At 45.5% G+C, this 61,555-nt stretch overlaps 4 protein-coding genes across 4 annotated transcripts in view; 3 read left to right on the top strand and 1 right to left on the bottom strand.

Annotated features, from left to right (window-relative positions):
- Positions 1-6,949, top strand: part of LOC135814568 (nucleoredoxin-like) — a 12,352-nt gene extending 5,403 nt beyond the window's left edge. Inside the window, exons 3-7 of the mRNA XM_065327703.1 lie at positions 1-194; positions 2,197-2,285; positions 4,042-4,132; positions 4,865-5,022; positions 6,170-6,949. The exon at positions 1-194 is cut by the window's left edge and continues 11 nt beyond it. Coding sequence (XP_065183775.1) covers positions 1-194; positions 2,197-2,285; positions 4,042-4,132; positions 4,865-5,022; positions 6,170-6,337 — 700 coding nt within the window. The 3' untranslated portion in view covers positions 6,338-6,949. The remainder of the gene's footprint in view (positions 195-2,196; positions 2,286-4,041; positions 4,133-4,864; positions 5,023-6,169) is intronic.
- Positions 6,950-14,541: 7,592 nt separating this feature from the next.
- On the bottom strand, positions 14,542-26,037 carry LOC135814582 (splicing factor C9orf78 homolog). Its single transcript, XM_065327720.1, has 12 exons — positions 25,761-26,037; positions 23,953-24,096; positions 23,653-23,712; positions 23,092-23,143; positions 20,534-20,583; positions 19,460-19,546; positions 19,198-19,266; positions 18,594-18,645; positions 18,271-18,353; positions 17,818-17,886; positions 17,419-17,477; positions 14,542-15,123 (listed from the first exon to the last, which is right to left on the bottom strand). Exons 2-12 carry the CDS (start codon positions 24,033-24,035, stop codon positions 14,861-14,863), a joined length of 927 nt encoding a protein of 308 aa, XP_065183792.1. The 5' UTR covers positions 24,036-24,096; positions 25,761-26,037; the 3' UTR covers positions 14,542-14,860.
- Positions 26,038-26,199: 162 nt separating this feature from the next.
- LOC135814577 (large ribosomal subunit protein uL4-like) lies at positions 26,200-28,558 on the top strand. Its single transcript, XM_065327712.1, has 5 exons — positions 26,200-26,276; positions 26,351-26,626; positions 26,917-27,464; positions 27,629-27,712; positions 28,378-28,558. Exons 1-5 carry the CDS (start codon positions 26,202-26,204, stop codon positions 28,529-28,531), a joined length of 1,137 nt encoding a protein of 378 aa, XP_065183784.1. The 5' UTR covers positions 26,200-26,201; the 3' UTR covers positions 28,532-28,558.
- Positions 28,559-29,466: 908 nt separating this feature from the next.
- On the top strand, positions 29,467-60,020 carry LOC135814580 (meiotic recombination protein DMC1/LIM15 homolog). The gene is made up of 19 exons (XM_065327716.1): positions 29,467-29,708; positions 29,816-29,857; positions 30,072-30,122; positions 32,119-32,193; positions 33,213-33,233; positions 35,705-35,787; positions 36,016-36,029; positions 40,229-40,267; positions 42,821-42,862; positions 47,275-47,339; positions 48,219-48,226; positions 49,298-49,389; positions 50,353-50,426; positions 50,695-50,809; positions 51,595-51,626; positions 51,931-51,949; positions 53,164-53,173; positions 57,711-57,827; positions 59,373-60,020. Exons 1-19 carry the CDS (start codon positions 29,655-29,657, stop codon positions 59,440-59,442), a joined length of 1,023 nt encoding a protein of 340 aa, XP_065183788.1. The 5' UTR covers positions 29,467-29,654; the 3' UTR covers positions 59,443-60,020.
- The last annotated feature ends 1,535 nt before the right edge of the window (positions 60,021-61,555 follow it).

Below are 61,555 nucleotides of genomic sequence, written 5' to 3'. Positions count from 1 at the left end.
TGTGGAATTGACGTCAATACTCAAAGGAGTTTACGAAGCAGCTAACAAATCATGCAAAAGACTTGAAATCATCTATATAAGTGACGATCAGAGTGAAGAGAGCTTTGAAGAATCCCTCAAAGAGACACCCTTTCTGGGTGTTGGGCCCTCGGATGCACGCAAGTCAAGGCTGTACCAATACTTCAATATCACTGGTAAGGTTATTGTAAACTCTATTTACAATTAAATTCTAGCATGTCCTTTCTCACTTACTACTTGTTTGAAAAGTATCGAGCATAGTGATTGTCACTACTCAATGCTACCTGTGTGCCATGTGACGGGCACCAGAGCCGTGCTGCACAGTACATCACCCGGACCACACAGTGCCGGATACAGCGGCCGTATGCATGCCGCTGATACATCACTGCAAGCACTTACCATGAGCAGACTGAGTACATGGCTGTGCTGATATGTGAAGAAGCATTTCACTGTAGAGATCAATATTGTTGAATGGCAGGAAATGCGCAGTCATTACTACTAGGAAACACTGTACAGTCACAAAGGAACACAGAGGTGGGTACCAGTATTAATATATACTTTTCCATTGTCTAAGGAATTAAGCATTATGCGCGATGCTTCAACAAACAAACCGTCTCCGAAGCGCTCTGTTCAAGCATTCGATCTGATCACTGGTATATCTCTGTTTGAAGTACATGAAAAGTCGACGAGGAGACAGAAACCGCAATATAGAGATACAATCATGTTGCTACATGCACAGTCATTAGTACAGTAAAACCTGGTGTAGGCGACCTCTGGGTTTAGCGACCATCTGGTCTTAAGGGGGCACATCACCCAAAAATTTCATATGGCATTCAATTGACCGTAACTTTGGTGTTTCTCAGTGGATTTGAGTGAAATTTTGACCACACACTCCTGCCACTATGCTGGCCCTCAGGACATGATTTACAAGTTCTTGCGCCTCACTGACAGGCTTTCCAGGCCGGAAAAAGTCAAATTTCCGGCATAGTGCTACGGTGTGCGAGCCACCCAGGAGCCAAACAAATGCATTTACATTTTTTTCACATTTTCGTGCCCATTCTGTCCGTGCGCGGGACCCAAACCTAAAACAAGTCCAGAAGCAGCCATGGGTGGTGGGGTAGGGCCCCTCAACGTGGCCCTGGAATCTGTCACAACGGAACGAGTGGGCGTTCTTTCACGGACTCCCACAGACCCAAGTCAATTTTTGAATTTTTTTAGGTTTAGCACGTGCTACGAGGTCGTACCTTTGATACAACATCCAGTGCTGGGACCTCCACAGCAAGCCATTTCCACAGCGCTGCACACCAAATCCAGGATGCCCTCAGAAACCGGCAAAGACTGCCACTCACGTTTCACTACTGCCTAGTACTGAATCCTACCTGACTTCTTGACACGACTCAAACTTGCCAAAGTCACTAAATCAACGTCAACTACAATAATCAAGCCACATATCTGCAACGTCACGAGGGTGCTGGCAAAAGTCCTGCTGCACGGCGGCGGGCTTCGCCCGCCGCCGTGCAGCCCAATACGTGGTTTTTTAACGTGATTTTTTGGACTTTTTTGGACTTGGGGCAAAATTCTGCACACTTTCGCGTGTTTCCATAATACGACAAGTTGCGCACGGTCTGCTCACATTCAAATACAGTGCTGCCAACAAATGACAGCATGCAACAAAAAAATCTTTCCTTGCAAGGGCACATTTTCGGCCATAACTCTTGAACGGCTGGTCAGATAGGGACACAGTTTTCAGAGAATTTGCAGCTATTCATGCTCTTTCAACTGACGTAGCACTCAATATGAATTTACAAATTCGATTTTTCAGCGAATTTTGGGTGATGTGCCCCCTTAACTACCGTTTTTCCATGCACTGACAGTCCTACACAGACACTGTGGGACCTGGTTCTAAAGCCTGACCACCTGGCTTTAACGATCGCTTTTGCTTGCACCGTGTGGTGGTCGCTTAAACCAGGTTTTACTGCACTAGTAGAAACGCTATACAGTCACAAAGACTGGTACCTACCTCTATGTCCCTTTGTGACTGTATAACGTTTCCCAGTACTAATAACTGCACATTTAGGAATATTTTAAAATCTCTATAATTATTACGGTTTCTGTCTCCTCGTCGACTTTTAAGTCACATTTTCACTGGAAGTTTTTTTCCATTCTGCCCTGCTGCAGATATACCAAGACTTGTAATGCTTGATGAAGATTGGACAGTGATCAATGAAGATGCCCGTGTGTGCTTGACGTGTGATCCGGGGGCTGAGGTGAGTTTAATTAAGCATTGCGTTTCTAGATATTAGAGAGGTTCCGCACTACGTGAAGTTGAGCAACTTTACGTTAGTGCGCGGGAAAAACCCGTGAATTCGCGAGTTTGCACTCCACTTACGGAAAGTTGTCAACGGAGAGTGCGTAGATAGGGCTCTGATACGGTAGCTGGTCCGTAAGTGGATTGGGGTACAAATTTATGCCTCTTTCCCCAGGTCGATCTGGTCGTACACTGCCGCGTTCGGAGTTGCCAAGGGCAGCTACGTGTTTTGAAAACTCCGTATGGCGGAACCCAGATGCGCATGCAGTTTACGTAAGACTTTCCATAGATCGACTACGTTTTTTACTAACGTAATTACGTTATGCGGAACCTCTCTACTAACAGTAACAATCACTGTTATCTAGTGAATATGTCTGAGCTGTTTCAGCTGTCTTAGCTATTTTAGCCGCCTAGGCCGTTTTGGTAAGTTCAGGCGTCTAAGGGCCCGGTCACACATGCACTGGGGTTCCGCTTCGGCGGCGAGGTTCTGCAGCAGTGAGCCTGGTGGCGCTCCAGCGGAACCACGTGTGTATGGTCACACATACAAACAGGGCAAACTCCTACTTTGGCGGAAAATGAGAGTAAAGTGGACTGTGGTGCATACGGTACGGAGAATAGACGAGGTCAATGACTGTCTTGCACGCATTTTTGTTGCATGGACATCATACGCATACAAATTTCTCATAGCAAGTCCATATACAGCAGACCGTGGTGTTCTCCGCTGAAGCGAAACCGCAGAAGCGAGAGTTCCGCTCCCAAACCTTTGGAGTCAGCGGAGTTGAGTTTCCGCTGGAGCGGAAGTTTTGCTTTTCGCTGTTGCCATGGCATTTTTCGCTCCTGCAACGTCGCTTCAGCAGATCCGCTACTTTTGAGTGCATGTGTGACCGGGCCTATAGCTGTCTTAGCTATCATATCTCTTTTAGCTCTCTTAGGCTATCTTAGCTGTCTTAGCTATTCACTGGTTTGAGGGAAAGATACAAACGGGAAAAGTCTGAAGAAGAAATTGACTGTCACCACCAGGATTCGAACCAGGGACCTTCACTAGAAAAGGCCAGCGATGCTCTAAGTCTAACCACTGAGCTATGACTGTAGCCGTCATCCCAGCAGAGACCGTTCAACATTTTCTTCTTCGTAACTCACACTTCCTGTCTCTTAGCAATCTTAGCTGTTTTAGCTGTCTTAGCTGTTCGTCTTTCAATCATGTTTCTCTGTTTCCCTCACGCATATCCCCGATGGATGGGTGCCCCCCCCCCCCCCAGTCATACATGCGTAGTGCAGGTCCTGACTCATGCACACAATGACTATCGGTATGTATGACATAAACTTGATGTCGTCATGTTTATGCCATACCACCTCACCACACGACATCAGTTGACTGTTGAAGTGGTGTAGGGTTGCATGTATGACTCGGTACCTGCACCATGCAGTGTATGCACTGGGTTACAATCATGAAAGTGGACATTGTTTTCCGGAGTAGATGCCATCTCCGTATTCACGGTGATGTCAGGGAAAGGCCTGAGAAATGCGCCCTGCTGCCTGCGGCCGCCGCACACTGCTGGGGATTTCGAGTAGGGTGCTATGACGGGATGGCCAGATCCCGTGCCATTTCATCATCGAATACCAGTCTGAACAGTAGGTTGTGACGGTAACCTTGCCATTGATGGTGCTGATACTGTTGCTGTAGAGGGATTCCTTTGCTTTTCTGTTCTGTCTAGGATTTCCCATGGAAATATGAGCCTCTGAACATTCTCCATGAGAAGTTTGCGAGGTATTTGAATAGGGAAAATTGCCTGATATATATGACTGGTAAGTTTCAATGCTGCTTGGTAAATACCCGGCTGTATATTCCGCATCATAAAGTACACAGGAAACACCGTGATGGAGCCTGTAACATGCCTGTTTAGAGAGCTGCTGAATACAGCTTCCTGCGCTGTGCTGACTTGCCCACAGTGTGTTGCATGGTGACTGCAGCTTCATCCCCTGAATGGTGTGTTGATCCAGTCAAATACTGTTGCCATGCATGTTTGACATTGTTGAGTGAGGGGGGGGGGGGGATTGGTTGCATTTGTTGTGGTTCAGAGGCATAATCGCTGGTTAATTGGGGCATGGAATACAGTTATACAATCATGTCGGTATGAGGTGGAGAAGGAAGAACAAAGTTGAACGCCAGCAACTGTCCCTGGCCAATAAAACCCCTTCTGATTGGTGCGATGCTGAACAGTCTGATACTAAACTAGTGGCTGTCGTTTCTTGTGACTTTCAAGTTGCTGTATAGTGTGGTGTGAGTGCCAAGGACATCCGTACACAGCTCATCTTGTATGTGATCGTTTTTTCAGCACTGGGTGTGTTCCGAGCGTCTCAGCTTCCTCGGACCAAGACCATTCCACTCAGCACCCCGGGTACACTTCTCCTTTAATTTAATACGTAGAGCGAAACCTCCCTACACATGTAATGTAGTGCTGCGCCCTCAGTAGTGTTTTTGCCCACATATTATGTGTACGAGTGGGCGTGGGCATTGCATATGTGTTTACCTTGCAGATGGGAGCTCAGAGCAAATGGACCAGGCGAAACTAAACTTGGAGCAACTGGCAGTGGCGGAACGAGACAAGGCGGAAGCTTTCAATGAGCCGCAGCTAATCCACTTCTTCATCTCATCATCCATCGGGAAAGCCGATGACGTTTTAAAGACTTTGGCTGTAAGTGGACCGCTGTGTTTCATTGAGCTGCATTGACATGATGATACATGGTTGTATTGTAAACTCGGAGGGAGTTGTGGTTGCTCGTGAGAGTGCTCAATACACCAAGGTGCAGAGCCTAGTACACACACTTGAGAGGGACGAAAAGCGTTTCTTCTGTAACTCTGAGTTTCACGGTTTTAACCGATCATCAGACAGCAACTGTTGCTGTTGCTGTCTGATGATCGGTTAAAACCGTGAAACTCAGAGTTAAAGAAGAAACGCTTTTCGTCCCTCTCAAGTGTGTGATTGTATTGTATTCTAGAAGAGACTTTGCTTGCCCTCCTGTGAAACAGACCAACTGTTTATTTTCATGTTCAAATCCTCACAGGCCAGGGTCTTCTTCTTCTTCTTTCATAACGATGTAGAGTGTGCTAATAAAATGGTAATTTAGGACTCAATCTATTATCAAAGCGTGGGGCCTCTAAAAAAACAGACAGCTGCTCATTTTGGGAACGCCATGTTAGCTGTCATCACGAAAACTAGTACTTCGTATTTGAAGTGCTTTCTCCTTCTGAGCGATGTACAATGCATGTATTGCACAGTGCATGATTGTAGTTGACATGTTGATCATCATACGGTCCATTCATATCAGTCAGGGTGCATGTGTGTCAAAAATCCATGCGGTGGGGGTGGAATGTTCAATTTCGAGTCGACCATCTCTCCCGGCACCTGCAGGGCAACTACTTCAGTATTACTTTTACTGTGGCACTAATTTCAGGGAATGCGGTACTGCAATGCTGGCAAATCATGGAAGTCCAGCCAAGCCGATGTCACTAGCTATGCTGGATTCCAATGGCCGAATGTGTACTATGTATCAGAGGTTGGGGAACTGGTGCGGCCCCCAGCACCGTCAACACCGGGCTGGGCTGTGAACCCAGCGCTGCGGCTACCGGGACTTGTAACAGTCACGACTATCTGCTGTTCTAAATTGCACATTTATCATTTTCCTTCTCCACTTTGGGAGCTGCACCAGGTGCCTTGAACCTTGTGGGTGGTGGTGTTCCTATAGTGGGTGTGGAAAGGTCGGACCGTCCGGCAGTGTGTCTCTCACCTGAGCTGTGTAACTTATCCAAATTTTGTTCGTCTCTCTTCCATTGTGCTGCAGCTTCCAAGTAACCGACCCGCAGTTGTCATCCTAGACGATCGCACCCCTGTCTGGTATTTCAGTAGAAAACGGATCGATGCCCAAGCCATTGAGTCATGTGTGGCCGATTATAAAACTCAAATGTTAGAGGAGCGATTCGCACCAACAGAAAAGGAAAGCAGTCTGTAGCTAACAGCGGCTACAGGCTGTCGCCAACATCCTGTAAGGCTGTGTATGTATTGTCTAAACACACAGTGTAATAACAGTCCTCGGTCTGCTGAGGTTGTTGCATGCTGCTGCTACTGCTGCTGCCTGCTGTCTGGGATAGCATATGTTTGTACGTGACATGTGGCCCGCACAGTCCATGTTGATTCCCAGACCGGAATGGTCGGAGAAGTGCACTGCGCCTGACCAGCACAGCTCGTGTAGCACTTACTACTCCTTTTGTTGTCTTTGTATTTGTCTTTGTCTCTTTCATTACCCCCATTACTTTGTAGGGATGTGCACATAGTATAAAAAATGTCTACGACTGATATTACACGATCATATTCGAGTCATATCCCTACATCTCAGCGCGTATAGCAAACACAATTATGGAATTGCCACTTCGTTTCTCACCATAAGTTTCTTGTACCGCTTACACAGGAATCAACGAGGCATTGTCCAAGTCTTGATGCATTCTCAGCTGCTGCTGCCGATTCTGAGCGTTCTGGATATCTGGACATTTGCAAGTAGACAACCTGCGTTTGATCAACAGACAATTACATGACAATACATTACACCTACCGCGCCTTTCACTGGTATACATCATGTATGACTGTGTGTGACTGTGTGTGACTGTGTGTACATTGACTACTACTTTCACTAGTATACATGTATGACCAAGAGTACATAACCCCCCAGAGTGTGCAACGCCTGATCCAGCTCTGCATAGGGTCTTGGTCGAGCGGAATCGGATCTTTGCGTCATAATACCGTACACATCTGAGGGGAACCCGGGGAGTCGCGGGTACTCTTGGATCAAAAACAATGGTACCCTGCCTCGAGACCGGCCTTGCGCTGGTGTGGAGTGTACGCATGACATCAGAAGATCCGATTCCGCTCGACCAAGACCCTATGCAGAGCTGGATCGGCGTTGCACACTCTGGGGGGTTATGTACTCTTGGTATGACTGTGTGTGACTGTGTGTACATTGACTACTACTTCAAGTACTTGTAGTAACTGTTAAAAAAAGAGTCACATTGCAACTGGAACACACAGCCTGGAAAGGGAACACTTCTTGAGCTGGTCTGATAATCAGAGCGCCTGTTGTGAAAGTCCCTGCAACGGAATGCTTGTCCGTTTTGGGTTACTAAAAAAAAACTTAAATAGCACACATTATCCCCGGGATGTGATTATCGAGCATAGCCTAGCACACTACACGTGCATTGTATGACCATACAACGGGGTGTAACTCTGTGAATCCCCTGAGCAAGACAATAGTGCAACCTGCAGGAGAAGAGCTCAAGTGGCTTGGCTCGCATACCCATAATTATTATATTATGTGGTATGGCCGTACGTTAATTGTACTGTCCCTCCAGGAACTTGCGATTCCGCGGCCGCGTTGTTTTCCGCGATTTGAACAAAAGTCCGTGATATCCGCGATATTTGAAAAATCATCCGCGTTATTGTAGAAAACTGTCCTTGATACTTGAAAAGCACCGCGATATTTCGAAAAGCAACCGCGATATTCGGGTCTTTCTTCGATGTTGTTTATATTAGTTCTTCAAGCTCGTCAATAGTTTACTTGTGAGATCGACACCAGAATGGAGAAATTTCTGGGCAAATCAGCGGCTGACAAGTCACAAAATAAGGCTCGCGTCGAGTGTTGTCCGAGGATGGAGGAAAGCTGTCTTGCAAGCTCCTGTCAGGCAGTCGAACACAGTCAGCGCAGCACACGTTCTGTTTTGTCATGCATGATTTATGCTGTACAACTCGTACATCGTACACCACTACAGTACAAGTACCAAAATCGGCCGCAATTTCCGCAATTTTACCACAATAATCCCGCAATATTTGACAAAATCCGCAATATTCCCCGCAATTTGTGGCATTTTACCTCGCAACTTTTTCCGCGATATTTCCGAAATGTCTCCGCAAGTTTCTGGAGGGACAGATTGTAAAATGTGCGGAGAGCAGACATTCTGCTGCTTACCACATGAGCGTGCCTGCCTGCATGGTGCAATAATAGTGAGGTTCTGCTTTACGTGAAATGTAGAGAAATCACGTAGAGAACAGGTGTCTGGGTTAGAGCAGGGTTCTAGCTAAAGGGGGGGGGGGGCACCCCTCCCCTACTCATTTGTCAATTTTTGTTTTTTTTTCCATGAAAAATGCAGTCAATAGTGTCACGACGTTGACATGATGTTCAACGTCATGAGATTATTTGCAGTACACGTCATAGTTTGTGTTCTCTACCCCGGTTTTGTTTCCGCGTTCCCACACCGAAGCTGGGCCGCGTGTTTATTATTTCTACTGACTCACTCACCTCTTGGCGACTTCCTCCATGTTTTTTCCTCCTTTTTTGCTCTGCGCAAGCGCCTTGCGCTTTAGTCGTCGTCTTCTTTCAGTTCACAGCAAGAACAATAATTTTACCTCTTGTGCAGTGTCAGTCAAATTCAGTCAAATCAAGCTCTCCCGATCCCAAGAAACTGTCTGGCGTGTGCACAAAGTGGTGCCGAAACCCGGGATACCATTCCAATCTTGAGAAAGATAGACTCGACTCAAATAATTTGTAAGCAGCTTGCCCGATTTGGGTCGTCGAGCTAACATGCCGAAGAGAGCAGTGACGACCGGCACGCAGATCATGCGCCGGGCCAAGATCGCGCAGCTGCAAGGATCCATCGACGAACTCGTCAAAGAGGCCGAACTCCTTTTATCGAAGGAAGGAGGTCAAAGGGCCGACGAGTTGTCGCCAGAACACGTGGACTCGGATCCAAAAAAGCTAAGTACACTTGTGGATTGTATTGTTGAAGAATTGTACGCATATGATGAGGCGTGTGATGCATTGGCCAGTGTTTTGGACTCGGAGACTCTGGAGGGTTCAGATGAGGCTCTGCAAACGGAGATCTGCGATGTGGTTGCGTATTCGGTACGCATCAGAGGGTCAATTGTTGAATGCAAGCGATCTCCGCAGTACAGAGCCCAGACGAACCGTCCAGAAGCTGCTACTACTAGTACTAGCTCACCAAGTAGCACCAAGAGTACGGGCAGTGCGGGTATCAAACAAGAAACTAGTATGGTTGATTTGTCCAGCATCCAACAGTCAATAGGAGATCTTGTTCGTACGCAGTCTATTACACATAGTCAACACCAGCAAGTATTACAGTCGCAAGAGGATCTAATCAAACAACACCAACTAGTCGTACAACACATGCAAGCATCATCACCTCAACCACAACCAGCTCCCACAAGTTCAGTCAATTTGCCCAAATTTGAAATACCAACATTTTCTGGTGATTTCCTGAAATGGGCTGAGTTTCACGATATGTTTGTTGCGTCTATTGATGCGAATCAAGGGTTGTCGGGTGTCCAGAAACTGTCGTACCTAAGAGATCACGTAACGGGTTTGGCTCGGGATGCCATAGCTGGCTTGCCCATATCAGATACCAACTACACAACCGCGCTTGACATTCTCCGCAAACGTTTCGGGAATGATCAGCTTCGCGTCAATGCACACTACACGGCAATCATGGACTTACCGCCTGCGTCCAACGCTACTCCATCTTTGCGTAGGTTGCACGATGCGTTGGAGGTGCACTTGCGAAGCCTCACAGCGCTTGGTGAGAATGTTAATCAGGCGGTGTTTGTGTCAATGATTACGAACAAATTGCCACGCACCACGCTAGCGGCTTTGGAATTAAAAAAGGGGCCACAATCCTGGACCGTTTCGGACTTGCGTCCGGTCAATCTCTTGTTGCCTCAGCTTCAGCTACTTCAAAAGCGAAGCCCAAGAGAGTGTGTGTTTTTTGCAGTTCGGAGGCACATTTCTCTGACGAATGCAATAAGTACACTACAGTAGAAGCGAGGAAGAGCGTAGCTAAACAAAGGTGTTTCAAGTGTTTGCGATCAGGCCACTCCGTGCACGATTGCTCTAGCAAACGGCGGTGTTTCTATTGCCACAATCCTGCACACCACAGCAGCTTGTGTCCAGATAAATTCACTGCCGCATCCACTCAGAGGCAAGCTTCCACTATGAGCCCGAATGCTCAGTCCTTCAAACCCAAGCCTGCCACGAGCACGGTCGCAAACGCCGATCACCAGATCATGATGCAAACTGCTGTGGCACCGTTTCTCTCCTCCAAGCTGAAGCCGATCAATGGCCGTATTCTCTTTGATACCGGCTCCACCAAGACATACATCACGCAAGCTTATCGAGATCAGCTCGATTTGCCCACAATCGGAAATGAAACACTCTCCTTGGCTACATTTGGGAACAACAAAAGAAAAAGTACCGTGTACGCCAAGGTGAGTTTGACCATGCAGTGTAAGGATGGGTCCACTCGTGCGATTCAGGCCAGTGTACTTCCGAACATAACCGCTCCAATTGCGCGATGTCCACTTGCTTCTTCTTTTCCTCTTCTACAGTCTCTGCCACTTGCAGAACCGCTCTCGAGCAGCGCAGAGCCCATGGTCGTAGACGTCTTGATTGGTCTCGATCACTACTATGATATTATCGGCAAGGACCGCACCGAACTAAGCGGTGGTCTGGTCCTGCTCGACTCCGTTCTTGGGTTTATCTGTACCGGCAGTCTGCCTGTGCCTGCCACCACAGAGGCGCAGTCATGTCTTGCTCATCAAACAGACGCGGACCCTGAATTCGACCTCCGTAAGTTCTGGTCGACAGAGAGCTTGGGTACTTTTGACGATACGTCGTCGCAAGATCTTGTGGGCGAGCGCTTCGCCAACTCCATCTCCTTTGCCGAGGGTCGGTACGCGGTGAGTTGGCCCTGGAGGGACTCACATCCTCCTCTTCCGACAAACTACGGTCTGGCTTTCGGTCGCCTGAAGGCACAAGTGCGTCGCCTCGAAGCCCATCCGGAACTTCTTGACCAGTACGATACCGTGATTCAAGACCAGCTTGACAGGGGCATGATAGAAGATGTTCCTCGTGGTTTTACAACCAACCAGATTCACTACCTTCCACACCATTCAGTACTCAAACCTACTGCCTTTCTATGGTCAGACTCCACCACAGTTCTCCATTGGCTGGCCTCTTCTGACAAACTACCTGTCTTCGTCAACAACCGTATTGATGCCATTCGTGCGGTTCCCGATGTTGCCTATCGCTATGTCCGCTCTGCCGACAATCCCGCCGACTTGCCTTCACGCGGTGTCTCTGTTCCTTCCCTTCAAGCCAGCTCGCTATGGTGGCACGGTCCACACTTCCTTGCCACTGCTGACCATCACGCCGAGCCAGCACTTGATCACCATGTCAACGTTGCCGCTGGGGAGGGTCCTTCAAGCACTTCGGAGATACCTGCACCTGTATCACACCCAACAGAGTCCACCGGTCCAGACACTGAGCTTGCACACGAAATGAAAAAAAAGCCTGATGCGCATCACGAACAAAAAAAAACATGTGATGAACCACCATTTGGTATTGATTGTGCCAGGTTTTCGTCTTTCAGTGCCTTAGTGCGTGTTTCTGCTCTGTGTTTGCGGTTTCTCTCCAGGTTGAGACCACAAGGCGGCAAGTCCTTCGGGGTGGATTCTAGTTGTAACTCAGAGGTCAAGGTAGCCAAAATCATGTGGCTACACCATGCACAACAGAATCTGTCAGACGTCAGTGCTGTCGAAAATTGTAAGAAGCACAGCCCGAAGGACAAGCTGCGGCTCTTCCTCGATGAGAACCGCCTCATCAGATGCAGAGGACGCTTGGAGAACGCCGAACTTTGCTATCAAGCAAAGTATCCAGTACTGATTCCCCAAACGCATCCCATCACCCAGCTCATCATCAACGATTGTCACCTGATGACGATGCATGGCGGCGTTGCACACACGCTATCAAGACTGCGTTACGAGTACTGGTTACCACGAGGGCGTGCAACAGTGAAGTCATTCATCACTAAGTGCCTGACTTGCCGGAAGCACCACGGTGGTCCATACCGCACCCCAGATATGGCCCCGCTTCCATCTGCCCGCGCAACAAGATCTATCCCGTTCACCCATGTGGGACTAGATTACTTCGGTCCTCTGCTCGTCAAGCACCAGCCAAGTACCAAGAAGGTATGGGTCCTCCTAGTGACATGTATGGCAACTAGAGCTGTCCATCTAGAACTGGTGGCAGACATGACCACAGAGGAATTCCTGCTAGCGTTCCGCAGGTTCGTGTCGTTGCGTGGTTGCCCTGAAGAGGTAGTGTCTGACAACGCGCCACAATTCATCCTAGCTAAGTCTGTTCTGGATGTGGCCTTTGAAGAAATGGCAACGAGTGATGATGTCCTGTCGTACATGTCGAGGACTGGTGTGAAGTGGCACTATAACCCACCGATCTCACCTTGGATGGGTGGTTTCTACGAGCGTCTCGTTGGAACAGTCAAACGAAGCCTGAAGAAGGTCGTTGGCCGCGCGCTCCTCACTGTGTCGCAACTGACTACCATTCTCATGGAAGTGTCAGCAGTCGTCAACTCGCGTCCACTGGTGTACGTGGACAATGACTTGCAGGAGATACTCACCCCAAGTCATTTTCTGTGCCTGTCCGCAACTACTGGTGGCGTGCAACCCACTGCTGATGACGGCGATCCGGACCACATCGAAGTTCCGACTGCAGCTCAGAATCTTCTCTCTGTCTGGAAGAAGGGTCAACGAACATTGGACCAGTTCTGGCGTGTCTGGCGAGACGACTACTTGGCTGATCTCCGCAACAGTCACACTCGGAAGCTCCGACAGGCACGCGTTACCGCTTCAGAACAGCCAGCCGTTGACGATGTTGTACTAATAAGGGATGACATGCCCCGTGGCTCATGGCGACTTGGTCGCATTGTCGCTCTCCATACAAGCAAGGACATGGAGATACGTTCCGCAACCGTCATCACTGCAGAGAAGACAGAGCTCAAACGACCCCTGTCTCTCCTGTACCCTATCTGTCCTGCTGCTAACTCCGAGGCTAATAACAACAGCACCGCTCCGGACACACCCACCACTGGCCAAGCCGATCTGCCAGTTCCAGCAGCTGTTGCTCCACCCAGTCGTCCACAACGTGCTGCCGCTAAGAAGCAACGTCAGACGCTTCGCCAATTAATTGGCAGCGAACTTGTTTAGTTGAATCAGCTAGACAGTTGGTAGTTCACATCTGAACTCTCTCTCTCTCTCTCTCTCTCTCTCTCTCTCTCTCTCTCTCTCTCTCTCTCTCTCTCTGTGTGACGGTCTACTCTCTTTCACCCTTGCGTATGTTATATGCACTTATTGTGTTTTGTTTCCACGTTACTTTGTTACGAATTATCTCCTTTTCTCTGCATCTCTTGCGGGGGAGTGTCACGACGTTGACATGATGTTCAACGTCATGAGATTATTTGCAGTACACGTCATAGTTTGTGTTCTCTACCCCGGTTTTGTTTCCGCGTTCCCACACCGAAGCTGGGCCGCGTGTTTATTATTTCTACTGACTCACTCACCTCTTGGCGACTTCCTCCATGTTTTTTCCTCCTTTTTTGCTCTGCGCAAGCGCCTTGCGCTTTAGTCGTCGTCTTCTTTCAGTTCACAGCAAGAACAATAATTTTACCTCTTGTGCAGTGTCAGTCAAATTCAGTCAAATCAAGCTCTCCCGATCCCAAGAAACTGTCTGGCGTGTGCACAAATAGTATTAGTCACTAACAGAGGCTTTATAAGGGAACACTTGTCTGGGGAGAGCCCCGTACCGGCTAGAACCATGTTAGAGTCTACGGCTTCGAGTGTTCTGGGTCCAGATTTCTACGCGGAGATGAGGTTCCCTACGTTGTGGCACACACAAAGAATATGCGTACGGATCTGCTACGTATCATTCGAATCAGACATAAAGCTGCCAGATGGAACGGAAAATTCCCAGTACACATTCCATGTGATTTCTTTACGTGAATGTAGAGCAGAACAGGTTTCCTCTACGAAACTGGCACAATTTATTCATTATTTCAAGTCTCCAGGATGTTTGCTGTGATTGGCTGGAGTGGAGGGCATGAATTACAGGCAAATGACATTGTCATGTCACACTGGGACTGAGTACATGTACTGTCATGTCACAGTGAGTATTGTCATGTCACACTGAGTACTACTGTCTACTGTGTGCTGTATTGTGCCCACACCCACCCACACACCCACACCAAATCATGCACATGCACACGCACATCTACTGACGTAGCACATGGCACACAGCAATACATGCACAGTGTACCACCAGCACAGCAGTGGTCTGTCAGCACAGTGAATCAATCAGTGACTGCTATATCATGAGTATGCAGCGCCAGGGCACAAAACCTGGAAGTATGGGGAGGGGGTACAGACTCAATTGGATTTATAAGCAGGTGACATCATGCTGTAATGCGAAAAGCATTATAATTACATGGTACTTTCATGCAGGAAAAATTATTACAGAGGTGGTATCGTTCTCAATGGTATATTTTAGGATAGATTGTTTCATGGACGAGAGGGGAAAGAGTAGTAATACAAGTAGCACAATAAATATACTACTACTTGGATACTGCTACCTGAAACGAGTCCTCTTGACAAATTTATCGTAGTGGTAGTTGTCGGATGCCTGTGACCGCATGTTCTTCGTGCCCGACTGCTTCTGCTCCTCGTACTTGCGATCGTCGATGATCTTCAATGCGTGTGCACTGGCAATATCAGCACGGGGTTCGGCCATTGGACCACCAACGAGTGGGACCACCTTGGGTGCAGGCTTGTTGGCTTTGGCCTTGGCCTCCTCACGGCGTTTCCGTGCTTCGGAGTTATCGCCACTGAAATCTGAAAAAAGCACACAGAGAAGAAAAAACGTAAACAACAGCATGTTGAACCAGCAGTAGCGCGCGCGCGCGCACACACACACACACACACATCACACACTACACACTAGTGTTTAAACCGAACACGGATTCTTCGAACGAATAATCTATCGAATAATTTCGCCCTCCATCGAACGAATAATCTATATTCTATCATACGCATGATGGCATTTTTCAACACTTTTTCAGCACTTTTTAAGTAGTTTTTTAAATATTTTTTTTGCTGATTATCGGATTTTGTTATGTGGGGGTGCAAAACTGGTTAACCTGTACCGCCAAGAGTACATAACCCCCCAGAGTGTGCAACGCTTGATCCAGCTCTGCATAGGGTCTTGGTCGAAAGTGGTCAAAGACCGAAAATCACATTCACTGCATCCATGTTTCCCTCGTATGGAAAGAACAGAAGTACATGTGCATGTACATGTATTACTAGATACCGATAGGAGATTAAACCTTGGAGGAGAAGTGATTGAGAAGAAATACTACGAGCAGATCTACGCAGTGCAAATATCAGTAGGGTCAGCACTGAGCATAGATCGTTTTTTTTTTTTTTTTTTTTTTTTTTTTTTTTTCGATTTCTGATAATTCCTACGACTATTCGATTATTCGTTCACCCCACGAATATTCTAAATTATTCGATTATTCGATTATTCGTTTCAACACTACTACACACCCTTACACACGCCACACATATTTATATCTTCGTCGCGTACCTTTTAACTAGGGCTCAAACGGTCACGGTTTTACCCCTAACGGTTAACTGCTAAGCTAACGGTCGGTTTAACGGTTATAACCTATAAGCCTCGGCAATCCTGCGGACTCTTTTTTAACCGTATATTTGACTATACTCATTCAAAACAATGTACCCTATTCAGTACAACGCACACATGTACATTCTCTTGCATGCTCATTCATACATACTCTCACACCAAGAGACCAGATATGACCGAGGTGACAGCCCAGAAATTGTGTACGCGTGCGACAGCCTGCGAAAGTGCATACTTTGCAACGACCTGATACTAAAAAATTGACTGAAAAGTTACTGCGTAACCGTTATCTTTATCGGTTAACCGTTAATTCTTCGTAACCGGTCTGCAACCGGTTAATCGGACCAACCGTTTGAGCCCTACTTTTAACAACTGCAACACCACCGATAGCTGCTATCATGCACCAGGCATGTCCAGCAAAAATCAAAATGCGCCACAAAATCAAAACATGTACTTATGTACTTCATGTACTTCCTCCGTATACAAAAACTTCGTGACTTTTTTTTGAAGGCTGCGCATAGCTCTGGAATTGTTCCGTTTGACTTGGAATAACACTCGTGGCATTGTCTAACCTGTTTACAAGCTATATACAAAGAAAAAAACAACTCAGACGAATGAGATTGAGTTTATTCAGAGTCTTCGTCGCTCCTGTCATTGTCACCTGACGACGCTGACTCCGCATCGCCAAAAGTCACTGCTTCGCTCGCATTTCATTCAGATTCTTTTCAGCTGCAATGATGATCCGACGCGGGACTTTGGCTAGCGTACTCTTCATTTCCAGAGCTGTGTACGAATCGGTGTCGACTATATTCAGTCGTTCCAACCCGCGACCTCCATTATGCCGTGAAACGAGTCGCCCAAGCACATCCACACGCTTCGCATTTTCTCGGCAGGAGAATCCTCCCAGCATTCTACAACGGCTTCGACGAGGTCCCTGCGATTCCCCTCCTAGGCCACAACGGAGACGTCTGACTGGAGTGGAGAGAGGCGAAGAAAGCCAGGTCGTCGACATTCCGATCCGGAGTCTGCGCTGGTTGCACGACGACTGAAATGTTTCATCTTTCCGTGCGAGCGGAACCGATTTATGTTCTCACGCTGCGTATGGGGCCGCGCACCGCAAGTACGAGCCTGGCCAGTTTCAGGGCAGCGAGTGCCGCGTGAGTCGTGACTCCGTGCTCCAGGCGCGAGCTCCACTTCGTCACGGTGTCAGTTTCGAGCAAGTATTAAAAAGTGTTAGTTTTTCTGTTATTTGACTCGTGAGTTCCTGTCGGCAACGTCCTCACACGCATGGCTTCCGTGGAGAATCTGTTCGAGATCAACCAAACCTACCTCAACATGAATGTGCGTTGTCGATGACAGCCTTTGGCGCGGTTCGTTGAGCAGGTTCTTGCTCAGAAACACCGTTGAAAAAAAGTCACGAAGTTTTTGTATACGGAGGAAGTACATGCATTGGCAAAAGGCTCGGTACTAATACAACAAAGTGCACTTACAACGATGGCTGAAGTTAGCAGCAACATTCTTGGGGACAAGATCTGACGTGACATGCTTCCTGAACAGAAGAAGAAAGAACAGGCATAAGAAGCATACTGCCAACAGACAAACAATACACACCAATACACCCCACGTTAAACTTGCTAATTCTACTTCAAATTGACCACTGGCATCTACTGGTATTGGTAAGGTCAACAGTCAGAGACTATTTTCCCTCAGCCTGCCAACCAGTCCAGGTAGAGGGAGGAGTAGGCTTATACAAGGTTGAATAAATTCGCACTGGAAAGTACGTCTTGCGCAGCTTGCACAAAACAAAGCTAACTATGATGCTTATCCTGAGCATAGGCAACAGTTGTGCCGAGAAGTTTCAAGTTTTCACAAATGATGTCATCACTTACTTGAGTTTGGATTGAGCAAGCTTAGTTTGACGTGCCTCCTCTGTTGCTTCAATGTTACGCAGCTTCTCACTGAGTACAGAAAAGGAAACGAAACGATGATATCACCATTGGTCATACCCATTCATACTACATCAATACAGTGTAGTAATGTGAATACATTTCAAATTCTAATATCCTGCGCAATGACGCACAAAGCTACCATGGCATGAAAGATAATGGCGGCAGTGTGCTCAACTACCAATGGCAGAAGCAGACAGCACAACGCTAAGGTGCCCTCGTCTTGCAAGAGTGCTTAACATGCAAAGTTGAGCGCACAACACACAAGTTAACAGTGGCAAAACTTGATGGACAAGGTGGGCAAGATGTGCAGTACATGTACAACAATACTGATCGGAAAACAACATCAAAAACAATTGGTTTGGAGATGAAATAGCGTTACGAGATGAAACTTACTCAACACCGAGATCCACCTCCGGTATTCCGGACAACATTTGACTGGACAGCATTTCTTCGCTGACCTTTTTCTGTGATACAACCTGTACACCAGTAGCCAGTAGAAACAACACCGATCAGCATAGCATCCCAGCATGTCATAGCAAGAAGCAGATACTTCAAAGTAAGAAATACGGCACAACTCCGGACAGAGTCCACTGAAGCACACAGTGCATCAAAACAGGTTTCAAAGAACAGGCAGCCTGTATAACATTGGTAACACGACAAACAAAATAACGCTACAAGTACTGTACAGTTGAGCAGTAGGCTCAGCTTCCACTCACATTCAGGTGCTCTGGAATGGTGAAAAGCTCTTTTTCACGCTTCTCGTACTCTCTATGTGGGGATGTATCAAAACAAAAAGAACATCACAATGAGAAGCTATTACAACCACCACCAGCACCAGCACAAGCACCACTGCAACTACCCACAGTCCGTTATCCAAACTATTCCCGCTGGCTTTTGAAAGCTTGATTTTGGCCAAATTGAGGCTCAAAAATTCACTGTAAAACCTGGTTGAAATTATAATTCCCAGTCCTTGGACTTTCTGGCCTTAAATGTGGCAAGGAATAAATGCACGGGTCACGCAATGCAGGGATGTACATGACTGTGCTGTTGTTTTCATGATATCTACAACTATACGTGTGAGACACTAAAAGTTAGAGTGCCACTTTCCAATGAGTGAACTGTAGTACTGGTATATGTCAAATCAGTGAAATTGAGACTCTGCAGTCTGCACTGGCAGCAGATATATGTAGCAGTGTGATACTACACCAGACCTACACTCCAAAAGAGCACAACATATCCAGTTCCAGTATTAAAAGGCACTCTGACTAGCATTACAATGCAAGTGATGTAATGGTGAAGCAAAGACAAACTAATTCTTACGTGAGCTCTTTAGACTTCCCATCCTCACTTTCGCGTTTCGCCTTCATTTCCTCGTCAATGTACTTCATCCTACAAACAACACATAACAACGCAGATCAATAAAAAAATGGAAAAGCTGACAGGATAGCCTTTCTAAATATTCCTAACACATGTCCACATATTTGGCAATAACACAATCAGTGAAAAAGTGTTATACCAAAGAAATGCCAGCGAAATGCGGATCCGCATTCGCAATTCGCGTAGCCCCCAGTTCCGTACTTACATGGCAGCATCATCGTCACGGATGTTAGTTTCCGCTGCAAACGTGTTGTCCAGGCGCACCGAATCCTGATCAGCCTTGGCTTTTTCCCTAAACAGGCACAATTACAATTGCACATGGATAAGTGCACACAGCGAATTTCCAGCAAGGTACATTTAACTTTTTGGGGTCATCTTGCGGCAATGACATGAGCGTTGGCATTGAATTTGACACCAGAGAGCATACTGCTGCATCCAGACTAACTTTCCCGCATCCATAGGAACTCAACCACCTTCACGTGGGTAGTGTCACCATATAAATAAACAAACAAAAACCAGCAGTAGATGACATCCACTCATGATGATGAACAACTGACAAGATGCAACTGTCAACAGACGTGTGATTCAGGTAGTACAGTCAACTTTGCGTATAACGACACTCGGCGGGCCATCAGAAAAGTGTCCTTATTCGCGAAGTGTCGTTATACCCGAAGTCTCATTATACGTGTTACAGTTAGATGGGACTTTGCTCTGGGCATGGAAATTCTGTCGTTATTCGCGAATTGTCGTTATATGCGCAGTCATTATTAGCGAAGTTGACTGTACTCCAAACATGCACAGAGCATTCCCTGGAGTAACACAGGTGCTACACAACTACATTGCAAGATTGTAAAACAGAAACATTTAAATACTATTTATAGTGCTACCATGAGTATATACCCCCCCCCCCCCCCCAAGAGTGTGCAACTCAGTTACTCTGCATATGGGGTCTCCGACGGCGAAAACTCACATCACGTGTCTCAGATAGGTTCGTACTACGTACAAACGAAGGATAGCGTGCGCGCAATCCGAATATCTGCCATGATCATGCTGGGGATTTGCATACCCGCAGTGTGTTTCTGTCAGAGAGTGCTTTTTTATTACTCCGCTGCTCGCTAAAAGCGGGCTGGAAACGAACAACTGCGACACTGCACCACGTGATGTGAGTTTTCGCCGTCGGCGTACCCCATAGAAAGGGTATCAGGAGTTGCACACTCTTGGGGGGTTATACTCTTGGTGCTACCATACACAGCTCAAGTAGTAGCCGAATGCAACATACGCAGCTGCCTTGTCCAGCAGACCTCCAGTTTTCAGCTTGAATGGGTCAGCCTAAAATGGGACAAAACATCAAAAGTAGTCACAGTATTCGAAAGATGACAGAAAAATCGACACAGCCAAATCAGCAAGGAATATGCACTATGCACATACCGTAATTCCGCGCATATAAGCCCACGGGCCTATATCCGGATATAAGCCCACCTCTGTTTATAAGCCCATGGGCTAATACACAGGCACACATACGACTCACTTGTCAAGTAGATTTTTTTCACAATATGGACTCTTGCTACCATGGTACAGCAGGTCAGTGGAGTTTAGTAGTTCATAGGGGTGAAACCCCACCGAATATTCGAATACTCGTTTGGATTTTTCAAATATGATCATACTTGGAATATATCAGAGTACTCGCTCATACATGGTACGTGCATTTACCACAGAAGTCTGCACTTTCAGAGCAGCAGTCAGCAGACATTGATGTGCAGAGTGTGTGGTGAACATTTGTACACAAGTAGAGAGAGAGCCCAAATGACCCACCAAATAATACACTCGAGAAAATGACTGCCGATTGATTCAATCAGGGTCGCAACATGTGATTTTAAGGCCCTTGGGGTGCGATTTTTATGGTATCAAGAATACTCAAATATTCGATCGGAGAAGATCAGAGTACTCGAACTCGGGATCTCAATGCCAACTTTCACCCCTAGTAGTTTACCAGTAGAATATGATAGACCCACTATGAGAACGGACTTGTACTTTTTCGTGAACCTTCAAAATTCGAATTTTGGCCCATGGGCTAAAAACGAACATGTTTGACTGGATATTTTATTCCCAAACTGCATTATTTCACATATAAGCCCATGGGCTTATATGCGCGGAATTACGGCATACACATATGTACGCAGGTGTGTGTGCACACACACACACACACACACGTAAAATAACCATAACCTGAAACCTAACAGGTCGAAAGGTCTCGAAACAGTTAGCTGGAGAATCCGAGATTGAGTAAAAGATCCATAAAAAAACATTTCTTACACAGACAGAAAACATGCCACAACAGTATATTAATACTTGGTCCGTTTCATCGCAATTGTCGCTTATCTCCCACGCACCTTTTGACAGGTAAAACCCAGTCCAATCTCGATATCTAACTCACATTCGTTTGGGAGGTTGTGATGGCAAGATCAAAGGAGACCAGAAAGAAAAAAATATCGCGACTAGCGCCAGTGGCATCGCGATTCGTACGATTGTGATGGGAAAGTGGGGAACTTTTCGCTGCAGTGAATGCACTGCAGTGAATGCACACATTCACTGCAGCTGAAAGCCAAGAGCAGCTGAGTCAAAGACATCCTGACCTGGAGAGCATGACAGTCAGGCCAGCCAGCTCAGTCCCACGTTTTTGCAAGTGCAACGACCTTGCATTCTTTGCAAGCCTGCAAACTGATGGCTAGATGGTGGCAAAGAAGGCATTGTCCAAGGCAGTGGCAGTGCAAGAGTCGTGGTCAGCGTATCCAGCAGAGCGTATGACACCTGTCTGGAGAGGGATGTGTGCCTGATTCAAAAACATTGTTGAAACACACAGTGGTGACACATGGGTCAGCGCCCACAGTTCCTCCAAGTGACAAAGTGACAGCCACGACTGTTCCTTTCCCATGCCATACCCAAGCGGAGAAAGCAAGAGATACAGTAACTCTATGCCAGCAGCTATACACACCAGGGAATGTCAGCTCAAGTGACAGTCATCAGCTCCAGTGATACAGGGCCAGAGTCTGATAAACTAAAGCGTGAGTGCAAGAACACACTCCGTCGCTGTTTTCTTTTGTACATTTTTTGTAGCCTTGCTTCCTTTCTTCGACTTGCTTCATCAGATTCCATCGCTGAATTATTTTTCTTGTGGCGGACAGGAATCCTGTATGATGCTTCTTCACTATGCGTATTGGAAATTTTACAGAGCGATAAAATAACTAAAATAACTCCTACACAACAGAACAACAAGTTGAACAAGGACAATCAAGGCTTGTTTGCTGCTACTTAAAGTAGCAGCAAACAAGCCTTGATTGTCCTTGTTGTTCTGTTGTGTATTACGCTCTGCCTTTGTGGTGTTGAGCACTGTCAGCACTCTGGGTACATCCTTCGGTAAAATAACTCCTATAAATAACTTTCATTGATAAAATTCACACTTGTAAATTTCACTGCTGTTGTTCTTAGTGTTATTTCTCTAACTTAGATTTTCTATAATAGTTCAATTTTGTTTTCATTGTCCTTTAGTACAACGAAGATTCCTGATGAGTGTTGTACGAAAACTTGTTTGAATCCTCATTTTCTCTACACCATTTCTTCACATTTTCATCATTTTATTGCACAATGTCTCGTCTCCACATTTTTACATTACATGAATAAAGTGTACACAAATGTCGATCCAGCTTGTATTACTGATTGCGGTTATAAAATAACTCCTGTTCTTAGTTGCGATAGATAAGCGACAATTGCGATGAAACGGACCAAGTAAGAAGCAAGCATGTCAACTTCTCAACCACAATTGTGTGCACAGCCCCTTACATCAACATCTTCTTCTTTCTTGGCCTCTTCACCAAACGCCAGGCGACCAGCACTACAGAGTTACAGACAAAGAAAACATCAGTAGCAATGTCGGTGAATTTATTTTTCAGAGTACACACACCTAGAGAACACGATGATGTTGGCTGCAAGTATCGAACCAACCAGTACCTATCCACAATGGTGTTGGCTGCAGCAAAGAAAACCAAGTATCGAACCAACCAGTACCTATCTCCTTTCATGTACAACTATAAGAGTCAAGAGAAAGGCAGAGTGAGACTCTGTTTCACCACAGAGACCAGAGACCAGCCGCTGCAAACTAGTTGCAAGTGACAACTAAGGAACTGAATTAGATTCATAAGTTGAGAGAATGGAAAAGGGAAAAGTCTGAAGCAAAATTGACTGTCACCACCAGGAATCAAACCAGGGACCTTCGCTTGAGGCCAGCGATGCTCTGACCACAGAGCTATGGTGTAGCTGTCATCACAGCAGAGACCATGCATACTTAGCGTGAACCATGCAGAAAAGGAATAGGCAAAGAAAGATGCATTGAAGCCTCCTTACCTAACGCCTATGGGACGCTGTCTAATTCGCTGAAGCTCTTTGGCTTCCTCAAGCTTTTGTCTGTTAGAAAAAGACAGCAAGCAACAATGTATGGTTATCAACACGACAAGGATTTGCACGACGCTATTACAGTCAAGTACCACTCCGTACACTTAGGCCACTAAATTCTAGTAGTTGGTTCTGGACAGGGCACATATTTGACAAACAATAACATAATTATTCTAAAAAAACATTACGGTGCAAGCAGGATTGATCAAGCAAGGAACAGACATCACGAGTATTCAAATATTCAACACAAACCTTATCGCATCAGACACATCACCACTGCCATCATCGTCACTTTCTTCATCACTATCTTCACAGCGCCTGCGTCGCTTCGGCATCTTTAGGGTGCCTAGCACATGCCGATGCTATCAAATAGTAGAGGACGAAGAGCCTATGCACCTGAGCACACAAACACAAACACACACACACGTGCGCACACAACCACATAAACACACATACCGCAGAGTCTGGTATAGAATCCTGATTTGCATAGGTAAAAAGTGGAGACGAAATTAAAATTACTTTTTAGGAAAAGAACAAACTACAGGCTCCTCACAAGCAACATTTTCCAAAAAATCCACAAGCAATTTCAATACCTTCTCATCAGGTGGAATAGGCAAAAGAAAATTTGACAGGAACAATGAATTTATCTAATATAGCAGAGAGGTGATACAACAGCGCAAGAGTAGCCAGAAACAACAACAGTAAAATACGTGACCTGCTACACTGATAAAATATGAGTCCAGTGCTAATCATTTGTTGCAGCATCCTCAATGTCATGCTGTCAGATGATTGTTCTTCCATGTACTTTAAACTGCTAAATTATGAAATCTTAGAAGCTGCTTATATTCACACAAAGAAGCCTAACCTAAGCAAGCAGGAGCAGATAAATTCACACTTGGAGGCTGTTAGGTAGGTCCTCAACAACTCGTTAGTTATGTCCATTGTTTGTCTATTATTGCCGCATTACAATGCACACTTGCTAAGTTTCTTCACACTGACACTTTTTTGTTATTCATTTTTATGTACGAGGTCACGTATTTTACTGTTGTTCTTTCTGGCAACTCTTCTTTGCACTGTTTTATCACCTCTCCGCTGTACTAGTATTTAATTCATAGTCTTTGTTCAATTTCTTTTTGCCTGAATTCCACCAGATGAGAAGGCATTGAAAGTACTTGTGGAAACTTCAAAAAGTGTTGCTTGTGAGGAGCCTGAAGATACTTCTTTTCCTAAGCGTGACTCAGAGGGGCAGGATTTGAATAGCAGAAACAGATCGTATGACCCCATTGACACAGTCATGAGCATGCTTTTGCGCGTGACTTCTACATAGTTCACAGTGAGTTTGAGTCTGTTTGGAATGAAAGCATAGTCTAAACATTGGCTTATGCGCTCTTAAGCACTGTTTTTCTACGCCACATTACGGTATATTGGCCACAGCAAGAGAAGCACAGCAACAACCATGCGTGGAAACTGCATACCGACCGTAGCATGCACGCGGGTGATATCAGAGAAGTAACTCTGGACGGAAGTTATAAGCTACTCACGGAAATGGAAATGTGGACAAATACCCTTGGAAAACCCTCTGTCAGCGCACATGCCTTCAACGAGAACAAACACGCAGCACTGTCGAACCACTACTCTTTTGTTCAAGGACAGGTACGTTGAGATAAATTAACGGGTACGTGTACGCAGTGCACCACCCTGCGATATCTATCGCGATTGATTTGTCCCTTGTAACTTTCTACTTAAGCTATCCAAAGGAATTTGCTATTTTTTTATTGCGTTTGCGTTGTAAGATATCCTTGTTGTCTTCGTAAGCAGAATAATGTATTATGAACCTGTGAAACAGCTCACACGCGATAATGAGTATTACATTCGTTGGAGGTCGTAGCAACCAATTTTCCCATCTCAGATCCGCCATGATGGACAATTCATTGCCAGACACGAATACTTGGTGAAAGACGAGTTGACAGCAATTCCTTAAATCTGATTGGTAGAAAAGAGCTGTGGAGCTAAGCATATTATGTGAAAAACAGACAAGGTAACTGATGTACATTACTTACAGGACTAATCTACTTCGAGTAGAGATTCCTGGTGTAAAATTCCTCTCAATTTCTTGAGGTCACGTACTAGCTGTTCGTCACAGAACGTATTTTTTTAAATGTTTCTTCAACAGTCGCCCAGTCAATAAATCAGCATGCACGCATGTCGTCCAGACACAGGTACTAGGTTCGGAACACTGCAGATCGATTTCCCAGTCACCGAGTCATAACACAAAATGCCTGTAGAGATGGGGTACAGAATAAAAAATCTAATTCAAAACAACAAGAAAAGCTAGCTGCATGCACAGCGTAGAATCTACGTACATCATGCATGGTATGCACATTTAGTGATTTACAAAAAAATATCGTACGCGATCGCAAACAGCAAAGGCGTCTTTCCAAGCGCCATATTTTGCCATGGTGACAAGCATTGTTTTGTGAAAAAATTTGCGAAATCGGCGAATGCGCCTGCGCGGCAACCCATGTCTTCGTTCTGCCTCGTGTTTCTTCTCTCTCTCTTTCACATCAACAAAAATGGTGAGCTTCTTTTTTTTATTGTGCTCCTTCCTCTGAGGTATCCCGGTCTAAAGGTATGTATTGCTTTGTTTCAGGCCACCAGACCACTCGTCCAGGTCTTCAATGACCAAGGTGAAACCTCCGGCGAGCAGGCTCTTATGCCTGCTGTGCTGAAGGCACCTATCAGACCCGATGTCGTCCACTTTGTCCACACCAACATGGCAAAGAACCGTCGCCAACCTTATGCAGTGAGCAAGATGGCGGGTCACCAGACCAGTGCAGAGTCTTGGGGTACTGGACGTGCTGTTGCACGTATCCCTCGTGTGTCTGGAGGTGGTACTCACCGTTCCGGCCAGGGAGCATTCGGAAACGTATCCTCAACTACTAAATTTGAACTTTTTTCATTTCATTTGTGCTTGTGTATTTACCAGGTGAAGTGTTAGTTGGTTATACGGCTCCCCAAGCAATCTATTCGGTTGCAGCAACCACATTTTAAATACTGGTCACCAAGAAGTGCATTTTTTGTAGGTTTTTCGCATTTTAAAATTTGTATGTTTGTAAGTTTGTGTCTGCAGCATGTTGGGTTTAACTATGCTGTGAATTTCTTCATTGTAGTATGGGTGCCTGTAAAATATTTAAGCCTTGACCGATTTACATACAGATGTGCCGTGGTGGACGCATGTTCGCCCCCACCAAGATCTGGAGGAGATGGCACCGCAAGATCAACCTGAACCAGAAGCGCTTTGCCACTTGCTCAGCTCTGTCAGCTTCTGCTCTTCCTGGTCTTGTCATGGCCCGTGGTCACCGCATCCAGGAGATCCAGGAAGTTCCCTTGGTTGTAAACAGCTCCATTGAGAGCATCTCTAAGACCTCCGCTGCCGTTGCCCTGTTGAAAAGCCTTAAGGCATATGCTGATGTAGAGAAGAGCAAGGACTCTCGCAAAATCAGAGCTGGAAAGGGTAAAATGCGCAATCGCCGTCATACTCAGCGTCGCGGACCCCTGATTGTCTACAGTCAAGACCAGGGTGTTACTCAGGCTTTCCGCAACTTGCCAGGAGTTGAGCTTGCCAATGTTGATCACCTCAACCTTCTTCAGCTTGCTCCCGGTGGACACTTGGGTCGCTTCATCATCTGGTCTAAGGGTGCTTTTGAGAAGCTTGACACCATCTATGGAACAACCAGGAGGCAGTCCATCAAGTCTAACTTCAGGTTAGCTTGCCCTTATGCTTTGTGATGAGATCTGTGTATATCTTTCTAATTTCCATAATCAAGTTCCTTGCCATATGTACCGTGATTGTTGCTCTTGTGTGCTTTGCTCTTTGGGGTATTCTTGCTATAGCCTAATTCTGATTCTGATGCTGGTCATGTTGCAGGTTGCCACGCCCCAAGATGGTCAACACCGACTTGGCCCGCATTATCAACTCCGACGAAGTCCAGCGTCAGCTCCGTCGTCGCCGGTGAGTGTTAGCTAAATTATACCAAACTGCCAGTGATATTATGTTTACTGGCATTTTGTAGATTTGAGCCATGTTACTTCCAGGTAACTCTGGTTTCGTATTTGGACCACCAAGTGTTTTGCTTCGTCTTCATGATGCAGGGCTCTAGTCAAAGGGGGCGTCATGCCCCCTACTCTAATTGAGCCCCTCCCCTACTCATTTGTCGACCTGGCTGGAACCCTGATGATGCATGACATTGTTGGTAGAAAGCTATAACGTATGTTAGCTGGTGACTAAAGTAGCTTGGCGATATGATTTCCCATAGCCACCACTCACTTATGGGAGTGCTGTAAAGCGGGACTTTGTGTTAGTTCGCGCTTTCGAGCGCAGACCGATCCCCTCTTAGTAATGTTTGCGACTGGAGTCAATTTCAACTTTGTGTTAGCGGCGATTTCAAGCGCAGACCAATTTGCACTTGGCAGTATTTGCGACTGGAGTCATTTGTTAAATTACTATTGGTCTAGGTTCACACTGACCTATTTTATTGCAATTTCATACTCTTAACGAAAATTGCAAACATTTCCCGGTTTACAGTAGAGACCCGTGCTTACAGGCCAAGGCATGTTATGCTGTTTGGGAATTTCTCTGAGACTCTCCCTGTTGTTTTTTACTATTTGCTGTTGCAGTCCCAACGGCCACCGCGCTCCATTGAAGAAGAACCCACTGAAGAATGTGCAGGTTATGATCCGTCTCAACCCGCACGCAAAGTCTACTCGTCGTGCCGAGCAACTTCGTCAAGAGCGCAACCGTGCCAAGAAGGCCGCTGCCAAGAAGAACTAATAAACTTTTTGTTTTTCTTTTATCAAACCTGTCCTCTTTTGTGTGGATGCGCATTGTGTGTGCATTATCCCCATAATCGTCAGATAATTATTACGGAGGTTTAGCAAGACGAAATTCTCGTTCGTGCATTTCAAGGGAAGTCGAACTAATAATAATTAGTGACAGGGTTGGCGTTATGAGGACGGCAAACAGAATTCGCGCATACATGGCGTTGACGAACGCGAAACTCGTGATGCTAAATCGTTTAGTTTTAAAACCTCGGTATTGCACCCGGGCGGTCCAGTATCCGAGGTTTAGCATCACGAATTTCGCGTTTTTCGTTCGGAAAAGTAATTTTTGGCGGAGCCCGATCCAGCTTTTACTGTATACAATGTACATGGACAGTGCTGGCAACTGAAATCCGCCAAGGTGGTCGGATTTCAGTTGCCGGCATGCACTGTACTGTCCCCGGGGAAAATTGCAATTCCGCGGCCGCGTTTTTTGCGATTTTTTAAAAGACCGCGTTTTCCGCGATTTTCCCGCGTTTTTTGAACTTTTTTGTTGCACTACACGTACACACAGTGCACTGTTCGGTCAGCAACGTCTCATCGTGGCGGCTTTTTACTCAAATATGACGAGTGCTTACACCAGAGACTTGTAACTGATTGATTTCACTACATACTCACTGAAAATTGCCGCAGATCAATATTATTCACCGCATATTTACCGCAAATTCACCGCAAATTATGCCATATTATGCCGCGTTTTTCCCCGCGTTTTTTGCGATTTTTTTCCGCAATTTTCCCCGGGGACAGACTGTAGATCTACATGAATGCACCTTTGACCTTTGGACCCTTCTTCGGCTTTGCTGCACTCTGTACTTTGAATCCGTCATTTTCACTAGATAGTGAAGTGTATCGTCTTGTTCTTGTGCAATTATTTTACCAATAGGTCCTTACTGGTTGTGGGTCTTTTTTGTTTGCATTAAAGTGCTGTAACCTGCCTGAACGTAACTCGTTGAGCTTAGTTCTTTGCTATTTTGAGAAATACGCGCTGAGCGTGTGTTCAGAGTAGCCGCACTAGTCGAGGCCGCCCACGAATTTCCTAACCTTTCCTGCCCATTGTGGTTAGGTACTATCTCGCAATGGAAGAACTTCCAAGTTGTGACCAAGAAGTGATTGAAGCAGAAGAAGGAGAGGTATACCGAGCCTACGAGTCCTTCATCTTCATAATACATGGTCACAGTCCATGACTAATATCGTAACTTGCTACATGACTTTATATTTTTTCTGTTTTCATTCACAGTCATATTTCCAGGATATTGATATTTTGCAAAACCATGGAATTGTAAGTTCTGTCCTGGAAATAGGAGTGCACATGTATAGCTTCTTGGACGCTATTACTGCTCTATAATAAAACTTGGTAGTACGGTATGGTTGTATGGAACGTTTTGTACAAATGTCCACGTGACCTGGGCCTTGATTTCAACCTGATCTCATCATGGTCCAAAGCCTGAGCAGTTGTGTTCTTTTCGTGACTGTATAATTATATCGTTTTCCAGAATGTGGCTGACATCAAGAAGCTCAAATCTGCTGGTATATGCACGATAAAGGTATGATTGTACTCCCCCCCCCCCCCTCCCGCTCTGACAGACTTAGGGTGCGTTCTTATATTCTCTAGCTTCTAGAAGAAGAAGAAAAGAGAAGTCGAAGAAACTGGGATTACTCAAGAACGGGTCTCGAAGAATTCGGAGATATTTTGCACGTGTCAAGCAAAATGAAGCGCCAAAGGGGCCGCGATCTTGAGTGATGAATACTAGTAATGCACGTGTGCGTATGCGAAAAGGAAAATGCGTATACTCATGATGAACACGTGGCTTTTAGTCGTAGTTCGCATGCGCTGATCCCAAACCGCGGGAATCTCCAAGTTTCAACCACCTCTGAAGCTTGGAGAGCTTTGGAGAGCCTCCTAAAAGTCGGAGAGGATATAAGAACAGCTCTCGAACTTTTCGGAGAGTCTCCAACTTTTCCGAGAGGATTTAAGAACGCACCCTTAGCTCCCGTTTATAAGAGTAACTTGAGAATGGGTTCGTGGAACCGCAAAGCCCATACCAACTAACCGTTACGTCTATGGTGAAAAATCCAAAACGGGTGGTCATATCATCACACAGGCACAGTTCGTGACCCGTACACAGCGACACAGTCACATTTTTGGAGAAATTTGAAAATTCAAACGCATGTACAAGGTGGTTCGGGAGAAGACTGGGAAAGATACGCACGTCCACCCGTTTTAGTTCAAAATAGTTGTATACCCCCCCCCCTCCCTACCACGTCTACGTTTCCCGTTTCCTCTGCTCCTGTTTTCACCCCTACATGGATCATCATGGCAACAGACCAAAAACTCCTTTACGTGGACGTAGACGCATTGTGATGACAGCCTAACTGCAATGATTTCAGGTGCAATAATTATGGTAAGTTCAAAGGAAGTGCCTGTGTGCCAGGGAATCGTAAAATACCGGTATTTTACGACTCCCTGCTGTGTGCAACACACCACATACAAAACCATCCCAAGTCTCCGAGAAAAGCGAACTTCGATGCAGGTATCACCAAACATGCTTGGATTTTCAGTTTGGCAGGCTGGTTCCTGCACACAAGCTCTGCTGGGGATCCAGCAGCTACGAATATTATTAATACAGTGCAATCATGTATACACGGTAGCTTGGCCAAACGGGCTCGGCTGGCTTTAGTTTGGTTCCGGGACATGCGGGCACCCTGTGTGGTGATTTTAGCTGGACTGACAACAGCCTGAACAGGGTGGTGAGCAGTAATGTCAGCGAGTGTCTTCTTCATTTCTGTAAAAAGTGTGATAGGGAACTTGGCCTTGCCCTCAGTGTCTTCTACATGCCTGACACATCTCTCCATGGCTGCCTTCAGGTGGTTGATATCCTGGTGCTGCTTGTTGAGCTTGCTCTCCAGCCTACTAGTATCCGATATTTGTGTCAGAGTGTCAATCACAGTCACTTTCAGCGTTGCTATAAAGTTGTTTTCTGAAAATATCAATCATATTTTCGCATCTGAATGACTACTTGGCCATAACCAGCATCAGCTGACAATGCATTGCACTGATCTGGACTTGAAACAGCACTAGCTTGTGGCTTGTGGATGGATTTCTCAGCTCTCTTCCATCTAATGCCGCAAGTTTCGTCTGGGGCGAGACTCTCCGTTAAAAGAAAGCCTCGGAATAAAGATGAATGCATTCATTATTAATCTACCGGCACTGTAGATGTAGCTCTACCAGTTTGAGTAGGGTGTTTGGTATGACTGTTTGTACTAAAACTTGTAGCTCTACCGCGTGCTACCATCTCTACCGAATCAGAATCTGGTAAAGTACACAGGTCCTGATTTTTTGATCAATGAAAGTGAAAATGAGCTCTGGATCTCTTGAAACTTGAAGAGCGATTCTTTACAGAATCAAAATACCCGCTTTCTGCATAAAGAAGAGTGGTCTACTTCTACCAGTAGACATGTAGAGTAAATTTGTTTCACCCTATTCTTAGTCCCTACATGGGTCTAAACTCTAAATACTGGTTCGCATTTTATGCTGCATAGGGAATTCAAATGACAACAAGGAAACGTCTGTGTGCAATAAAAGGCATCTCCGAGGCCAAGGTGGACAAAATCAAGGTAAGTCATAATGACACAAGTAGTATCTATAAAGTGGATTCTGGTACTGTAAAAGCAGAAATTTTCGGTGGTGTTTTATTTTCGGTAATTTCAGTGCCGACAATTTTTACCGAAAATAAAACGCACCGAAAATTTCGTTTCAACCGGTACTGTATACATGTAGTACTAGTACACTTACCTGGAAAACGGGTTTTACCAAAAATTTCCCTCCACCGAACCGCCGATTTTGGAGAATACCGAAAATATTACACGACCGACAATTTCTGCTTTTACAGTACAGGGATGGTACAGAGCTCATAGTGACTGGTCGAGCCGATCGCAATGAGGTCTGGTGAACAAGAAAGTATATTTTTCAACCCGGCTCGAGTCATCAAAGGCAGAGTGCTCTAACTGTGAGAAACACGACGAGCTGTGCGCCAGGGCCGGTAACTTTTATGCTAACCAGAAAAAAGTTGTACACTGAATGTAAATCAGCTGCAAATAATGCATACGTACTCACATGTATGTAAGTGCTGCTGTCTAATGATCGCTCCAGTGCACAAAACTTACAGTTGAACAACCCTTCGCCTCCGGTGTTTGTACACACAATCATGTATTTGCATCGCATCCTAACCACGACTGTTTACCTATTGAAGATGTCAGTTTTTGGCATACACCGTGTTCTGTGTTGACTCCTTGAAGTTGGTTTAGCACTTGTGCTTCTTCCTGATGGTTCGCCACGTCCATTCTGATAAACATTTCTTCAATTTTCTGCAAACATATAGAACTCTCGGCATGTGTTTCAATCCCGTGCATTGCCATACAGTACAATGCTTTTCGTTTGACAGTATGCTGTAAAGCAGTTTAGCTTATCGCAACAAGAATGAATACATACTCATGACTTGGCTGACGATACTTCCCTCTGAGGTAACCGGCTGAGGGAGATGTTCAGATAGGGGAGGCTCTACTGAACTGTGTAATCTGTAAAACGCTGATTTTGCTACCGAGACTGTTATGTGATCTCTTTTTGTCTTGCTCAGGAAGCCTCCCTGAAACTTGCTGTAAGTCACTTTCCATCAATAATGAATCGCTTCTCTAGCACAACTCCTAATCTGTCCCCACAGAATAACGCGGACAAAAATCCTAAAATTATGCGCATAATCATGCGGGTGAAAACAGGACATTACGCGGCAAATATGCGGGATTATGCGGCAAATATGCAGGTTAATGCGGTCATTATGCACGAGTTATCTGTCACTGGTACAACTTTAGCGTGCAGTCTCATGCAAGAATACAACTTTGTCGTACAAACTCATGAACCCATACGACTTTGTAGTACATTTTCAACAGCATGCACTATTTTCTTGTACATTCTCATGAATAACGCGGGATTTATGCGAAATCGATGATAACCAATAACGCGGAAAATTCCGCGTCCGCGGAATCGCGGTATCCTGTGGGGACAGCCTAATTGTTACCTAGTTTGAAAAGAATCACTTTACCTGGCCGGTATCTATGGAGTGTGGGCATGCATGGTTTTCATCCCCCTCGCCTCAGCTTGAGAGCTAGCCTGTTATTCTCCGTTGTGGTTTCCTGTCAACTAGCAATTTTGCAGTTTGTATTGGTGTCGGGGTCCCAACGCATCCCGACACTCAACAGTATACTATCAGTTATAGTTACATTACATTATATTACTGAAACGGAAAGCCATCTTTGTCTCCAACCAAAGCAACAACTCGCGGAGCAACCAAAGAACAACTAAACTGAAAAGAAGAACCACATGGTTCAAAAACCAATACACAAACCCGGCCCGTATCGCGTATGCCAGCGACACGTGCATGAAAGCAAGTACAGAATGCAGAAAAGTAGCTTGCATGAAAAGTGCGTAGCGTTCACACCTGTATGCTAACCCGCACTACAACTCGCGTACTATACAAGGGACTAGTACTGCGCAGTAGGCACGCATTCAAATAAGCTGTAGACATGCACTGCATAAATCTCCAAGTCCTCGTACAAACTGTGCAGTGCTGCAAAGGTACGAATAATAAATATCAAACAAATATCAATGTGCAGGTCAGCGACAGTGTGATCGTCTGGGCAAACTGCAACATACTGCTCTGTATCAAAATGGATTATATCATTGCTGTGAAAACCGGCATACATTGATTGCCAAAAAGTGTATGTATATGTATGCTTCTCGTTGGCTGAATATTTGAAATAAATAAGAAGCATTGTTCTTTCGAATGACGAACATCTGCGATGCTTGTTTTTGTGTGTTTTGCTTTTTGTTTTGTGTTTTTCTATTCATTTATTTTTGACTATTACGCTGGTGTCATGGTAATGACACAGAAAGTTGTGCAAGCGTTGAAAAGCGCTTGTGCAGTTTGAATCGGTCTCTTTTTGTCCTGCATTGCAAGGGCCCACCCACCCGCCCTTGTGTTTGCCTTACTAATATAAGTATGGTGTAAAGCATGTGAAATAGGTGGAATTCTCATCTTATCACTTTCAGTTTAGCATTAATTTCTTTAGTGCGGGGCAATCGATTCTGCCAGCTGTTGGCAGTCTTGCCTTTTAGTTTTTAGTTTTTGTTGTTATGAATCAGTACCTTCCTAGTCCTATTCCATAGAAATTTATTCCCGTAGCTATGCAGAAGACGTTACTTCAGTAACGTCTGGCGCTAGCCAGGGTCCACACAGCTTTAATAATTATGGTATTTGTGTGTTTGTTTGTTTGTGTCACGCCTGGCGCTATCCCGTATCTGTCCCGTACCGTACCGTACCATCAAACACAGCTGGCCACATACAGCTGGCCGCAATATTCAAATAGGGCTTTCAAACGCAAGATCATAACGTAGAGCAACTTGGAAGAATGGGTATGAATGCAAAGTGTATGGGGGAATGCATGTAGGGCGATAGTGCGGGTTCGAATCCCAGGATATGCCTGAAAAAAACAGGAGAATTGAAAAATTTATAACATGCCTATGCTTTTTTTGCCGTCATCAAGGCGGTATACGGTGTCGTATTACCCTCGATCGTACCTGTCCCGTACCTATCCCGTACCGTACCATCAAAGACGGCTGGCCACAATGCATATTCAAATAGGGCTTTCAAATGGAAGATCATAACGTGAAGCAACTTGGAAGAATTAGTATGTATGCGAAGTGTATCGGGGGATGCATGCAGGGCGCGCGATAGTGCGAGTTCGAATCCCAGGTTATATCTTTAAAAAATGAATTTTTTTAAGAATTTATAACATCCCTATGCTTTTTTTTGTCTAGGTCATCAAGGCAAAAAGCATAGCGTAGGGCCCTGAGCTTCAAAGCTCTCTCGTTGATATTACCCTTGAAGAATAATGCAATATGGCTGCCCGCAGCCAAACCTTGTCTTGCAATATGGCTGCCCGCAGCCATCCCTGCACTTGTTTTGGCTGATGTGAGGTGTGAGAAAGAATGCAGGAACTCTTCATCGTCTGATGTTGTGAAAAGCTGCTTCTTGTCATTCTTCTCAGTTTCTTTTCTCTTTCTTGTGGCCAGGAATCAGGTTTCCTTACTGCGCTGGAGTACAGCGATCGTCGGAAGATGTGCTTCAAAATTTCCACCGGAAGTTCAGAGCTCGAGTAAGTGTAATATTTCAGCTTCATCTTATCCACCTGTAACTTGTGATCGTTCAGTACCCTTCCTTTTTTGCAGTGTATAAGTGTATCGTTGTAAGCATTTACCAAGAGCAAGCGCACCTGTGATATTCTTTGCCTTTGTGTGTTTGTCTGTCTGTCTCCTTTTTTCTCTTCCCCCCCCCCCCCCCCACACACACTCCACGTCTCTCTCAAACTGGCTCTCATCAACAGTAAATTAATGGGAGGTGAGTTGCTCCATATGCATTTTCAAGTGCCGTTATTTTGTCACTCGTAAATGTTTTCCTCTTCTGGGCAATGCTTTTATCAGTCTGCACACTATCTGTAACCTAATGCACAGTTCTTCCACTTACAAGCACACGGCTCACAAAGTTCAGAAATACATTACATGGAAGGAAAAGAAGTAAGGCCAAAACCAGAGATAAGAACATTTGGTATGCGCCAAGGCCAGATCAAGAAGAAGAGCGTCGCACATGCGCGCACAGTGGATAGCTCTGGATACGGAATATAATTTGCAAAGGGACAGAAACAAGCCCTGATCTAATGATGATATCACACATAGCACGTGCATTTTCAACAAGAGTACATAACCCCCAAGAGTGTGCAGCTCTAGCTATGGGGTCTGCAACGGCAGATCTTCACTTCACGTGACAAATCCGAACACATTGTTTGCACCCTTGGCTGGTCACTTTCCGCCCTCGGCTAGTCTGAATTCCAATGTTACCTTTTGAACCATGTTGCGTGATGTGCAGCTCTGCCGTCGCAGCACTGGATTGAGATTACGACTCTTTGTAAATCTCGCTGAGTACCTGGTTCACTTTTGGGGTTTCCCCCAGATAATAGGGAGGTTCAGTCCCACGTAATCCGTGTATACTTTACGTCTGTGTACAACGTGATACTCAATGACCCACGTACAGCCGTTTTCTGATTCATGACATACCGTGTATGGAGGCTCACCCACGTTCCGCCAGAGCGTGAGTGAAAATCAGAATGGAACGCATTGTGCAACCTCTGAGGGCGCCCAGCTGAAGAAGTTTTCGAAGCACGAAATCAAAATATTCGATAAGGTTCGAGACTCTGTCTTTAGCCAAGTTTGGGCCTTTTGCTTCATGCTTTTGGTTGTTCCATGTGACTGAACACAACATTGCGAATGTGGGTTCATTCCATGAACTTTACGTGTATCACCCACGTTCCCGTATCCGTTACGTGTAACTAAACCTCCCTATTGTACATGTATAGCCCACATTGACCCTTTGACTCAACTATGGATTTTGTTTCATTTGTATACTCTTAGCTACTAGGTATGCAAGGTCTTACCAAGAGTAGATAAACAAGAGTGTGCAACTCTGGATCTCTTCTGCACAATCTGCAGATACCCGGCGGAAATTTTTGTTGACGTCACCTTTTTCAGAAAACACGACGTGTGTCGTACAGAGCACGTGCTGGGCATCGACCTTCATCACGAGTTTGTGTTTTCAAAAAAGAAAACAATCCCGCTCCTGTAGTTTTTTCCACGCACGGGTTTTTGCCGAGGTCAAAAGTATGTCGTGCACTTTCCTCCGGAAACGACTTGAAATGATGTTCAACCAAGCAAGACTGGGTGCCGAGAGTCTCAACATTGAGGTTTGTGCTCAACTTTTCCACTGCGCGATATTTCGCCCACGCTTCTACGTTCACTCGTGGACAGCAACCTTCTGGTGGCTGACGAGCGCTTCGCTGCAGATGTTTCTGCCATGTTTTCCACCTGTGGATGACCATGGGCTACAACGATACTTTCTTCCACAGAGAGATAAGATCCATCTCCGCAGACAGTCTGTTAGAGACTACGATAATGCGAAATAGAAGTAGGATCAACCAAAGATTGAGAAGCGCGAAGGACTACAGGGACACGGCCCTACACGTAGTCCTTGTCCCTTCAGTCCTTCGCTTGAGAAGTTGAACAAGAAGACAACATGACGAGCTGATTTCAGAAGGTGGCAAAAGCACGACGTTTGACTTCACAGGTTCATGCGCTTGGTGTACTGACAACAAATTTCCTGATTGGCCTCGGCTGTGAAAACTCGAGGCTGCGAATTCATCAGCTAAAATGGCAAGTTTAGCAAATGTACGTGTAAAGCCCGGCCAAGTGCACGAGGCAAAACTTCCCAAAACTACTCGCAGCGCGTGCATCGAACGGTATGACTCATGATTTTCAGAAAAGATGACGTCAACAAAGAATTCCGCCGTGTTAACCGCACACATCCGTTTTCCGCAAAAATGTCCGGATAGGCGAGGGAGCCAGATAACCGAACACCGGTTATGTTGGATGCACCATGTATGCTGTAGATTTGTAACCAGCTATTTTCTTCCGGATGGCGAAGGATCCGGATAAAAGAGGGCCGGATAAGCGAGTTCTGACTGTAGTACTAAGTCATGTACCACTGCAAATGTGGACTGACCACACTAAACTAATTACTTACCAGGAAATGCAGATGTCATGGAACATGTAAACGGCTCCCAAAGTGTCGTGTCGTACGAAATGCAAGTTGTAGTAACCTTCACCATGTCTTTCCCGTATGTTTTGAATGCCGACTGGTTCACAAGTCTGCTAATCTTCGACATTGCCATGTTCATAAGAGGCAGGTGCTCAGATTGAAGAAATGATAATGATCCTTGATCAAGGGTTTTCAGCGACTGAGGGATGGCAGCAGTGGGTTTATCTTCATCTGGAAGGCGAATGGCTCGTAATAAGTCTAGCTGACTCTCCGGATCATCGGCCTTCAGCATATCCTTACAGCTTCTTCTTTCTTGTCAGAGCTACCATACTCCTCTGCAATGCAGCACCAAAATACGCTGTGCGTGTTCCTCATTGAAGATTACAGGAGATGGTGCAGATTCTTCAGGGAGAGTCACCAGGTGATTCCACACACTGTTGCCACAAAATAGCCACACCGATTTTCCAATAGCAGCCACAACGCATCACTGATCATGCATAGGTAGCTTAAAAGAGCCTCGGCATCAGCACACTTGATTGAGGATCTGACGGCATCCATCCACATCACATGCAAGCTGGTATATTTGTCAGCTTTGTTTGATGTACTGACATGGAGTGAACTGTACTGCTTCAGCAATACATGGATGATCCTTGAGCACTCATCTTTGTTTCCAGGTACACTGATCTTCCGTGCAGAGAAGTAGGTAAAATGGTGCTCAACCAAGGAGGCTGGATTAGGGTGCCGACAATCTCATCATTGGGGTTCATGCTTAATTTTTCCAGCATTTCACCCACGCTCTTCCGTTCCCTCTTGGACAGCAACCTTTTGGTGGCTGACGAGCGCTTCGCTGCAGGGGCAGTGTTTTCTCCCATGGTTTCAACCTGTGCATCACCAAGGGCCACAACGATGCTTTCTTCTACCAAGAGATCTGTTATGTTGGTAAGTATTATTATATTCACAGATTCACGACATTGATATTGGGAAACAGAAAGAAGAAGAACGACCATTGTCGGACACGACAGGAAGAGAACAACTCTGAACAGGAGAGTGTGCGTGCATATGCGGGAAAGCATGCACGTGCGTATACGGTAGAGTGCACGTACGAGACCAGAAGTGTGCACATGCGTACATGCCATAAGTGGGTATCCATCTCCGCAAATAGCCTGCCAGAGACTACAATGGTGCGACTCGAATAGGAGAGAGAAGTACATGTAGGATCTGTTGTGTTCGGAGAACGCACCTGAAAACTCCAGTCTACTTTCAAGATCACTCCGATCGCAACTTACTTTATTTACAGGAACACGAGGTGATAAATCCAGAAGCCTCCGGAACATAACAGTAAGCTACATGCATACTATGTACACAGCAGTTCAAATCGTACGGGATTCAGAGTACACTACATTGTTCACTTTGCTAATGAACCACGACACAATCGGAAGCACCCAGCTGACAGGGCGTGCGCGCAAAACAATACAGATTGTAAATCAGTGGTTGTTGATTGAAAACCACAACAGGATCAACCAAAGCTTGAGAAATGCAAAGGACTAAAAACAAGGCTCTAGTCCTTGTCCCTTAAGTCCTTCGCTTGAAACCTGGAGAAACATAACAAGAAGACAAAACGCTGACCCGAATCCGAAAGGTCAAAAGCACGACGTTTGAGTTCACAGGGTTCATGTGCTTAGTGTACCAAGTACAAAATTTCCGATTGGCCTCGTCTGTGAAAACCCGAGGCTGCGAATTCATCAGGTAAAACGGTAAGTTTAGCAAATGTAAAGCCCGGCCAAGTGCACGAGGCAAAACTTCCCAAAACTACACACAGCGCGTGGCTCATGGTTTTCAGAAAAGATTGCGTCAACAAACATTTCCGCCGTGGGCCAACCCAATTGAACCCATCCACGAGTTGCACACTCTTGTTGATCTACTCTTGGTCCTACTTCTCTGTGTTTGTACAGGTGGAGTTGAAAGCATGTCAATAACGGAAGCATTTGGAGGTAATCTTTTTAAGAAGATGAGTACCCTAGTTTGGTGTACTTCAAAGTAGTAAAGCCTCTTGTACGGGCAAAATGAATTGCACATATCATCAAACAAATTCAATAAACTACTTTGAAACAGTTTGAAATAGTTTGGTGTAGTGGATATGGTGCGGAAATCGGCGGAATGCATTTCAGCACAATTCTGAGTTACTGACGATTATTTCCTACTTTCGGGGTTCGGTCCCGTGTAGGCTGGGATAGAGGAGCTCGTGAGCTTGTGTTTAGTAAGGACTAGATTCTTCTGTGACGACAGTTGCGGCGTTGAGCATTTGATAGCACGCACAGCGTACAGATAATGTTGACCCTCCATTGTGCTTTTGTTAACCGAAAATGGGTCGCCACTCAACCAAACCAAAAGGATAGAAAGGAAACCTGACTCTTGTAAGCAAAAGGGAGAACTGAAAATATTCAAGCCCCACGTTGGGCGCCAAATGTCGTCAGCTAAAAAAGGACGAGCTACACTCCTCTTGCGCAACCGCGCCACACACCAAAAGGCCAACTTGTTAGCTTAGAGAGAATATTCTGCTCTTGCTCTCAGGAGACTACTAGACAACTGATCGAGACAAGGCTGTCTGGATATTGCCCTTATCGTCCGTGATCTGTATGAGGACACCATCGATTCGTCGTACAATGATGAACGGTCCTCTCCAGGGGCGGTGACATTTTGGGGTCATGCCGGGCTTCACAGCGGGATGATGCAGGAAATTATGGTCACTCGGAGCAAATGTCGGCTGTGTTGATTTCTTGTCATAGATAGACTTTTGCCATTGAGTGATGGAGCAGAGTATAACCAGGAGAACCATCACACAAGTAGGCGATGGGAGCAAATTGAAACCCATTTTCAGACAATGGATGGCAGGAATCTGCGGATGGCTGATCACACTCAATTGGTCCTCTGTAAACGCTAGGAACCTCCCTCTCTGGATTATGAGGACACGAACTCCAGCCTCTCCGGAGGCGTGTGAAATGGCCTTCTCCCCCGTCCCCCGCAGCAACACAACTCTCTGACTCATTGATACTGTACGTTGGTTTATTGGTTCGAATCCCACCGCTGCCACTGGATGTAACCTGCTTACTGGCAGGATTACTTAGCGTTATTAATTTCCACAGCAGTCAGTAGAGCATGAGACTCTTGACCTCGGGGTCGTGGGTTCAAACCCCACGTTGAGCGCCAAATGTCGTCAGCTAAAAAAGGACGAGCTACACTCCTCTTGCGCAACCGCGACACACACCAAAAGGCCAACTTGTTTGCTTAAGTTAAAGAGAATATTCTGCTCTTGCTCTCAGGAGACGACTAGACAACTGATCGAGACAAGGGAATATATTATGAAGGCGTACAACGGGGACAAGACGAGAAAGTGTGTATACAATGGGGACAGAAGACGGTGCAGCCGCATGTACACAGGAGTCAAAGACAGTGCAGCAGAGTGGACCACGGTTCAGCAGCATATACAACAAAGAGACACAAGCGCAGCAGCAGGTACGACAAAGAGCTACAAGCGCAGCCCGGGCGCATGTAGAACGAAGAGCTACAAGCACAGCCGTATGTACAACATTACAATTCACTCCAGAAGCAAAGACAAAATCACACAAGCAAAAGGAAACTTCCTCTATGTATAAATCACCTCCCCCACTCTCAGTGCGCATGCTCATAGACTCAAGAAAAAAAAGTGAAAAACAGAAAAAATACATTGTGAGACTTGAGCCCCAAAATGTAGAAACCGAAATCTGTAACGAACGCACATACTGTATAAGTACAAATTTTCGTTTGGAATTCACTTTCGCTATATTCGTTAGGGGGCACAAAATAACTAAAGTTTGTACCAAACTAAAAGTTTTTTTCTGAACGTTAGGGGTGACAGACCTCGACCAAAACGAAATTTAGTACGTAACAAGCCTGCTGGTGGAGTGATCTAACGAAAGATTTTGTGAAGGAAAATTTGTACTTATACAGTAGCAGTCCATTCATAAAAAATGAATCTGATGATATCCTAGCTTTTGGCCATTTAAATAAAAGGGTCAAATTTCGAGCTTTTTCACATTTTTTGGCAATCCCCCATGGACTGTTCTTATAATTTTGTTTCTGAAGTCTATTTCTCCAAAAAGCAAGCCATAACAAGAATAGTATTTCGGTGAGGACAAAGGTGTGATTTGAAATAGGTAAGGTTAACAACACTGGGGGGGTGTTGGCACTAGCAGGACTGGTACAAGTGACAACGGTCATACTTACCGCTGGAAGGAATATGGTGATATCGCCAGCCTGATTCCAAATGCGGCTTGTCTGGCAGATGACTGAACAAAGAAGTTCTGATCTCTTTAGGAAAGAACATTCAAATATTCTTTCCTTGTAGTAGTGTTCAACCTTCAATCTATTGTACTCATTTAGGTTGTAGAAATGGAGCTTTCCTACCCCAAATGCAACCTCTTCTCTTTCAATGTTTGTGAGCACAGGGTAGGCTGGATATTCATGATGGATCTACAGTGCTTGGCTTGCTGTTTTTGTGTTTTTAGAGTTCCGCACAGGAAAGACGCAATTATCGCATACTCTTTGTGGTAAGAACTACTTAGAAGTTACATATAATTATTCTGTGGAACAATCAGCTTGAAACTGCAGAATATTAATTAAAACAAATAAAAAAACTAAAAAAACTTGTAGCCTCATCAGGGCAGTCAGACCGGGTCAGGTTTCCGGCCAATGGCCTGGACGCTTTGATTTTTTAAGTGTCACCTTATTATGGTTCACAGTGAGTGCGTTCGATTACACACTTGAATCGATTCATGAATCCATTCGCATGCATTCAAGTCGTTCGATTTTCATGTCATGAGCCCTGAAATCGATTCGGAATCGATTCCACCGATTCACATGGGGTGATGTGAATAGCCAGGGGCGATTTTGGTTCACCCGGGCAACGCAGTGGCGGGAAAAGAAGCCACGTGTTGAAAAGTCATGACGGTACTAAACTGATCCGCCACATGCACATCTCTTCCAACAACAAAATAGGGGAAAGGCAAGATAAAGGAGGGAGAAGAAAATGGTGGCGTCTTTGACCTGGACTTTGAAAAGGTACATGTAAGGCACCGGTATAGGAGGAAGGCCTAGTGGCGATGAACTTTGACCTCGACTTAGAAAAGGTGCATGTAAGATAGGAGGAAGGGATTGGAGAGGAGATGGTGGCGATGAACTTTGACCTCGACTTTGAAAAGTCTTCCTTGCCATGCTTAGGGAGCGCCTGTTTCGAGCTCTTCATGGTGTTTTAGCTGTTCACAGCAAATCAACTTATTCTTCCTCGTGCAGTTCCTCGCGCAATTTCTTTTTCGTTTCCCATCATGGACGGCAGCGATCAAGCTCAGGGGCAAGTCAAGGCTTTGCCAAAAATTTGGACAGAGTCGGAGACGAGACGCTTCCTTGTCTTCATGGGATGCGAAGACCCTGAGAGAGGTTTTTATCAGAAAATAAAAAGCAAACATATTAGCCATGCTCACGCCATGTGAGATGTTGCGGAGGCGCTCACCACGGAAGGGGTTCTAGTCACAGCTGGAAACTGTGATAACAAGTGGAAGTCGCTGCTGAGCGTCTATCGACAAGTGGAGGACCACAACTCGAAGTCCGGCAATGGCGCCAAGAGAGACTCGCCATTCCATGCGGAAACTGGAGCAATAGTAGGCGACCGTGCTTCCAGGCCAAAGTCTAGTTTTGGTTCTGGTCTGCCCATCCCTGTCGCGGTGGACAGTTCCCCAGCATCCCCCGCAAATGAATTATCGTCATCTGGAGATGAAACTGATGTTACGTACATCAGCTTAGTTACTGGCATGTCGGAAGGTTCAGAGTGTGATGAAACTGACAGCGAAATAGAGACTCCGGCCAAGAAAGCAAAGCAGGTGACGAAGAGCGAAGATACGCCAAAGAACAAGAACAAGAAGACGGGAGCAGAGTACAAGCCGCATGCTAGGAAATCCAGCGCCAGGAGCCGCAGCGGCGAAGTCACATCATTTCTGACAAGCTATGCTGCAGACCAGAAGGCGACCGAGAAGGCATGCATGGAGAAGGTGGGGAAATGCATGAGCAGAAGATGCATATGTTTGATCGGTATCTGTCAATCATGGAGAAGAAATAAAGTTTAACGCGGATACCGATGTGTTAGAGCTAGGTGTCATGTCGTTGAATGTCTTAGTAGCTTGGCAGTTTTGTGCCCTGATAGCGCACTTTCTGACTGCCTATTAGTATCTTGTTACAGTCATGGTTAGTTGCTTCATAACTCGTTCCCTTGTGTTTTCTTCTATTTTAAAAGAAATAAGTTATCAGTTCTTCTCCATGATTGACAGAAACAGTTATTTGCAGTAACGGTTCTTACTCCTATCTCCCTTGCGTGCCTTCTCAGTCTCCTTCTGGCTTCCTCTGGCTTTCCCATTGGCTTCTGGTTTACGAGTTTTCCTTCATTTTGTGACTCACATGCATAACTATATCTTCTCCCTGCTCTCTCTCTCTCTCTCTAACTCTCCCATTTTCTGGCCTTTCCTGAGCGCCAAACTAACCTGGCCGCATTCCTTATTTTGTTGACTTGAATTCCATACATGACGCGTGCGTACATGTACTTGCTGATGAATACAAGATTGTACTCCTACAAGAGAAATTGCAAAAAAAGAATAAGTATCATTGATTCATCTTGTACCGTTTTGATGATGATCAAGTTACTTGTGAGCGCTGATAACATCAAGACATGTGCAGGTCTACTAAGAGACTAAGAAATTCGATGTGTGACAAGATTTCAAGATGCATGGAATGACTGGACAAGCTACAAGACAATGATTCTACACCATACTGTACATGTACCATGCTATGTAATCGACAGAAATTGGAATTACATGTACATGTATACCCGAAATCCAAGCCGTGGTGAGAACCAACCGACCGCAAAACCTGCACAGGCACAGCTGAATAAGGAGCTCTATAAAATTCAAAAACCAATAGCTGCCTCAGAAACCACTAATGCGGCAGGAGGCTCATGTTGATCAATTCATTATTGACAGTTGGAATTATTGCAAATCTACATGGACAACTTAGCGCATTTCCATCACGTATTTCTCCAGTCTGCTGAATAGACATATGGGTAGAACAATCTGAAGAAGAGGTTGGTGCGACTTCGGCAACTTCGGCGGACACACAATTCCTCAGGTGGAACACTGTTAGACCAATTGTGGTAGTGCTGCCACAAGATTCAAGACGTGTTGCTGCAATGCTTGACCACCCTGCTGTGGAGGTAAGATAGCATCCAGCTCCTCATTATCATCATTATCGTCTACGTCCATAAAATCTTCCACTTCATCTTCTTCCAGCAGGCACAGGCTGTGAAGGACACAACAGCTGATAATGAAATTAGTTGGAATTCTTCCTACATCTGCATGGACGAGTTGAAGCCGTCTCCATCGTCCTTTCAGAAGACCAAATGCGCGCTCAATGACCACTCTTGCTTTCGAGATTCGCTTGGTGTAATTCTTCTGGACAGGGGAAAGGTTTCCATTGTATTTCAGCATAGCGAGCAGCCAGTTGCGGATAGCGTAGGCAGAATCACCAATGATGTATGTGTTGCCAGGAAACATCATTTGCCGGTTGTTGTTCGCCTTCTCAAATAGAGGTGAGTTACGCAACACACCATGTGCACTGCCCAGCCAACCGGCATAGACATCGGTAAACAAACCGTTGCTGTCACATACAGCTTGCAGTTGAATTGAATGGCGCTTCTTGCGATTGTAGTAGCTCTGCTCATCGTCTTCTGGCAGAACTATATTGATGTGCGATCCATCTATGGCACCGATGATGCCTTGCACACCAGATTTTCTTTAAATCCAGCTTCAGCCTGAGTCAATAGCACTTGCGATTTTGGCCAGACAATTACATCTTCCATCAAGTGGCACAAGGCTGTACATACATGTACTCTCCAGACAATGCTGTGGGTGGTGAGCTTGCTAATCCCAAAGCGATCAGCCAGATTGAGGTACGACTCTTGATTTCCGAGGAACCACAAGCAAACCATCACCTGCTTCGCACAATCGACGGGTTGCCTGCCATAGAGCTGTGCAGTGGGAACTCCAGGGTTCTTAGCCACACGACCCACGATGATTTCGAATGTGGGTTGGGTCACACGGAAATGCTGGCGAAAATCGTCCATAGAATAACTGGGCACAGTTGCTTCAGCAAAATGTGTTACTCTTGGCTCTGCTGCGCGCCGGTAACAAGCCAGGAACATCATAAGCGGAGCAATATCGCACCGAGCAGGGAACAGCATTTCTTCTGTCTCGTCATCATCAAACAGTGTCCAGATCCAAGGGAATGCCTCGATATTGTCCATTTTCAGGCAACACTTAGCGTCAAGGAAACATGGAATCTTCTACATGCGAAAGTGACTTCATCATGTACAAGTACATGTGAAAGAAAAGCGATGAGAAGAAAGTCAGTATCAAACAGCAGTTTTTTCCGTGCAATCAACGACTTACGCCCCTTTTGACCTTTTGTTCAACGTCATGGCCACGTGAACGAAAGTCTCATTGCGATTCACCATATTCACGCCGTTCAATTACTTGGAAGAAATTACGCACTTGAATCGATTCACGAATGGATTCATGAATCGATTCAAGTGTGTAATCGAGCACACTCAGTGTGTTTCGTTCCTGGTTGTTGGGGTAGGGACTGGGCACTGGCCTGATCACTATGAAGCTGCTTTTTATGGGACTGCCGGTATGTCGACTGGCTGTCACATTGAACCTGCAGCTACCTCCCGATCTCAAGTCTGCTTATTCAGTTGTGCAAGGCATGTTGACTAGGTTCTGGGCATGTTGACTATTGAGTACTCAGTGCCAGCACTAGCAGTACAGCCTTGGGTATGATGTGCATTGTGTTTTGCAAGCCATCTATTTCCACTGAAATAATTGAGGTTGTAAATATGGTGTTTTGTGACATTTTGTTTTAGTTACTGCACAGCTCCCAGGCAGTAATGGATATGGCGGTGGAAAAGTTGTCTTTATAGATACCGAGGTATGTTCAATTGCAAGATGATAAGAATCATCATATTTTCCTGGGTGTTGTATAAATATTGGGAAGTTCAGGGATGGAAGACCATCAATGAACTGGTTGACACGGAGGCGCTGGAATAGATCCGTGTTTTCCTGGCGCTAATTTCTGGAGTGCGGACGCACATTCAACCAGGCTCTCCCTTGTTTTTTGTTTGTTTTTCGTCCGGGCCCTGAACTCCGCTTCAAATGCCGGATGATGCTGCGGATGATTGAGTTATGCCGTGATAAGATCACACACCTATCCGCAGGTATCATTTGGGTGTTGCGCCCAGAAGGTTTGATAGACATGGACACACTCACGGAACTTGTAAGCCGCCGTAGTAGTCGTAGACTTGTCCTTGTAATGAGCAGTAAGCAAAGTGCAAATCTCGTCGTACGACTTGCTCGATGGGAAGTCTGGCAGACACAGACTCTTCAGCGTAGCATACACGGATTAAGACAACTACGATATCAGACAACCAATCTTCTTCTTCTGCATGCAATTCTTCTCCACAGCGCTGGTGTTGGTGAGGACGACTCCGATATCATTTGCCGCTAAGAAAAAAAGGTGTCTAGGCAGCCGAGACAGCGGTTATGGTGATTGCCTTAGCTGATAGAGATAGTATAGTGTTCCTATGGTGCTCTACATAAGGAGCCTGTGAACATCTCAGTTTGCATACTACATGTAGGACTTTAGGATTTCTCTGCTTTGCAGCAGTGATATGAATAATCTTTGGTTGATTTTTGCTAAACTAATCCATAGTTAATGTAATCGAGCCATGTTCTTCTAATATACTGAATTTTGTTAACAGGCATACATTCATTCTTGTACTTCCTGTTTTGTGTGACGTGTTTCCTACAGAATACCTTGTATCCTTTCATGTGTTGTGAATATGGAACCAGCTTTCTCAGGTGCCATATATTATTCAATGAAGTTGGATGATTTATATAACTATCTGGTTATTAATACTTTGGGCCTGCTTTTTTCTTTCATTTTATCAGGCTGTGTTTACATGAAGCGTTTCAACCCGGGTTGAGTTCGACCCGGGTCAGATTTCAACCCGCCATATACACAAAATGAATGTTGCGTTTACATGACGCATTGCGCTTGACCCGGGTTGAAATTTCGCCCCGGGTTGATTTCAACCCTCCCCCCAAGGGGAGGGTTGATATCAACCCGGGTCAAGAACATCGTACAAACGTGCTTCTGTGCGTATCTCGCGCCAGGTTTGAACAGCACTGCAGATGCAAATTTCGCGCGAACGGATTCACGTGACCATACAGGACTGTAGAAGTGGACTTTTGGCGGCATATCGGTATTTGACCCGGGTCAACTGTCTTCATGTAAACGCTCACCTCTTTTGTCTATCGTACAGACTTTCAACCCGGGTTGAAATTTCTCATGTAAACACAGCCTCAGTCCATTTGCTGGCATCCAAGTGGAAGACGATACTCAGTGTTCATTATAATGGTTGGCATATAGGACATTTTTGAACTGCTTTTCATGGACAGAGCATACCAATGTTCATCACAATATGGAGGCCTTGTGCAGCAAAGCCAAAATAAAACGAGCACGCAAGCGTATGAGTGGCGTTTAGCTAAGAGAGCGTATCGGCCGGGTGACTATCCCAAAGTTTGGCTAGCACAGTATGTAGGCTGGAGATGTTGTGCCAACACCTGCATTGCGTCAAAATGGAAGACGTCCCCTTCTTGAGGTGTATGGGAACAACAGAGAGTTGCTTTTTGCACTTGCCTTTCGTTCGTCAGTTGTAGTTTTTTCCCTATAGTGGAAAACCAGTGCTTGTGATGCCATTCCATATGGTCCTCCCCAAATAATGACATAGTCACAAAACCTCTACTAGAACTTATACTTCTTCACTGTGCATGAAATCAATGGTGTTGATTGTTACCGTTTAGCCAGTTCCTTTACTAAGATCATAGCCGGCCTGATCGACTGAAAGAGATTGCAGACCGATTCAACCTGGATCATGAAGCAGTGTTGGAAAATGTCCTGTATGCCCGTGCATATACAAGTAAGGTTACCTGCTGTGTATTGTCTTAGTTTGAATGTACACTAAGTTTTGCTCTGTTAGCTGGAGTCTCAAGTGTTTATTATAGTTTCACTTCATCTTTCTGTGAGAACCGGACCTATGGGACGGTGAGATTAGAAGGCAAACATGCCTGCAGTTGGTGAAGTAAAATAAAGTCAACAACAACGACAACTTTACACAGGTTTACTATACACCCTGATCTTGTCACATCTAATAAATATGGTGATTGACTGATTGCATGTGCAGTTATTCCAGCCCGGGCTGGCTGAAATGTTAACAAACTGAAAACTCCTGTTGCATTCACATGTCTAATAGGCTGGCCCGGCCAGGCGGGGTCCTGAGTTGAGGTGTGTGTACCTGAAATCACGTCTGACCGGGCAAGTCCATTTGATTTATAAGCACATATTATGGTGTCTGCTATGTCTGTCTACATGCCCAAGATCCCAGATGCACACTGCCTTCCTGTCCACGAGGTTGTTGACCAGCCCGGGCTGGAGTGTTACTATATGCAGCCGGTCTATCAACCATCCAGGCTGGGGTTGCACGAATAATCACCTCCTAACAATGTTGAAACAGCTAACTGTTCGTAGAGCAATAAGATAAACTTGCCAAGGCGCCGAGGTGTGTGCAACTCTGCATACAGGGTTTCCGACGGCGAAAACTCACACCGTGTGTTCTAAGTATGCTTCATACTACGCACAGCAAAGGCCAGCATGCGCGCAGTGGGAGTAGGGAGAGCGGCAGATGCTTGGAATAGGTATGACTGGAAGACTAAGCGGGTCTGCTTGGATTTGGAACGTTTTCTTCCAGCGGTTACTTCTCCAGTTGAGATAGGTCACTGCCCCAGGTGCCCCCCCCCCTCCCTCCCCTCTTGATGTGTTCCAGAGAATGTCACATCTTCAAACTGTTCAGAATGTTGATATGGTGTTGGCTTTGGTTCTGCAGGTGAACATCAGGCAGAGCTTCTTGATTTTGTGGCCGCAAAATTCCATGAAGAGCTGGGTGTTTTCAAACTTCTGGTATGGGCTGAGAGACTTGTATGGCCAACAATTAAAACTAAAATGAAAAGACCACCTTCATTCTGATTGCTAACATCCACTTTGTTTGCATTTTGGAGCATGTAGCTATGTTAGTTAGCAGGCAGTGCTTCAACTTCCCTTGCCTATATGGATGATTCTCGATGACGGCGGTGTTCTTGTACTTATTATCGTCATCATCATCCGATGATGATGATGATCATCATCATCATCATGGTTGTTCTTGTTCTTGTTGTTATTTAACCTCTAGGTGGTTGACAGTATAATGGCCCTGTTCCGGGTTGACTTCAGTGGCCGCGGTGAGCTAGCAGATCGACAGCAAAAACTTGCTCAATTGTTGTCACGGCTGCAGAAGATCTCAGAAGGTAAGTAAGGAGATGAAGTGAAAGGTCATGGTCAAAAGCCCATGTACTGATGGCTGGATATGCTCCAGGAACTTCAACCAGAACATTATTTCTGCTTCAGTGAGATGCCACCACCCATGATCCGACACGCCCCGTGCATTTAATTAATGAATGAAGAGAAAAGATCCCATGTGGCAATGAAGTAATCGTTATCAAGAGAGTCAATAGCCAAGAGCAGGTAAGTATGATTATGGGTTGATGAGCAGCACACTGTCTTCATTATGAATCTCGCCTGCTTCACACCTTTTCCTCGTGCATCCCAAACAACAATCTCTCGTACCAGTACACCTGTTTTTGCATGATTTGTTAGAGTATCGATGAAATCTCTCCATTAACAGCTCAAGAGTAATCAATAGAAGTGCATTAGATAGAGTTGCAAAGGGAAAGATCTACATGTACAAGAAAATGATTGCCACCACCAGGACTTTTTAAAGACCTTCCAGTAAATAAATAGGGTTATGTTATACCGTATTTTCGGCAATACTGGCCGAACCGCTCAGTAGTTTAAAAGAGCCCTAAAATTTCACCCAATTTGAAACATCCACACAAAAGCCCTGAAATGATGTGGCACTTATTTCATAGAGGTGGTAATAAAAGACCGGCCCCAATTACAGAAAATACAGTATCAGCCCTAATAATAGGGAGGGTTTTTTTCTCAATAATATGAAGCTGCTGGAAGCGCCCAACCTGATCTTGAATTGATGAACGTCTTTTTTGGATTTTTCAATGATTGTGTTTCTCTGCAGAGTACAATGTAGCGATATTCATTACCAATCAGGTATGGTGGTTGTACCGTGTCCAAGCACTGGATTTTGCAGAGTATTCTAAGAATTCCAACAGTGACCGGGTAACACTCTTTGCTACTCATTTGCAACGGGGAAATGCATTTTGTTGTGAGCTTTGCAACTCACTTGTCGCACGGTGAAGTGGCAGTATAACGTTTTACTGTGTGCAACCGTCATGGCTGACACGTTCAGTGGTTGCAGGACGATAGAATCATCTGTAGTAAATTTACAGTCAGTACTGATTTTGTCTCCGCTGTTCTGTCTTCTTCTTTGCTCGTCGTTCACCTTCATTTTCAGATGACTGCTGACCCTGGAGGTAAGAATCACTTTCTTGCATACCGTATTTCCTCGATTAATGGACCATGCTCGAATAATAGACCATGCTCAAATAGTAGACCATGCCCGAATAAGAGACCCGGTCTCTTATTTGAGTTCATCGCTTTGCGCATGCGCACTAAGAAAGCACGTGGTGGATCAAAAAAGGACGCGATTTTAGGTTGCGCAACTACAATTTTTGTAGTGGCTAGTGCTTTCTTTCATTATTTGAGCACGGGCCACTATATTTTCATCGGCACATCGCTGGAAATGGTGGATTTTTAACACGTCATAATATAGAACTTCTATATTATGACGTGTTACAAAATTCACCATTTCCAGCGATGTGCCGATGAAAATATAGTGGACCGTGCTCAAATAATGGACCATGCCCAAATAAGAGACCGGGGTCCAACCCTCTTCAAAAAACAAAAGACCGGGTCTATTAATCGAGGAAATACGGTAGATGTGTCACAATAAGGTCATTGAAGAAGCAAATTTGTGTTTCCTCCTGTTCATTAACATTGCCGCAGGTCTATCATACCCTTAGCAAACAACAGCAACGCTATTTTTTACGGTACTCGTACCTTGATCACCCAAATAGCGTTGAAGCTGCAGCGTATAAACGTTATGGGGGCTGATTTATCGTTGTGACCAACGGTACGTGTTTTGGCCAGATATTGCATAGTCCGTACGCATTTCACCTTGTATCGCGTATATGGTGACAAAAATGGTTGTACCACGCGAAATCAAAGCTATTCTCGTGGCAACAGCATACTAAAAATATCGTGCATCTTGCTAAAGGTCGAACCCAAATCACGGTATTTCCCCCTTACGATAATACCGTTACAACATAACGTGTTTTGCTAGTAAGGGTGTCTACTATCTATGATTAACCGTGTACAAGTGCCAATCAAGTGAGAATACGTCAAACTACTGACAAGTCACGAGTCCACCTCCACCACAGGCGTTTTTTTAGTACTAATAACAAGTATATGCGTTAACGCAAATTATCCCATGATACGGTAGGAAACCATGGTTCCAGCCAATCAGCATCCGATCTGACCAGATGCTGGAGTATGATTTGGGTGGACATGCAGTAAGTATAATACGAGGATATCACAGAGCAAAAACCATTGATGTGTGTTTGAATGACAGTGGCGTTTTCTACTGTGCTTTGCTTTTCACCATGTTCTATGCGGATATCATCAATAGCCACAATGTCGTAAGTTCAGTCAGTCGTGGAAAAGAAGTTGAACTGTTTCTGAAGTGAATTATGATTTTGTTGAGTTGCTATAGCAATAGTGTGCCCACTTCAAGTGCGTAGCAGGAGTTTGAGGGCCACATAGTGATTATACATTGCTTGACGCAAATGTGCTGCTACATACCTGCTTGATGTTACGTAGCTGCTTGATCAACTTACCGGGGAGAATTATCAGCTCCCATATCCCTAACTGCCTTTTAGGTCCACCTCTACAAAGTGCTGGTGCATGCTGACTATGAGAGCTCACCCACCCCCCCCCCCCCCCCCAAACACCCAGAAACATCCTAAAATTACAAAAAATACCCAACCAGTTCCCTGAGCACTGACCTCTTCATGTTGACCAAACGCGGCCCAAAATTCAACCATGCCATGCCACACAGTGTGCAACATGCATTTTTGGATCTGGAGAACTGGTTTACCGAAATTTCCGTGCTACCGAACCGTTGATTTTGGGAAATACCGAAAATATTGGCACCACCGAAAATTCCCGGTTTTACAGTAGTCACCCAGCGTGGTATGTTGTCTGTGGCCTGTGTGCAATGTTTCCTGCGTCTATGGGATGGCGGTGGGATAGCACATTTGTACGGGTGCTATTCTCTGTGTGCATTGGAAGACGGTCACGCACATCAGCTGAATATCTATAAACGTCAGAAAGTAGAGTGAACATTGAATATGGGTGTTGATGAAAGAACTAGTGTGTTCTTTATGAAAACGTTCCTTTTCGAGTACTGTAAATAAACAAAATTTCGGCGCTGCAAAATTCCGGCACTTCACGATTTTTGACATTTCGGCGGCGATTTATTTTCGGTGTGAGGTAGAGGGCATGGTATAGTGCGACAGATGCTGTGAAAAATTTCATCGGCGTTTTAAAGGGGAAGTTAAGGCAAAAATCAAAATTTCACCAGTTGTAGTCTTCGGGGTGCTGAGTCGAATGGTCGTGGTCCGAGGAAGCTGAGACGCTCCCGTCCTACTTTAATCCCAATAACTCGCGCACTTCCACCGAAACTGGGTGACTGCGCCCTACGAGATGGGGGTTTGTATGCAAAATGTCACTAAAGGCCCCATTTCGTTCTGATAAAAGCATGGAGGACCGCAATTGGCCCATATGTTGTAGTCTTTTGGACACCGAGTCGACTGGTTTTGGTCCGAAAAGGCTGCGATGCAGCGTTCCTCCTTTATTCCCAATCAAACATGGTTGAACAAGCGGTCACGTGCTCCTGCGTACACCAGTCACCTGGTCACCGTGCCTGCAGGGTACAACTTACTAGCCTGTTTGACCTTTTTTGGGTGCACTCCTGTCACTCGAGTTGAACCTTGGTGTGAAAGTTGTCGCCTGCTGGCGTGGTGACCAGGTGATTTGGGCACCCAGGAGCACGTGACCGCTTGTTCAACCATGTTCGATTGGGAATAAAGGAGGAACGCTGCATCGCAGCCTTTTCGGACCAAAACCAGTCGACTCAGCGTCCAAAAGACTACAACATATGGGTCAATCGCAGTCATCCGTGCTTTTACAAAGAACGAAATGACGCTTTTAGTGACATTTTGCATACAAATCCCCATCTAGTAGGGCGCAGTCACCCAGTTTCGGTGGAAGTGCGCGAGTTCGATTGGGATTCAAGTAGGAAGGGAGCGTCTCAGCTTTCTCGGACCACGACCATTCGACTCAGCGCCCCAAAGACTATAACTGGTGAAATTTTGATTTTTGCCTTAAGGAGGCTCCGAACAGTTGCGCAGCGCAGTGTAAAAAGGGCACCTCCAAAATCTGTTTTTTGCCGCGAGATTCAAAAAATATCGCGTTCCATGCGAAAACAAGCTGTTGTTCAGAAAGAAGTTTTTTGATTTCTCTGTGCTCGCAGTTGTTCCAGGATGTAGTTCTACTTGTTGCAGTGTTTCTGTAGCCGTGGCAGTTTCTACGCTGGAATGAATCACTGACCATGGCTAATGCAAAACAAAGGCAGTTCCTACGCTGCTTGATTTTTTCTGAAAACTTTGCTGAAGCGGTACGCGGTGGCCACAAAGAAGAAAATAATTACTGACGAAGAAGGGTGAGAAAAGCAGGCTGAAGTCAGTGAAGACATCGATGTCGAACGTAGTGATACTAGTACTGGTACTGGAATTTAGCATGGACTACCTGTGGAGCATGAAGTGGCTGCCCACTCGCTGGTAAGTGGACCCACTTGCAGCTCCAGTCGCACGAGTGCCGTTTGAAACTTTCGGTGGATCCTTGAGTATCCTGAGCTCAATGGACAACGTATCTCAGAGCTGCTGAACTTGGGCTGCTGTCCCTGTAGGAATGAGGTTCGTGTCAACCACTGTACTGTACTGATGGTGTAAGGAAAGCGCTGGCCAGAAGCTTGTGTTTTGAACCAAGGACGAACTTCTAAATCCTGCTCTTGTAAAAATGGGGATGCCACAACTAAGATGTGCACACTCAGGTGTGCATTGGGTAATTGTCTATGGCTGAATATTTTGAATCCTTTCCTATGCGCAAGTACATGCATTTATGTGTGTGTGTGTGTGTGTGTATGTGTGTGTGTATGTGCGCGTGTGTACGTGCACGCACGCGCGTGTGTGTATGTGTGTGCAAGCTGTTGAAAGGTGTAATCCGAGCACAAGTTGCTATGTCTAACGTAGTTTGTTCGCTCTCCTCGCTTCAGCGGTGGGCAGGTGTATGAGTGTGTGTGTGTGTGCACATGTGTGTATGTGTGTGTGTGCGCACATGTGTTTGTGCGTGTGTGTGTGTGTGTGTGCGCGCGTGCTCGTGCCCGCATGTGTGGGTTCGCATGCAATGTTGATCTGGGTTATGCACATGTTCCCACGAGTACACTGTGTGCATGTGCATGCAAATGTCTGCGTACATGTATGTGTGGATGCACGTGCGTGTGTGTGGATGCACGTGCGTGTGTGCGCATGCACGTGCGTGTGTGCGCATGCACGCGCGCGCGCGCGTGTGCAAAGCTAGGTGTGGAAGGGGGGGGGGGGGCTCACGGTGCTGGTTCTGTATGGCTCTATTCTCTGGTGCCCGCAACTTGCCAAGGACAGTGTGGCAGTGGCTTTACAGTACAGGAGGTGCATGTGAATGCACATTTGTGAACCGCATTTGAGACACAAAAAAGAATTGCCAAGAGATCATGACAGTACACTACATGTACATGGTATGTGTGCTGCACGCCAGCGTGTGTAGATGCATATTGCCCTTCACATACATTGTACATAGCGTGTGTTTTTCTGCAGTCTGCTGCTATCAACGCAAGTGACAACCAGCAAATGCATGCCCAGTGCAGTGGCTGGTCTTCATGCTTTTATTTACACTAAGTCCTACTATGGTCCAGTATGGACTAGTAGTGTTACAATGATGCGTGCATGAGAGTGCATGTGGGTGGGTGTTTACATGTATGTGCGTGTGCACGCACACGTGTGGGTGTCTAGTGTGCCTGATTTTGAATGCCTGATTTCACATTATTCATGTGCCAGTTTCATGGTCGAGGTTGTTATGAAACCTCTCTGCCTTACATGTACACTACTCGTATATCAATGTGCTAGGACTGATGGCTACATGATGTACATGTAATATCGGATACATGTACCTTTCCAACCACAGACCATCTGGTATGTCCAAAGGAGGTTGCAGCATGGAAATAACTTCTTCTAACATAATATTACCATACTACCATGTCATTGGTAGTGCTATGTAGTCCAGAAGGCAAGAATGGTCAGATTTTCTAAAAATGCTATTTTCAGAATTGGCCTAAAAATACCATATTTTGATACCTATATTGTTTCGTAGGGGCCTAAAGTGCCTGGTGACACCATAAAAACTGTCCATTATCGGTTTCCTTGGGGCTCATGGATCACAGAAAGCCACAAAAATCGATATGTCCATGGACAAAATGTTGCAGGCTGAACCATTTCACAATTCAGCACCCGATGGAAATTTCGGTACCCGTAATTTCGAAAAAGTGGCTCGCCAAGGGCAAAACCAAGACACAGTCTATCTTGTGTACCCAAGATACCTCCAAATGTGGTTCTTAAACATATGATGAAGAAAATGCTTAGTATTCTCCCTCCCGGAGCCTTCTTTGGGTCAAAAACCAAATTTTTTTACCATTATTTTACCGAAAATCAAGAAATTGTACACTCACTAAATACACCAGAATACCTCTTATATGCCTGGTGACCCTACCTAAAAACTATACCAAGTTGAAGAGGAGACATCACTCCACCATTCTATGCATAAAAAACAGGGGGTCCATGGACCTTTTATTTTTACTTCTTTAGGTGGGAGCCTCCTTAACTTCCCCTTTAATTTAGGTGTTTTGGGTCGGTGCCGAATATAGCCGAAATTAAACTTTAGCTGCCGAAAAATTGTATATTTACAGTATTCGATAGCTCACTCGATAGTGGCAAGGCTCTTTATTGGCTTCGGTAGAGATAAAGTTAGGATTTGGCGTAACTGTTGTACCCATTGAAAACAGTGTCCTCGTGGTCTCGTTTTTAGGTTTCAAGCTGATCCGAAGAAGCCTATCGGTGGTCACATTCTAGCACATGCGTCAACAACTCGTTTGAGCCTGCGCAAGGGCAGGGGAGAAGTCAGGATAGCAAAGATCTATGACAGGTGAGTCTAGTTACGTGTGTTTCCCCTCCTACTACTCATTTCTCTGAAGCTGGAAGATGTGAACACGTTGCATTTTGTGTGACAAAGACATGAAAAAATGGGTGAACTATTTGTTTCCCTGCCCCTTCCCCACTACAATTTTTTTCCTGTCTAGAACCCTGATGAGTGTACAGCATTATCAGCACATACAATACATTTCCTCCCCTACATGTATACTAGGGTTGCTAAGCATATATACATTAATTTTAATATATACACAAGAGAAAGCTAGTGGGTAGGCCGAGAGCACAATAATTCATCAACTAGGTGAGCAACATTCTATCAGAGCGGCCAGGAAAATGTTTTAATCTCTTAGGCGAGCTGGCAGAACTCCAGTTCTTGGAGGGTTACGACGGGGCACAGTTGTAGCCTGTGTCAGCAGTAGTTGGGTCTGCCGTGTTGCAATAGTGCTGGAACTGCGTATGTGGAGCTGCTGGAGGAGCAACGGCTTCAACACTGGGTGTCAGGACACTAGCCAGCAAATGAGCCGTCGAAAGAAACAAACTGTGATCTGGCTCTGTCGGTGCTTCGGTGGACAGCAAAGGCGATGCACTTACTGGTGCGGTTGGGTGTGGAGTGGAGTCGGCTGGGGGAACCTGTTCCACATGGTACCTCCATTGTTGGTCAGGGCTAACTTCCACTGTGTAGTGACGAGCGCCGTGTACAGCTTGAACTGTGCCATGAATCCATGGGTTTGGTGCATTGGTGCGGTAGTCGCGGACCATGACAGCGTCATCCACTGCAAACTTGCACCGGTTTGCTGATCTTGCACTACTCTGAGCTGCCTGCTTCGTGGCAACAGATGTCTGAAGGCTACATATAGCAGTTGGACCAAGGACAACATTAATGGGTGCGGGAGTTACTGCTGGTGTAGTAGCAAGAATGTTGTGTGGCATTCGCTGTAGCATGTGGTGTTGTGCGATACGACAACAGGAAGTGAGGCAAGAACTCAAGCGGGGCTGTGTCAGAATGGGACTTGGGCGCGAAATGTTCAGCCAGGGTATCTGACAGATCCTTGAGCGTCTTTTCTTTCGGTTTGTCTGGGCTAACCAGGTCAGCCAACAGCTTGTACATTTTTCCTTCAATCAGCGTGCCACCTTCTTTGCCAATTGTGGTGTCTCAGCTAGAAACGGAGGGTTCAGTTTCTTCTATGATTGGATTGCATGGAGAAGAAGAGAAACTACAAGCGAATGTGTCAACAGAACAGAGCAAAAACAAGATGACGTAGTGTATCAATGCAAAAATGGCAGCCATACTAAAATGATCTGCGCATGGTGTGACATCAATATGATGGTGATGACATGAGAAGTATCGATCAGCACCTACGCTACGGGGTCCAGCTACACTGACCGGCACTGTACATGATAAACTAGTCTTGTTCAGTATTGCCCAGCTGTTGTACACTGTGCAAATGCCTCTCTGGTACCAAACGTGGATAATGTCTGAATTTATTGCTGAACTGCAACAGCTTCACTACCTTCTGTCCTTTTTGCCTATTTCCCGTAGCCCTGATATGCCAGAGAGTGAGGCCAGCTTTGCACTAACAAGTGGCGGGGTTGCAGATGCCAAGGAATAGCAGCGTGTCTGGGTGCTGTGCCACCAAACACAGTAGGTTGCCTATGTCGTAAGTCACCGGCACATGTCATGCATGTGCACTTCCTTACTTGCCATTTACTAGTGCCAGTGCTGGCAGTCCATAGTGAAGTGTCACATTGACAACACCAGAACCACTTCTCAAGATATAGACTTTGCACAAGAAAAGATTACCCTTGTTATGCCTCCATTGGCCTCAGTCCATAGGTAAATTTTTATATTGCACAATACGAAATTCACTTTATATCATCTAGAGTTCCCCTCATGCTAGGAAAATAATAATTATTAGGGATAGAGATTCCATTGTTTATCCTCCACTTGTACTTCAAATTAGTTCTACTAGCAGTTCTGTTAGCTCACATGTAGGGCAGTGCTAGCCCGCACCGAGTGAGGTGACTCTAAGCAATGATTTAGGCATGTTACCATACTGCTACTAGTCTTGCAGAGAAGACAATATTCAGGCTTTGTAACGTTAGCGTTAGCTGCTGTGACACCTCATTGCCATTCATAAATCAACTTGAATATCCACACAGCCAAGTCTTGGACTTGGTGCAAACGTCATCTCTCTATAAGTGCTCTTTCTGAACGAGTTGTATTGTGAACATAGAGGACTAACCGGCCTACTGTGTGTTTTTTTTGTGGTCAAATTAGCGATTTCCTAGTCACCGGGAATCACAGGTTGGTGGCCGTGTTTGCATTCACAATTTGTTTGTGTAATCGGTAATAGGATTGGTGGAGCTGGGACGGCACTGCACATCAAGTTCAGCGGCCTATCCTAACCCATGAGCATGTGGGCCAAGGAGGGTGACTACAGTCGATGTGGGATGGTTTTGCCAGTCCTGTCTTGGCCAGGATAGAATAGAATCGGTTCACAGGATAGATCTGTTGTCAATGATGTGACATGTGGAACTAACAGTTGCTTGAGATGAAGACATATTGCATGCAGGGAACACTACCATAATGCTCTACTATTCTTATTTCAAGTCTGCTTGAAATATGCCAAGTAGCAGCCTAGATGGCGGAAGGTCCTTGGCGCTAGCCGCTTGGAGTTGTTAGCATAGGTAATCCACAACAGTGGAGTGATGATATGCATGGTAATTCTACTGCACTGAACTACTACTGTTGCAGTCAGTACCGTCCAAAGGCTCAACAAAGGTTCTCAGTTGGATCACTTTCTGCCGCTGATCTTGCTTCATGTTCCAGGTGTCCATGAGGCATCCATGGTAATTCTTTTAAAAGTACTTGTAACTATTTCAACTATTATGGTAGAACAGGTTTTTTATTTGGCTCTGCACCATAGTGTCCGGGTGCAATCATTCTGTATTCGCGGTGAGAGTCACATAACTGGAATAAAACACTACGAGCCATATGGTTGCTATACCGACTATTAGTATCTCTCATGCGACAGAAATCACGATGCTGCATTGCAAGCATAACACGGTCACAGTGTGACCACATTGAAATGAGACTTGTGACAATCAGTCACGGATTGTGCTATGCAAGGACACTGGTCAAGTAACTAACTTTCACTGCAAATAATTGCTCGTTGCGTACAGAGCAGCTTGGTGCCATAGCGGTCAGTGCTCGACTGACACAAGGTTAACAGGGTGGTGCTAATGGAGGTTGTCGAATGTGCCTGACATTGTCGCCGATGATTATACTACAGGTAACAAAACGAGAGTCGCTGCAACGACGTGTTAGGTCCCATTCTTTTCTGCTCTGGCAACAACGTTGAATGATATGGGTCAGATGTAATAAAGCTGACAGTTATTCTTTCAAAGCACTATACAGATCAGCAGATCAACACCTCCGTGGGTCACTGTGTGGTTGCACGATGGCGTTGGCAAGAAAGCAAAAACGCCAACAATCTCTACCACGCTCTGGAGCCATATGCCATGGCATGGGCATGGTGATGCCTCACGTGCGCTTGCGAGGACACTGCCGGATTCACACACACAGTCAGCATGGTCAGTGCTAGTACTACAGCTACAGATCTACTCTGTCGCCGTGTCGGTGATGGGTAGACATCTATCATGTGTATGGTAGAGCAATACTAATACTAGTAATACATGTACGATAGCAATACAACATGACTG

The sequence above is a fragment of the Sycon ciliatum genome, chromosome 4, assembly GCF_964019385.1.
Source record: "Sycon ciliatum chromosome 4, ocSycCili1.1, whole genome shotgun sequence".
NCBI lineage: Eukaryota > Metazoa > Porifera > Calcarea > Leucosolenida > Sycettidae > Sycon > Sycon ciliatum.
This window is presented reverse-complemented; position numbering and strand designations above follow the sequence as displayed.

Bases quoted from the DNA above. Each gene is read 5' to 3' on its own strand.
- LOC135814577 (XM_065327712.1), top strand. From the start codon at position 26,202: ATGCGCCTGCGCGGCAACCCATGTCTTCGTTCTGCCTCGTGTTTCTTC. The intron at 26,627-26,916 runs GTATCCTCAACT...ATTTACATACAG, and splicing joins GCCAGGGAGCATTCGGAAAC to ATGTGCCGTGGTGGACGCAT. The intron at 27,713-28,377 runs GTGAGTGTTAGC...TTGCTGTTGCAG, and splicing joins CGTCAGCTCCGTCGTCGCCG to TCCCAACGGCCACCGCGCTC.
- LOC135814582 (XM_065327720.1), bottom strand. From the start codon at position 24,035: ATGCCGAAGCGACGCAGGCGCTGTGAAGATAGTGATGAAGAAAGTGAC. The intron at 19,267-19,459 runs GTAAGTACGGAA...TGTTGTTTGTAG, and splicing joins CGTGACGATGATGCTGCCAT to GATGAAGTACATTGACGAGG. The intron at 18,354-18,593 runs GTGAGTGGAAGC...ACTGGTGTACAG, and splicing joins CCATTCCAGAGCACCTGAAT to GTTGTATCACAGAAAAAGGT.
- LOC135814580 (XM_065327716.1), top strand. From the start codon at position 29,655: ATGGAAGAACTTCCAAGTTGTGACCAAGAAGTGATTGAAGCAGAAGAA. The intron at 30,123-32,118 runs GTATGATTGTAC...TATGCTGCATAG, and splicing joins CTGGTATATGCACGATAAAG to GGAATTCAAATGACAACAAG. The intron at 42,863-47,274 runs GTAAGAACTACT...ATTTTGTTTTAG, and splicing joins ATTATCGCATACTCTTTGTG to TTACTGCACAGCTCCCAGGC.